This window comes from Onychomys torridus, chromosome 20, assembly GCF_903995425.1.
Source record: "Onychomys torridus chromosome 20, mOncTor1.1, whole genome shotgun sequence".
NCBI classification, from domain to species: domain Eukaryota; kingdom Metazoa; phylum Chordata; class Mammalia; order Rodentia; family Cricetidae; genus Onychomys; species Onychomys torridus.
This window is the reverse complement of record NC_050462.1, coordinates 243,950-316,038: the sequence shown is the minus strand read 5'-3', so window position 1 is coordinate 316,038 and position 72,089 is coordinate 243,950. Positions and strand designations below refer to the sequence as shown.

The window sequence follows — 72,089 nt, the reverse complement described above, 5'->3', positions numbered from 1 at the left end:
TGATGCCAAGGTGTGGTGACTTAGGTTCAATGTGGAAGGAACTGTCTGTCAGTACAATGAGGAAATGTGGTCCACTACCAGGCCAGGAGTCAGAGTAGCACACCATGCCATGGGGGGCCAGTCAAAGAAGCCAAGCTTCACTCTCCCTACTCTCTCTCTAACCCTTACCTACTGGGTCTACCTGTGACCTCCAAGACAAGTTCTGGGAATCAGGAACCACCCTAAGATACACTATAGTTCCTCTGCACTTCTGGCTGGGAAGGCTCATCTCTTGTATCCTGTCCCAAACCACTAATGCACAAGAATTTTCCATGATGAGATGGGGGAATCCACAGATTAGAGAGTCTGCTAGTAACACATTCTGCTTTCTTCAGAACCATGATCAGGAAATGGACTGATGTTTAAGCTCAAGTACTTGTATCATGTACCGACACAAAATGAGAGAAAAGAGTTTATACATACTATACATTCCAAGTGAGGTTCTGTACCAGGCACTGAGAGACACAGAGAGCCCACCACAGCGGTGGATACACAGCAATACACTCCAATACAGCAATACATACCATCATATAAGCTGGTTATAATTATCACCGCTGATACACAATTGAACACTTGGAAAATGACAGTTTTGCCCATGAGACATTTACATGCTGTTGTCTGATCACTTTCCACAGACCACAGAGCAAACAGCTCATAAAACATTTTTTAAAAATAGTGTAACTGCCACACAGGAAAATACACAAATATGAAATTTATAATTTAAGAAGGGTTTGCACACATGAATAGTGGAAACACTTAAGGGTAGTAGCCACTAAAGGAAGGACTCAGTGAGAACTAGCCAGTGTTCTCTACCAATTCCGTTAGAAGTGGAGCTGAGGATGACAGACAGAAATGCCCTGGAGTCACTCCCCACTAACGCCCCCAATCTTCTATCCATGGGCTTGGCTTCCATCTCCGAGACTGTCTGTTTTCACTTACTTGGGATAGACCACTGTGTACTTAGGACCCTCACTGTTTCAAGTTTCAAATGTCTACCCTGGGTTTTCAAGTTTCCTTCAGTGAAGTTCTGCTTTTTCCTTTCTGATTTCAGGTTTATATGTGTGGGAGGGGTGCTTCTCAATTCTGTTAGTAAATATGAAGACATATTGTATGGTATCCTTATGATTTTGTTCTTTTACATTCAAAATCTTTACTCTGTATCCAATTTTTTCCCTTTGTATATGACATGAGGTTAAATCTAACTTTTTTTTTTTTCGGTTTTTCGAGACAGGGTTTCTCTGTGTAGTTTTGGTGCCTGTCCTGGATCTCACTCTGTAGACCAGGCTGGCCTCAAACTCACAGAGATCCGCCTGGCCCTGCCTCCTGAGTGCTGGTATTAAAGGTGTGCACCATGGTGACTCTTACACAGAAAAACGTTTAATTGGGCAGGCTTACACTTCAGAGGTTTAGTCTATTATCATTGTGAGAAGCATGGCGGCATGCAGGCAGGCACAGTGCTGGAGAAGAGAGCTCTATGCCTTGTTCTGCAGGCAGCAGAAGGAGACTGTACAACTTTGGGCATAGCTTGAAACCTCAAAGCCCACCCCCAATGACACACTTCCTTCTACATGGCCACACCTCCTCATAGTGCCACTCCCTATGGGGCAACCATTCACACACATGAGTATGGGAGGGTAGGAAGGGCATTCCTGTGCAACCCTCGATCATCAGAAAAGCATGGGGTGATAGACTTCAAGCTCATAAAGTACATTACTGACAAGCAACAGGGCTATACCCGGCAAACATGCAAAGGAAGTGAATGTTCTGGTGGAAGGTCTACCTCAACTGCTCCCCTATCTCTCCCCAAATCTGCCCTCTCAAAAACCACCAAATAGCAGCCTCCCCCTAGAGCAGCCCTCCCATTCCAGACACCTGCCCCTCAAAGCCCACCAAAGGCCAACCCCTCCCTGGGGCTGCTCAAGACCATGCCTCCAAGGTACTTAAGACCCAGTAGCCATATTTGCCAAGTGACCCTTTCTCTGTGACCCTTCCCCTATGACCCATCCCATGCCTTCCCAAGGATGATCCAGTATTGATTTGCTCATCAAACCTAAATTTATTAGTACAGTTTGATTGACTTAGTACTCCAGTAGCAGGGGAACCCAGCAACCAGTGATTCACAATTTATCAGCAAAAGGAGCAGAAGGGCCAGGCTGCCATCAAAGCATTTGAAAGGGGGTGAGAATGACTCAAAGTCCCTTTATACAGCATGGCTGAACAGGGACAGGTTGTGTCTGAGAGGTTCAAGGACCATCTCTACCTAAGGCCACTGTAGAATTCAGATCACAGCATCAACCCTCCATGGGGATGAGCACATGACTAAATGTGACCTGGTATGGGGGAGAAGGCATTTTCCTCAGCTGATGTTCTCTTTCCCCATAGGACTAACTTGTATCAAGTTGACATAAAATTACCTAGCACATCCTACACTTTAAAAAATCAGCAAAAAGCCAGGCAGTGGTGGTACATGCTTTTAATCCCAGCACTTGGGAGGCAGAGCCAGGTGGATCTCTGTGAGTTCGAGGCCAGCCTGGTCGACAGAGCGAGATCCAGGACAGGCAGCAAAACTACACAAAGATACCCCGTTTCAAACATCAATAACAACAAAAATCAGCAAGAACAGAAATAAATGAGCTGCCGATACATCTCAAGAATTTGGAAAAAAAAACAAAGCAAAACAAACCAAGTAGATAGCAAGAAATAATAAAAATAAGAACTGAAATTAACAAAACAGAAACAAAGAAAATAATGCAAAGAATCAATGAATCTAAAATCTGGTTCCTTGAGAAGAGACTCTTGACCCAATTAACCTAACAACAACAACAACAACAACAACAACAACAACAAAAATGGTTCAAATAAACAAAGTCAAATGAACTGGTAAACATTACAAGAGACAAATAAACTCAGAATAGTATAAGGGAATGCTTTAAAATCTACACTCTATCCGGTTAAAAAGCCCAAAAGAAATGCATGAACTTCTTTACTAAGACAAGTCCCCAAAGTCAGACTGAGAAGAGATCAACAACTTAAATGTAACCAATAGGGAGATAGAAACAGTGGCAGAAAGTGTCCTGACTGAAGATTTCTGCCCCATATGGCCCAGCCCATCTTCTTAAAGGCAGAGACCAAATCTCAAAGCTATGCTTACAACTACAGAATACTGTCTTTCTGGAAGAGCACTTCTCATGCCTGTACTGTGTTCTTCTGCAGCATATTCTGATTAAAGGAGGCGGCCCAACCCTATCACCAGACTCACAGGTCTGGGAAGATGACTTGAACTGACTTCTTTGTAAGAGATTCCAGGGTGCCTGTTCCTTATGCAGGACTCTGATGTGACAACCAACTGATTACAGTTACCTTATTCCTCTATAGGGCTTTATTGTGCAATTACACTTTGTGATGGTTAACATTGTAGTTAAAGTCTTGAAACTACTGAATGAGAGCTAAAACTGTCTTTCACTTGTAAGCCCCTAGCTTGTGGAAATGTACCATCAACTAACTTGCCTAAGATGGAACAAATGGTTCTTTCCTGAAACATTTGGGCTATTCTTGAAAGTGCCTAGTCTTGTAAAATTTTAACTGCCTCTGCTGTTCTTGAAAGACAGCAGGTCACAAGACTAACAGCTGGCTCCACTTCTGTACAAAAATGTTTGCTTGCTCAAGATAAACAAGTTATCTGCAAGACATCTGTTCCAAAAGTTAAGTCCTGATTACACAAAGACCCCCCAAAATATAACCTTGTGGTTTTGCCTTTATAAACTCCTGAGCAATGTGGCTCTGGGCTGTACCTTGAGAATCCCAAATCTCATGTGCAGACCCAGTGCCTGTATCTGCTGAATAAAGTCTCGTCTTTATAAGAATTTATGAAAAACCCGCTGTCACATGGTATGGGCAAGCAGGCAGGAAACAGAGGCTTTCTCTCTGTGCTGGCTGCCAGGTGCCACTATGATGAGCAAATATGCAATGGATAAATGGGAGAGGAACAGAAGCTGAATGGTTCATGTACAGTGGAGAGGCACAACTGAAGAGGAGATGGTGGTGAGAAGCATGCTGAGGTGAGTGGCCTACAATACCACCTGAAGCTATGTGGTGTCAGGGCCTGTGTTGCCACCAAAGGCCATGTCTGGGTCAGTGGCTTTACCACAGCTGTGGTCTGTGTTGAGGTCCATGGCCTGTGTTACCACCAAAGGTCATTCAGATGCCCATGGTCTGGACTGCTGTCTAAAGCCATGTTGATGAACAAGGGCCAGGCTGGCTACTTGTGGGAGAATTGGCCCCAGATGGCATGGCCACCACAGGGGTCACAGACAGGGAGAGCTTGCCATGCCCCTCTCTTCAGAGGGGGTCCCAGGCTAACCAACTCAGCTACCACACAGGACCACCCAGGATTTTCAGTCAGCCCACCCCCAACATCTTCCCTACCTATGACCTGCTGGAGTTTGTCAAAGGACAGGTCCTGTGGAACCACAGCCACAGGACCTCCATGACATGAGACAATGGCAGGAGATCAGAGAGGAGTTTTAGAGAGGGTCCTGTATTGATGGTGTAGCAGAAGCCAAAGGCCTTGAAACTGACCCACATGACAGGGACCAGCCTTGACATGTCAAAGGGTTCTTGGGGGGGAGGAGTTTGGAATGAAGAAGTATTATATAGAAATATAGGCCTAGATGAAGAGAAAGATAGAGACACCCCGTGGTTATGAGCACATGACTAAATGTGACCTGGCATGTTGGAGAAGGCCTTTTCTTAGCTGAGGTCACCTTCCCCTAGGATTCTAACTCTTGTCAAGTTGACATAAAATTATCTAGCACATCCTACACTTAAAAAAAAAACAGCAAGAACAGAAATAAATAAATTGCCAGAGGAATTTGAAAAAAGTAATTGCTAATATCTAAAACAATGGAAGAATAGTGCTAGGGTGGGGGAGACCTGGCTGTGTAGACCCATTTTTTCTATTAGACTATTAACTACACAAAGATCCTGCAGGAGGCAGTAGCATCCCGATTTCTTGGGGATAAGAATATGTGGGTATTATGTTTACTGGTGAATGATTCCATGTGCCCCACATTTAGCTGTTCTGCAACTACTTCTGTTAAGATTGACAGCTTGGGTTCAATTACAGGCCACTGTTCCACACATCCTTCTTGATCTGAGAGCCATGCCAATGGAATGGGGGGGGCTAGGGACTTGATCGTGGTGGATCTCATGGGGACAGTGGTCCTTAGAATTGGGGGTGCAGATTTCAGGCAAGGTTGCAGACTACATGACCTGCCTTTTCATGGACCTTGATGTCATTAAAAGGCCTTGTCATCTGTAGTTAGGACAATACACACATCCTCCAAAATATCTCTGCCCCACAGGTTCCTAGATATAGTGGAAATGATAGGGTGGATGGCTCCCCGATTGCAATCAAGATCCTTCCAGTGGACCAGATGGGTGATCATGTTAAAATCTTGTTGGCCTCCCACACACTGATGGGGGGAGGGCTGGGTTTAAACTTCCAATGAGGGAAGCGAAGCACCTCAGTCTCTATTAAAATGGTGGTGTCCACACCCACATCAACCAAGCCTTTGACAGCTTGTCCATCAAGATAGAGATGATCAGCATTGGGGAATGTGAAGAAATGGGCAAAGATTTTTGGAGTACCAGAGCCTCCTCTTACTGGCAGGGCAGAGGCACACCCTGCCTGAAGTTTAAAGGGGCTGATGTTTCAACAGGCTTGTGACCTACAATCCTTTGCCCAATGAAATTCCTTATTGCATCTGGGGTATAAGGTCCTAGGTTTTGCCCAGGGGCATTCATGCCACAAATGGCCTGGCTTGCCACATCCCCAGCAAGTTCTATTGACCTGGGGCCCTTGGGGGTGTCATTAGCATGCTGCCTGTCAGTGAGGGAGGCATCCAGGGAGTTGGCAAGAGTGGTGATGGGACCAGTGTTGGAGTCAAGATTTCTGGTGACCTGAACCTATTTATGTATGTCCTCATTTCACATGGCTGCAACCACATTACAGGTTTGGGCACTGAGCCCCTCCCAAGTCAGCTGTTTCATAAACAAATCTCTAGTGGGGTCTGACTCTACTTTGTACTCTACTGCCTCATTGACAAGGGCCAGAAAGTTGATGAAGAGCTCCCCTGGATGTTGGATAAGATTGCAAAAGTAAGCCAAGAGGTACAAGGGAGTACAGGCTCTGAGGGCCTTGAGGGCCAGGTCTGAGACCTGTTGAAAATAGGCATTTGTGCTCGCTTCGGCAGCACATATACTAAAATTGGAACAATACAGAGAAGATTAGCATGGCCCCTGCGCAAGGATGCCATGCAAATTCGTGAAGCGTTCCATATTTTATATTAAGGGCAGCAAAGGAAAAAGGCCAAGTGACTTATAAAGGCAAACCCATCAGAATAACACCCAATTTCTCAACGGAGACTTTGAAGGCCAGAAGGACCTGGACAGATATAATGCAGACACTAAGAGATCATGGATGCCAGCCTAGACTAACATACCCAGCAAAACTTTCAGTCATCATAGATGGAGTGAACAAGACCTTCCAAGACAAAACCAGATTTAAACAATAATTCTCCACAAACCCAGCCCTACAGAAAGCACTAGAAGGAAAATTCCAACCTAAGGAAGTCAGATACACCCATGATAACACCACAGCAGTAAACTCCAAAGAAGAGAAGTACACACACACTACCACCAAAAAATAAAAATAATAACAGGAACGAACAATCACTGGTCATTAATATCCCTTAATATCAATGGGCTTAATTCACCTATAAAAAGACACAGACTAACAGAATGGATATGAAAACAGGACCCATCTTTCTGCTGCATACAAGAAATACACCTCAAATTCAAAGACACCTCCTAAGAACAAAAGGCTGGGAAAAGACTTTACAATCAAATTGTCTTAAGAAGCAAGCTGGTATAGCCATCTTAATATCCAGCAAAATAGACTTCAAACTAAAATCAATCAAAAGAGATGATGAAGGACATTACATACTCATCGCAGGAAAGATCCACCAAGATGAAGTCTCAATTCTGAACATTTATGCCCCAAACACTAGGGCACCCACATATGTAAAAGAAATATTACTAAAGCTTAAATCACGTATAAAACCCCACACATTAATAGTGGGAGACTTCAACACCCCACTTTCACCTCTGGACAGATCGGCCAAATTGAAACTTAATGGAGACATAATGGTCTTAACTGATGTTATGGCTCAAATGGACTTAATCAATATCTACAGAACATTCCACATTGGCGATCTTACCAAAAGCAATCTACAGATTCAATGCAATCCCCATCAAATTACCAACATAATTCTTCACAAATCTGGAAAGAATAATACTCAACTTCATATGGAAAAACAAAAAACCCAGCATAGCCAAAAGAATCCTGTAAAATAAAACAACCTCTGGAGGCATCACGATCCCCGACCTCAAGCTCTTCTATAGAGCTACCATAATAAAAACAGCTTGGTACTGGCATAAAAACCAACATGTGGACCAATGGAATCAAATTGAAGACCCTGACATTAACCCGCACACCTATGAACATATAATTTGTGACAAAGAAGCCAAAAATGTACAATGGAAAAAAGAAAGCATCTTCAACAAATGGTGCTTGCATAACTGGATGTCAACGTGTAGAAGGCTGCAACTAGATCCATATCTGTTACCGTGCACAAAACTTAAGTCCAAGTGGACCAAAGACCTCAACATAAATCCAGTTACTTTGAACCTGATAGGAGAGAAAGTAGGAAGTAGTCTTGAATGCATTGGCACTGGATATCACTTTCTAAATATAACACCAGCAGCACAGACACTGAGAAAAACAATCAATCAATTGGACCTGTTGAAACTGAGAAGCTTTTGTAGAGCAAAGGGCACGACCAACAAGACAAAGCAACAGCCTACAGAATGGGAAAAGGTCTTCACCAACCCCACATCTGACAGAGGGCTGATATCCAGAATATATAAAGAACTCAAGAAATTAGACATCAAAATGCCCAACAGTCCAATTAAGAAATGGGCTATAGAACTAAACAGAGAATTCTCCACAGAGGAAGTTCAAATGGCTGAAAGACATTTAAGGAATTGCTCAACATCCCTAATTATCTGGGAAATGCAAATCAAAATGACTCTGAGATACCACCTTATACCTGTCAGAATGGCTAAGATCAAAAGCACAGAAGACAGCTTATGCTGGAGAGGATGTGGAACAAGGGGAACTCTCCTCCACTGCTGGTGGGAATGCAAGCTTGTACAGCCACTTTGGAAATCAATATGGCGCTTCCTTAGAAAATTGGGAATCCACCTCCCACAAGACCCAGCTGTAGCACTCTTGGGTATATACCCAAGGAATGCTCAATCCTACCACAAGGGCATTTGCTCAGCTATGTTCATATCAGCATTGTTTGTAATAGCCAGAACCTGGAAACAACCTAGATGCCCTTCAACTGAAGAATGGATAGAGAAAATATGGTACATATACACAATGGAGTACTACTCAGCAGAGAAAAACAATGACATCATGAGGTTTGCAGGCAAATGGATGGATCTAGAAAAAATCATCCTGAGTGAGGTAACCCAGACTCAGAAGGACAAACATGGTAAGTACTCACTCATAGGTGGATACTAAATGTAAAACAAGGATGACTGGACTGCAACTCACATCTTCAGGGAGGCTACCTAGAAAATAGGACCCTAGGAAAGACACAGGCATTGCTCAATGAGAAATGGATGAGATCTACATGAACAACCTGAATGACAGTGGGAGCAATGAAGGGCAAGGTTTGAGGGAAAGAAAGCTTAGGGGTGCAGGAGATTCCATTGGATCAAGAACAGAAAGGGAGAACAAGGAATAACAGACCATGATAAATAAAGACCACATGAGAACAGGAATAGGCAGAGAGCTAGAGAGGTCCCCAGAAATTCACAATGATACATTCTCTGTAGACTGCTGGCGATGGTTGAGAGAAAGCCTGATCTGACCTAGTCTGGTGATCAGATGGCCAAACACCCTAACAGTCGAGCTGGAACTCTCATCCAATAACTGATAGAAGTGGATGCAGAGATCCTCATCCAGGCCCCAGGTGGAGCTCCAGGTGTCCAATTGTCAAGAAAGAGTTGGGACTGTAAGAGTGTGAATTGTTGAGCCCCAAATTGGAAAAAGCACAGGGACAAATAGCCAAAGGAATGGAAGCTCATGAATTATGAACCAAAGGCTGTGGAGCCCCCACCTGGATCAGGCCCTCTGGATAAGTGAGACAATTGAATAGCTTGAACTGTTTGGGAGGCATCCAGGCTGTGGGACCGGGGCCGTCCTTAGTGCATGAGCTGGCTATTTGGAACCTTGGGCTTACACAGGGACACTTTGCTCAGCCTGGAAAGAGGTGACTGGACCTGCCTGTACTGAATCCACCAGGTTGAATTGAATCTCCAGGGGAGTCTTGGCCCTGGAGGAGATGGGAATGGAGGGGAGGGGATTGGGGGGAAGGTGGGGTTAGGGGCGGGAGGGGGGAGGACAGGGGAACCCATGGCTGATGTTTAAAATTAAAACACAAATATAATAATAATAATAATAATAATAATAATAATAATAATAATAAAATTTAAAAAATAAATAAAATGACATGCAAGGCAAAAAAAAGTAAAGAAAATAGGCATTCAAGCCAATCTGTGCCTGGTGCACAGGATGGACATATTCCCCTCACCCTGTGAGCATATCATAAGTCACTAGGATGTTAATAAGTAAGATGGGCATTAAAGCTGAGATTCTGCCTCATCATCATAGGCCAATCTCCAACTGAGAAAGACTTCAGGCTCCAACACAACTTTAAGTAAATGGTACCAATCGACTGCATGGACCACTGAGTAAGGACTTGCTGAAGTAGAGGGAATTTGGGCCTGACTCATTGGCTGCCTTCCAGATGAGGGAGAGATCAGCTATGGGGGTGGGAATCCAGGGCTGGTTATCCAGCACTTGGGCCCACATTGACTGGGAAGGCTTCTATGGGCCTACAGACTGACAGTGGCATAGGCTGTGAGGATTGTAAGATACCGGCACTGTGTGGGTACTGAGGCAGGTGGGTAGTGGGGCAGATCCCCCCAAGAATACCATGGTGGAGGCATAGTTGCCTGTGGTGGTGGTGGAACAGAGTGGGGAACACTGCACAACTTAATGACAGCTGCCTCCTCCTTGACAGATTTTGAGGGGCCCAAATTGTCTGTCTCCTTGTCATCATAGAGATATCTGACATGGAAGGGGTGGGGTGATGAAAAGATTACCCATCTGTTAGAGGGAAACAGCAAGCAAACAACAGTCAGAAGATGACAGTCAACAGGGGTGGAGATTTATATTGGACCCTTATGTCTTGTGCTTAGTGGGGGACGTCTGTGGTTTTTTAGACCATGGCCATATGCCCACATGGTATCTCTGGATAAGGGACAGCATTCGGGAGCCAAGCCTTGGTTCCATCTCCTGGGGGTCAATCCTTTTGTGGAGGCACCATGCAAACCAAAACAGAAAAAAAGTGTGCCTTCCTAACAGGATGGGAAGATGATCATGACAGACAACACAAAAGAAGGAAAGAAATGGAGGTCCCAATGCCTACATGCCAAAGGGACTGAAAGAATACAAAACTGAGGGGCTTTCTCACTGACATACCATCTTGGAGGCGCTGTCCAGCACCACAAGTGAAGGGAGGGAGACGATCAGAACCTGCACTGGGAAAAAGAAAGTAACAAAAGCCCCATGTGCAGGTGCCAGATGTTGCTAGATCCTAACGGCTCCCTTGGGGGAGGGCGAGAGAAGACACAGCATCATCACAGATACCAGGAGTCAGTTGAAGGCAAACAGCAAATTCATTTATTCAATAACAGGAAGGGCCTTATATGCCCTCCTCCCAGCACCCAGGCTGTGTCCCAATTGGGTGGCATTCTGTGGTCATCCCTCATTGGTGGGGCACCATCAGGAATTCTGTTGGTGACCAGGAACTCTGACAGCTCCTGTTGCTAGGCCCTCAGGCAGAATCCAGGTTGGCTCATAAGGAGTGTGTTATGTGCATGACTTGGCAACTGGTTTGAGTCATTTTCCTTGACACTATGGGCCTGTCCTACTACATCATGGGAATACCTGTACAAATTAAGACTGACAGTGCTACAGCATATACCGCTAGTAAAATTAAATAGTTTTTTGCATATTATAACATAAAGCATAATACAGGTATACCACAAAATCCTACAGGACAAGCAGTTATAGAAAGATCTAATCACACTTTAAAAGAAATGTTTAATAAACAGAATGGGCTAATATGTCCCCTAGAGATAGACTACACAATGCTTTATTAACTTTAAGTTTTGTAAATGCTAATAAAAAGGGAACAACAGCTGCCGAGAGACATTGGATAATAGAAAAACGCTAAGCTGAATTGACTTGTATACATTAAAGATGTGTTGACCTCAGAATGGAAACCAGGATATATGCAGTGTTGGGGAAGAGGTTTCGCTTTTGTTACCACTGAAGAAAAACTATGAATACCATCAAAATTTGTAAAGACTCAATTCAAAGAGGAGGGAAGTCTTGATTAGTAGAAGTGAAAATTCATCAACTGATGTGGCAATTCAACCTGACAAAAAGGAAAACTCACCAAAATTAGGGTCAGGGCAGAGTGACCTTTTGACAAATAAAGCATCTAAAGAAGGGAGAACCATCTGGAAAAAAATTTACCAAGAAAAGGAATAATCTAGCCTAATGGTATAATATGCTTCCAACAGGGTAAAATTTCATAAACCTTTCAAAATGTGATTTTTGCTGGTCTCTACAGACATGTTAAACAGGTGGTCAATTAAAAACTAAAGCTGGCTTTGGAGTTGGAGTGCGACTCTCTCCTGTAAATCCAAGTATGTTTGTTAAAAGAAAACTCAAGGTCTATATCAAAAGAGCCACCAGTATGGGACAGAAGAAAACAGAAATCTAGGGGCTATTATTGTCACAAATTTTATACCCCTCAAATTCATTTTGACTCCTTAAAACTTTCATTAGGTATAGTACTAGCTCAAAATTTCAACTTTCTGTTTTGATATTAATGATATTATGAATATTAACTAATCTTAGGCTTCATGTAGCTACCTGTATGTGATTTCAGGCTTGAGTTTAAACGTATTTAGAAACTGAGTCTGGATATACAAGATGTGTTTAATAGACCATGGTCCTTTAACCTCTCTAAGATTTTATAGCATATGACATTTAATATGTGTAAGTTTTCTGCAGTGAATGATAAACACTCCTAACAACAAGGATGATAGGGCCCCACAAAGATGATTCTACCTGGATTGTGGTAATGCCACCAAGCCAATAAACACCACACAAAGATCGGCTTTAGGCTATAAACTGCTCAGGATAATTCCAACGTGGCTAGCTGAGATGGTCCACCAACATGCACTACTCCAGCTAGGATTTCAGATAAGCTGTATGTTTTCCCATAACTCAGAGCATGGCAACAAAGGATACAGCTAATTCTCCCTAGACTTGACCATTGTCTCAGTTTTTTTCAGGGTCCCCTAGAGATGCTGTCACCCCCATAAAGCAGTAAGTAATTTTAAGAATATGACACCCACATTCCTAAGAGGTGGGATGGGTGGTTTTTGGACTTTCACTGGAATATGGACATTTGCCATCATGTAAGGGGTTGATTAGAAGCTGTAATTGGGTATGGTCAAAAAAGGCACGTTGCCCCTTTTTTCATCTAAAATTTTAAAAAGCTTATAACTAATACAAGAAAAATTATATCCAATAAATATATACAATATACACAGTCAAGAGTTACATTAACAATGTCTAGTTCACTAACATTTGACAGATTCCAATTAAAAACTCCATTATATATATTAATGTGGTGGTATTGTGTTTCCCAAAATATTGTGCACCCTAATAAATTTATCTGGGGTCAGAGAACAGACAGCCACTAGATACAGAGGCTAGAAAAAGGTGGCACTCATGCCTTTAATCCTAGAATTCCAGAGGCAGAAATCCCTCTGGATCTCTGAGTTCAAGGCCACATTGGAAATAGCCAGGCATGGCAACACATGCCTTTAATCCCAAGAAGTGAGCCTTTAATACCAGGGAGTGATGGCAGAAAGTAGAAAGATATATAAGGCATGAAGACCAGAAACTAGAAGCATTTGGCTGGTTAAGCTTTTATGCTTTCGAGCTGAGATTCATTCTGGATGAGGACTGAGATGCTTCCAGTCTGAGGAAACAGGATCAGTTGAGGAATTGGCAAGGTGAGGAAGCTGTGGCTTGTTCTGCTTCTCTGATCTTCCAGCATTCACTCCAATACCTGGCTCAGATTTGGTTTTATTAATAAGACCATTTAAGATTCCTGCTACATCTGGCGTCCAACGTTCATGGTACGAATTCATGAAAAAGCTGCTTGCCTGTGGCCTTTTGGGCCCAGCTCAGACCTAAGCTACACTTGTGGTGGAGCACACTGGTTGGATATGCTGAAGAAGGCAGAGGCAGGAGGAACCAGAGTTTGAGACTAGCCTAGGAGGCTTGCTGAGAAGAAGCTGTGGCCAAGGCTGGACCTGGCCACAGACAGTGGCTATGGGACCATGGAGGCAGTGGCTGATGCTCCATGTTGCTGGCTCCTTCTCATCATGTTGGTGACTGCAGTGATGCTGCTACCAGTGACAAAGGGTTTACTACTGCTTGTTCAGAGAAGAATTGCCAGGACCATTGTGTTACAAGAAAGCATCAGCAAAGGTCAGTTTGGAAAAATTTGGCAAGACAAATTGTGGGGAGAAATTGTTGTGAAGATATTCTCTCCTAGGGAAGAACATTCATGGTTCCAGGAGGCAGATATTTATCAGATTGTGTTGCTCTAAACCACAGAGGAGGAAAAAAAAAACTACAGAGAACCATGACCACGCCTAACAGCAACTTTGAAATCTGCAAAAGGATGACTGGAATCCACAAAGATTTCCACATGGACTATGGTAAAGCCATTAAGCTGATTAAAAACACCAAAAGATCGAATTTGGACTACAAACTGCTTAGAACAATTTTGAGATGGCTTGCTGAGGTGATCCAGCCTGACAGACTACTCGAATAAGGACTTGTGACAAGCTCTGCACTTTCCCATTATGCAGAGACTGGACAAATGATACAGGACTTGACAATTAACCCAAAAATTTTCTTTTCTGGATCCCCTAAAGATGTCTTCATCCCCAGAAAGCAGGAAGTAATTTTAAGAAAATGACGTCCATATTCCCAAGAGGTGGGGTGGGTGTGTTTTGGTCGTTCAATGACTTATGGATAATTGTTATTGTTTATGATGGTTGGTTACAAGTTATTAATTGTTAATGGTCAGGAAAAAATGCTGAACATGGAGATTAGATTCAGATGTTTTGTTTTAAAAAAAAGAAAAAGGAAAAAGAGAATATAGATATGAGGTAGATAATTGAATATATTCTGAGAAAAAAAAGATAAAGAAATAATAAGATAAATGGGTAAATAATTGAATCTACTCTAAAAAGAAAAAGGAGAAGATATAAAAATGACAAAAGGTAGATTAATGAATCTATTATGAAAAGGAAAAATACTTTTTAAAAAGGAACTACTTGTTTTACATAGGATAAGTAATGAAAATTTTTTGTCTGAGTTTATCAAATGTTACTGGACTGGACATTGTTAATATGTTAATGAAGTTTTTATCTGAATCTGTCAAATGTTAATGGACTAGACATTGTTAAAGTAATTCTTGACTGTATATATTGTATATGCTTATTGGATAGTTTTTCTTGTATTAGTTATAACCTTTTTAAAATTTTAGACAAAAAAGGGGAAATGTGGTGGTATTGTGTTCCCCAAAATATTGTGCACCCTAATAAATTTATCTGGGTCAGAGAACGGAACAGCTACTAGACAGACATAGAGGCCAGAAAATGGTGGCACTCGCGCCTTTAATCCTAGCATTTCAGAGACAGAAATCCCTCTGGATCCGTGAGTTCAAGGCCACATTGGAAACAGCCAGGCTTGGTGACACATGCCTTTAATCCCAAGAAGTGAGCCTTTAATCCCAGGGAGTGATGGCAAAACCAGAAAGATATATAAGGTGTGAAGACCAGAAACTAGAAGCATTTTAGGCTTTTGAGCAGCAGTTCAGCTGTGAGCCATTCTGGATGAGGACTCAGGCTTCCAGTCTGAGGAAACAGGATCAGTTGAGGAATTGGCAAGGTGAGGAAGCTGTGGCTTGTTCTGCTTCTCTGATCTTACCCAACATTCACCCCAATATCCGGCCTCAGGTTTGATCTTATTTTTTTTCCTTGAGCTGAGGATCGAACCCAGGGCCTTGTGCTTGCCAGGCAAGTGCTATACCACTGAGCTAAATCCCCAACAGGTTTGCTCTTATTAATAAAATCATTTAGTGTTCATGCTACACACATGGATGCCATAGTCCTGCCTGAGGGGAGCCCATCTTTTCCATTTGTACATTGATTTGCCTTAAGTCCCAAAGAAGGCAAAATTTTCCCAACTTTTTCTTAATTACAAAAATGGGGTGTTAAATCTACTGTGGGAAGGCTCAATATGGCACAATGACAAATGCTCTTCAGCTTACTCTCTCAATAAGCCACTAGTCCACCCACACAGGATTCTGTGATGTCCAATTTAACAGTATGGTCTTGGAATATTTATATCTGTATGAGGGGCAGTAGCCCTTAGTGGGTGAAGGCTAGAATTTCTACCAGGTTGACCTGGCATATCATGTATGACTATATCCCCATAAAAGGTCTTATTGTCTGTGGTAAGCATGCCCCCATTTCCTCTAATAGATCATGACCCCAAAGTGTACAGAGTGTATCAGCTATAACAGGGCAGAACTGCCCCTGAATGCCATTGAGGTCCTTCCAGTGAACCGGGTGAATGGTTGTTTTAGAAGGCTTATCCCCTCTACCCTCGGTAATGATGGGGCCGACTTTAAGTTTCCAATGTGGGAAGGCTTGGGCATCATTAAGAGATATTGCAGTGGCTTCTGCCCCTGTGTCCACCAATCCCTTGTTGGGTCTGCCATCCAGGTGATGGCATGGGAGAATGCCATCATGGGAGAATGGGGAAATATGGGCAGGGTCCAGAACAGTCTTATTGCTGGGCTGATGGGTGCCCCTCTTTGAGTTTAAAGGCACCTGGGCAGAGTTTCTACAATCACATGCCCAGTGAAAACTCTTTTGGTATTTGGGGCATTTGGTCTTGAGTAGAGCTTGAAGACAATCTCTGGGAAGGTGGCCTGACTGACCACAGCCCCAACAGGCATTGTCAGGTGGGTTGGGAGAGGACTGCCCACAATTATTATCTTTGGAAGCTAATAGTGCATTGAGAGAGGTGGTGAGGGCTGCTATGGGTCCTGCCTGAGGGTCAAGATCATGAGTAGTGATCATCCATTTATGGATGTTCTCCTTGTGTACTGCTGCAACTGCATTGCAGGTAGGGCCTTAAGCCCTCCCCATGTTAATTGCTTAATGAGCGTCTCCCTGGTCGGGTCAGGATCCACCCATTTCTCCACTGCCTCATTGACTGGGGCCAAGAAGTCAGTAAACAATTCCCCAGACTGCTACAAGATTATGAAAGTATGCAGTCAGATCCTGAGGAGTGCAGGATTTCAAGGCTTTAACTCCAAGTTCAGAGACCTGCTGAAGACAGGCAGGCAGGCCAATTTGGGCTTGAGTTATAGGACTAACATGTTGTCCTCTACCAGTCTGCATGTCTAGAGAACAAGCAATATTATATTGAATATTTATGCAGCTTGATCATCATAGGATTCCTGCCAATTAAGAAAAACAGCTGGCTCAAGTATTCCTTTCATCAAATGATTCCAGTAATACCAGGTTTGAAGATGTATTGCCCATTGTCACAGTACTTGCTCGAGATATGGGGAGTCAGGGCCTGACTCATTAGCGGCCTTACAGATCAAGGGAAGATTGGATAGGGGGTAGGAATCCACAGCTGAGCTGCTGGCCCCAACATTATCTGGAAATGCAAAAGGATTGTTTGGGTGAAAACCACAGAATTTAAGCTGAAGAGTGTCCTGCATGGTGGTCTCAGTTATCTCTGAGGGGCAATGGGGTACAGAAGGTGAAGTGGTATCCTGTAAGTCTCCCCAGGGATGAAGAGTACTTCATAGTTCATCATCCTTAAGGACAGATTTTCTGGGTGGTTTCTTGGAGGGAGGTGGGTCAGACTGTGGACTGTACTCTTCCCCATTTGAGGTGTGGTCCTCTTAAGGTGGTGGAGAGGTGAGAGAGTGAGAGGATTCTTGTTCTGCACAATGGTTATTAAAGCACCAGAGGACCTCCTCTGTAGTGCCTTATTTTATACATGCTATGATTCCCAAAAGAATTGAAATAAATGCCATGTGGAGGGTTTCCCCATCCTGCACTTGTCATTTCCCAGTTAAGGTTGGGGATTTAGCTCAGTGGTAGAGCACTTGCCTAGCAAGCGCAAGGCCCTGGGTTCAATCCTCAGCTCCAAAAAAAAAAAGAGGACTCTCATCCATAATGATGGATCCCAGATGTTTTCAGATGCTACACAGGGTGTGATAACAGAAGCCTCATTTCAAAATTTTTCCATATGGTAAGTTTTAACTCTTACTTCCCTGGTCTGAAGCAGAGCTTTAAGAGCTCTGGGTTGGGGGTGGGGGCTGGCACCAGAAAGGAAGTTACTCATGGCAAGAAAAACAATAGGCAGAGAGGAGACAAAGAAGCCACTAATCTGCTGAGCAAATGTTTCCAAACCCCTGGGGAGGTATCAGGGGATTTACAGCATCTGGAAAAACAAAAGCCTGGCCTGTGAGTTTCAGAAGTAAATGGAGTGTGCCTTAAAGACAAATGACAAGGCAGGGGGTGAGAAAAAGACCTCAATACTCACCACTTGGATAGGAAAACATAAAACAAGAAGAGGGGCCTACTCACCAAAAAGAGCTGAAGGGGGTGACTTAACATGCCATGTTGATTGTGGGATCAAGACAGCAAGCTGATGAGCAAAAAGGAAAAAAGATGATTCAAAAGAGAAAGTTAAATAGAACCCAAAGTGCAAGAGCCAGGTAGGGGTCCATCCACCTTGGGGGCCAGAAAGTTGCTGGCTCTGCAGTTGGGGTCTCTTTGTCTCTGATCCCAGGGGCAGGAGGTGGGTAGATGCAGAGTCAACAACACAGACTCTGAGATGTTTGCTTGCAAGCAATCTCTCATTTATTAAACAAAGGGCTGAGGTTTATACATATGTGGCTTTTTGGTGGGTTTTGTTCCTACCTGTTGTGGAATTTCTTTGTTGGCTGTGGGCTGCATGTCATCCTTTCCAGTTCGGGTTTATAGGTCAGGTTTCCTCTGGCCAGAGTGCTCTCTGTGCATGTCATAGTTCTTTGTTTGGTGGTCCAGTGCTTTGCCCATATCTGCCTCAGAATACGTAAAGCCTGTCTCAAAAAAAACCAAAAAACAAAAAACAAACAAACCTCTCACAGAAAGAAAGAGTTCTTCATCTTCTCACCTCTTTTTAGCCATAGCATTACTAAATTGTCCCAACCTGGTTTTGAACCATTTTTAGCAAACTATTTATATGATCTAAAGAGAAAACAAAACACTGGCTTTGAACTCTCCATCTTTCAGCCTCATCCTCCAGGTGGTTGAGATTATAGTTGTGTGCCACCACAATCAGCTTAGAAGACTTAATACTCCAAGAGCCTATCTTCTACACTATAGGGAGGTAAAGGTGCAAGACACAGGCCATGGAGAAGGCAGAATAAAGTGAGGTATAGTAACATGTACTTGCAAATCCCATGACTCAAAGCTGAGGTCAGAAGCCATTGAATTTGTGGCTAGCCAGAGTTATGGAGTGAGACTGTCAAGAAACAGAGGGAACATGAGAGTGGAGGCTATGTTTTGCTCTTTTGCCATAGCAGATCTCAAAGTATATGAAGAAGTGTTTCTTCTTGATGACTGCTTTATTCTTGTCAAGCTATCCAAGGAACAGATATGACTTCTGAGACTTGAGGTGAGTCCAAGAGTTAATGTGTGGAGGATGAAATGCCATGGGTCCTGAGACAGATGCTGACATTCAGCAGGCAGAGAAGCAGTGTAAAGATTCTGGCTGGTTGCTATCAGTCTATTAATAATCACCTCATTCTGAATTGACCTTGATGCAGACAAGACTTGGCCATCATAGGAAACTCTTTGACTCCGTGTGGGTATGATCTACATGTGTCGGTTTATCATTATGGAATGTTAGAATATTTGATCTCTGTGTCCATCTTTATGTGATGTGGAAGGTACATGGGCCAGCTCTGCCTTACTCAGCTGTGGGTCCTTGGCACAGGGCTTGTGAGGTCTGTAATATTTTCAGTTGAAAGGTTAACCAGACCTCTCCTACTGGTTCTTGTACAGCAAGGTAACAGTTGACTGATGACCATGTATCTGGGAGTCAACTGAGGTGGGTAGGAGTTTCAGATTGATAACAGCCACCTTCCCTTTGCACTCTAATAGTTAAGCCAGTCTTAGCCTTGGAAAAAAAACTCTCAAGTGCCGGAGTCGTGTGGTTCTCACATGACAGTCAGGTCCATTTTGCTGAGGTCCTTGTGATTCTGGTAACAGAGCTGATTATAAGCATTGCTGTAGCTTGGTGGTAGAGTAATTGCTTAGCATGTACGAGGTCTTGGGTTTTATTTGGGGACCAGTTTTTTTTTTAAATGAAGAATCTAGTTGCATCTGAGAGTGTAGGCCAAAAACAGCAATCTTTCCAATCCTCCTGGTCTCTGTTCTCCAGACAGTCTAGAACTTTCTTCATAGGTTCTGTTTGTTGACATAGGTTGGGCATGAATTTTCAGTAAAGAAAATGTTCATTCTTTGAGGGAATAGTATCTGCTATTTGTGAATTAACACAGATATTAAACATAAATATAGTATATCAAAATTTTATGGTCTTTTTTGGAGTTGGCTGAGTAGTTAAGAACACCAACTATTTCTCCAGTAGGCAAAAGTTCTGTTCCAGCAACCATATAGAATAGCTCACAACCTCCTGTAACTCCAACTCCAGTGGATCTGACCCCCTCTTCCTGTCTTCATGTGTACCTACACACAGGTGACATACACAGACAAACACACACACACATAAATCAAAATAAAAGTAAGCTGTATGATAGACCAGATGGTGTAGCTGGAGATCTTCTCTCCAAGTGCCACCAAGGCTCTGTGGTCCCACAACCCACGTATAAAATAATCACTCAGATGCTTATATTACTTATAAGTGGTCCCACCACCCACATATAAAATAATCACTCAGACACTTATATTACTTATAAATGGTATGGCTGTGGCAGGCTTCTTGTTATCTACTTCTTCTATCTTAAATTAACCCATTTCTGTTAGTCTATAACTTGCCACATGGCTTGTGGCTTACCTGTACCTTACATCTCGCTTGTCATGGTGGTGGATGGCAGCTCTCTCTGCCTCAGCCTTCCTATTCCCAGAATTCTCTTCTCTGTTTGTCCCATCTATACTTCCTGCCTGGCTACTGGCCAATCAGTATTTTATTTACACAGAGCGATATACACAGCACTTCCCCTTTTCTTTTTGTTAAAGGAAGGTTTTAACTTTTATATAGTAAAATTACATATAACAAAACAATTATTAAGCAAGAATTACAGTTGCAATATTAAGGAAGATATCCTATCTATCTTATATTTGTGAGTCTAAGGTTTTATATCTAACTTATCTTTTTATCATAATTAAGGAAAATTATAACAATCTAGCTTCAACTATATCAAAGACCTCAGAAGGATATAATATTACCTGAGAAATGGGAAAAAGATGCAAGCAACTTTCGGGAGTCTTGTAAGGTAGACAGAGACAGCTGGCAGTCTGGACAGTCACCTAATGTTCCTTTGTAAAGTTGGGTCATCTGTCTTTAGCACACAGGGCTAGAGTCTCTTGGTCACTTTTCTTAGTGTTTTGTAGAATGTCTGGCAGTTTCCTCTGTGAAGCAGGAACCTGAAGGACCATTTGTCAAGCAAAGTTCAATGGGTTTCTATGGGTTCTGCATGTCCAGTCAATCAAGCAGTCCAGGCAAGAACAGTTTCTTGCCCAAATGACTATTTTTGCCAAGGTGAAGATAAACTCCATATGAAGTGTCTTCGATGCCCATCCTCCTCTCTGAAGTAAATCAGTGATGCCAGGAGCAGACATGCCTCACTGTCCAGAAAGTCTAAATTTTTAAAATATTTTAAATTCCATATTCTGTAGGTCTTTGAAGTATTTGAAGATTACCTATCTATCTGAAATATATCTATGTATACCTAGAAGACTTAACTAACATGGCTACAAGTATGATTATCATAGATGACTAATTACTAATCTATTTTTAATTATCCATTACAATTTAAAATGGGCTGTATAAACATAACACCTTAAACAAGAGTAGAAATATATACACAGTATAACAAAATTAACTTTAAGTTTGTATCAATAGACTAAAATCTATACCAATGTAAGACATTTTAAACAAGTTGTTGCTCTTTAAAAGTAAGTTCATTAATCTACCCTTTCATCCTATTATATCCATATCATATCCCCTTTTCTTCTTTAGAAAGAGATCACATTTATAATCAACCTGATTTAAATAAAAATATTGGTTTTTCTCTGTCCCACACCAGAGGGCTCTTCTGATTTGGGACACAAGAATTTCTTAATCTTTTCTTTTAGCAATATGTCTGGGTTTAGAGAAGGAGTGAGACAATTCCATTTCCAAAGCCAGCTTGATAATTTTGGGAATGTGGGTGTAGTTTCTCTTACTACTTCCTGCTGGAAGGGGGCACTGTATCTTATGGGGACACAAAAAAATTTTAGGATTATGGAGTAGTCCATGAGGGTGAACCATTGAGACAGTTGCCTTGAAACCATTCTGGATGTTGGATCATTTGGGCCATGGTGTCATTGGAGACCTTTCAGGGAGTCTTGGCTGATCAAAGCCGATGTATCTTAATCTGGAACAAGTCCTTTGCCTCTGGCTTTCTGTGGAAACAAAAGCAGAGCCTCCTTTCCAAAGCAACATAATCCTTAGATCCAAATTTTGAAGTCAAGGTGTTTTTAAAAACACATATTGGCTTAACTCTGCTGCCTTTACAATCAAATCTCTCTCTTCAATTAAAAATTCCAAAGACAACACAATCCATATTCTCTATGTAATATCCATCTTTACATGGCTTATTTTTCATACTACCTTTACTGTCTCTTTAAAGACTTTATTTTTAAAAACTTTTTTTTATATAACTGTATATATTCATTTTTTTCTCTTTCAAGTCTATGTACATTTTTACACACATTGTAAAGCATTTAAAGTCTTGTTCCAACTGAATTTGTCTTATTGTGAATCAATTGCTTTAAAGTGCAGCATCTCTAAGACTGAAACAGCGCTGTGGCTGCTGGCTCTGGCCCCTGTCTACCCCACCCCCCAGTCAGCTTCCCAACATGGCGGTGGTACAGTTTACTGCCAGCTCTGGGTCTGGAGCCATGCATACTATCAACTATCAGAAGCAGTTCTATCAAAGTAGCGCATAGCCCAGAAACCCTTTTTTTAAAACAACAACAACAACAACAAAACTAGCAAAGGCTAAATCCACCATGCAGTAAAGTGCCCGCCACACTGCAGGTCAGACTCACACGCCAGGAACCCGCCATAGTAGCTCAAACCAGCAGGCTGCTGGTAACTTGAGAGAGACAACTAGGAAAGCTGTTTTTAGCTCTGTTTTAGAATCTTTTTTTTTTTTTTTAAAGTTTTAGGTGAAAACTCTTGCCAACACATTGGGCACCATTTGTAGCTGGAGAGCTTTTCTCCAGGTCCCACTAAGCCCCAGCAGTCTGGTAGCCCACTTATAAAATGAACACACAGATGCTTATATTATTTGAACTGCTTGGCCATTAGCTCGGACCTGCCATTGTCTAGCTTTTACTCTTACATTTAGCCCATTTCTATTAATCTATACTTTGCCACATGGCTCATGTCTTACCAGTACCTTACATCTCGCTTGTCTTGGTGGCTGCTGGCAGCTCTCTCTGCCTCAGTCTTCCTATTCCCAGATTTCTCTTCTCTGTTTGTCCTGCCTATACTTCCTGCCTGGCTACTGGCCAATCAGTATTTTATTTACACAGAGTGATATCCACAGTAAGATGGCACAAGCCTAACTACCAAGATTTCTTCAAGAGCCATCAGGAGCCAGGTAGATGCAGGCAGATCTCTGAGTTCGAGGACACTTTGGTCTACACAGCAAGTTGTGGGACAGCCAGGGATACACAGAGAAACCATGTTGTTGAACAAAAAGGGATCATGACATCAAGGATGAAAGTCATGGACACAGAGATCTACAGGTTTCTGATGGTAATGTCCTCTGGCACTTTTCAGGTGACTGCTGAGACAGTATGCTACTTCATCTGACATCCAAGCTCCTAGTGAAGACTGGAGTTATGGCTGTTTATGGTGAGGCTGGATTTTCCACTGATGTTCTCATGTAAATACATTACTGTTATTTGTTTGTTCTGTCTGAGAGATATACAGTGTTTGTTGCTGTTTTATTTTGAATCTGGAAGCTGTAGAATCAAGAAAACCAGCTTCAAAGCATTCCTGGAAAAGAACCTAAGATGTGAGATCCATGGTGGGATGGCAACTCCCTGGTTAGTCACTGTTTATTTGAATTTAACTGCTTAAAAGCAAAGGAAATAGAAACTTCTAGTTTCCTAGTAATATGAGTCACTTTTGAAGGGCTCTCCAGCCTGTGGCTCCCAAGTGAAGACTGTCCAACATCATTAACCATCCTGAGGAAGAAGATGGGTGGTTCCTCTAAAGTGTCTTATGGACAGATGTCCTGGGCAGGGTACCTCTTAGTGACAGCAACACATTGCTTGTCTACACCCATTCCCATAAAATTCTGAGCCTTGGGCAATATACCAAGGTACTCATCAGAAATGTAAGTGCCTGAACTCCACCTTGAACTGAACTCTAAATGAATAAACTGGGGGTATTATCTCTGGTTCAATAGCCAACCAGGTTTGGAATGGGTCAGCATGATTTAATCTCTGGCCAAGGACATGGAGTGTCTCTGATTTCTTCTGTCTAGCCCCTTGAAGGGATCAGTGATGTTTGGCCTCAGACCCTGACACTTCCTGCTGGGGCAGCATCCCTCAGGGAAAGACAGAGTTTGTCATAGGCACAGTACCATGCTAGCAGCATTGGTTATTACTCAATAGTACAGATGGTCATTCCTACTTTCATTTGGTCTCTATAAGAACCTAAGGAAAGGCAAGAACAAGATACTGAGATTAGAAAAACCACTTCACAATCCCCTCCATCTCCCTAAAATAAAAGACTGGTAGGGAGAATGGGAAGTTATTTTCAATAGAAAGGATTGGTATATGAGGCCTTGGAGGTAGGGCATGTTTCTCTTTTATTTGCTGAGACAGGGTCTCATGTCTCCCAAGCTGTCCTCACACTGGCTTTGCAGTGATCACCCTGCTTCCACTTCACAAGTGCTACTAGTCCAAGTGGGGCCACTAAGGCCAGTAAGGACAGCAGTAGGCATTGAACCCAGGATGTGCTGCAGGCTAGGCAGTCACTCTGCCAGCAGAAGCATGTCTACAGCTGTCGTCTTTGTCTCACTGTCCTCTCCTTTTCCTTCAAGAGGCAGCAGCTCACTGTAACTCAGAGATGCCTGTGCAGGTTGATGCATGTCTACATTTCAGAACATGAAAGCGGAGGCAGGAGGGTCAGAAGGTGCTGCTTTGTCCTTTGCACTGCCATGACGCTAGTTCACATTCCCACATTCTTAACCTCAGGTAAACACTGACACTGTGTCCTACCTAGCTCATTAGGTCAGAACAGGTGAGAGCCAGCATCTTTTGTTCTATGTAGCTTGAACTCAGGATCCTCCTGCCTCACCTTCCTGAGTGCCACAGTTACAAGCTATCTATTCAGTTACAATCATGTGAAGCACAGTGAACGTTAACAAGTCATTTTCTAAGCCCAGCATGATGCTCATAACCCTGGCACTCAGAAGATTGAAGTGGGAAAGTAGAGAATTCAAGGCTGACATAGACTAGAGAGTAATACCCCATGTCAACAAAATCCTTTTCTAAGTCATCGTTTCTCAACCTGGGTGGTACTGATTCAGGAGAGAAAACTGTAGATATAATGGTCTTATTAAATAAACACAAAGCCAAATGCAGAGTTAAAAGCCCAGAGATCAGAGAGCAGTAGCCAAAAGCTCAGACCACCTTCTTACCACCCGCTGCCACTGCCATTCTTCCCCTGAGAAAAAGACCTCCTGTGTGTCTTTTTATTGACTTTCTGTTCTGCCTTCTCATTGGTTGTAAACCCAACCACATGACCTCCTCATCACTACCTGTCTGTACAGACCTCCAGGTCTTCTATGGTTGGTATTGAGATTAAAGGTGTGTCTCTCCATGCTGGTGGTGTCCTTGAACACACAGAGATCTGCCTGTCATGTGGTCAGCATTAAGGGCATGTGCTACCACTGCCAGACTTCTGCTATGGCTTGCTATTAGCTCTGACCCCCAGGCACTTTTATTAGCATACAAATAAAATCACATTTCAGCACAAATAAAATATCACCATAGAAAACTGTCAGGGAAAGGGTGGGTGGTACCTGTGCCATGTTATACTGTGGCATGCTTAGCAGCATCCCTGGCCTCACAGTTTGACAGAGGTACTTTCTTCCCAAGGCAAACCAGCCAAAATGCCTCCAGATATTGCCTACTGTCTTCTCAGCTGCAGACCAGCCCCTGATGGAGATTGCCTTGGGGAAGAGGGAGTGGATTATCCCCTGGGAATAGATGAGCAGGCTTGGAGGGGCCTCTTCCTGAGAGAAGGGACCCAGTGGGTTATCCCTACAGCCCATTTCTCTACCCACATCTCTGAAAAGGTTCCAGTCCTGAAAGGGATATCAGTGCAAGATCTGCTCCATGTCATGAAGAATAAATTGTGTTCTAGAGCCTGGGTGAGACATGGATCAGGGATGGCCTGCCGTAACTGAGTCAGTGTCCTTGTCCTGTCCATCCCCAGAAGCACCACTACAGGAGCTCCCAACTGAAGTGCACCAGGCTCTGGGCCAAGTCCCTGCTGGCTACATCCATTACTTCACACACCCGTTCCAGAGGCTGCTGCTACACACTCACCATGCCCTGAGAACTTGTGCTTCTGAGAGCTTCTTCCTGCCCTACTACTCACCAGCTTTGCATGCTGGGAGGTCCTGCCAGATGTCACAGAGCTGAGACAACCAGGTGCCCCAGAGCTGGACCAAGGAGTTAAGCCTGTGGCTCAACCTTGTCTAGGGAGCATCAAAATATTGGACAGTAGTTTAGCATCCTGAGGCTGTTGGAACAGAGGAATACTCTGGGTTCAGGGTACTCACAAAAATACAGGATAAGAAAAGATATGCACATATATTAAATAAATATAAAGCCAAGGAAAGAACAGTCTCAAATTCAATAGAAATATATCTATACAAGGCATACAGTAGGCTGAGGGCAGGGGAAGAGGTTATAAACTCAGAACCAAACATATACAAACATAACTTATACAGCAACCCCTTCCCCACCCAGCCCCATGGACACGGGCACTGAACAGCAGTCCCAGAAGCCAGCAATGCAGCCCCAGGCAGAGCTTGCAGAGTGAAGGGGCACTAGCCCCAAGGACAGAGGCCTAGGAATTGTCCTCGAGTCTGTTGCTGGTAGACTTTGAGCTCAGCAGCCTGTCTACCATGGTGTGGGCATAGCACAGCTGTCTACCCAGTTCCTCACAGCAGCCATATTCTTCCAGAAGGCTCAGGCAGTATGTGTGGAAGTCCTGGTTCTTGTTGATGTAGGTCACCGCTGCCATCAGCGGGCACAGGATAAGTTTGGTGTGATCCTAGGAGAGAAGAAGAGGGTGCATGATGAGCTCAGCTGGTGCCTGAGGTCGAGGCAAAGGGGAGGAAGGCCCCCCCACCGGGTAAAAGGGACAGCACTTCCACCCCACCCAGCCAGCCCAAGTACAGGCCCCTGCACACCTGGAAGAAATTAATCTGTATAGTGCCGTTGCTGAGGTACAGAAGGATGCTGTGGCTTGTGCGGAGCCATTTTTTCAGGTAGGGCAGCCGGGCCAGCTCGTCACCTTCCCGGGGTGTGATGTTGGCCCCTGCCTTCATGTTGGCCCCTGCCTTCATGTTGGCCCCTGCCTTCATGTTGGCCCCTGCCTTCATGTTGGCCCCTGCCTTCTGCAGGTGTTCATTCATGTAACTTCGGAAATGCTGGAGGAGAGTGATCTGGTTGGAAAGTTGGGGAAAGGATTCCAGAATGAGGGCCTGACCCCAAGGCAGCCCCCATACCCTGCCACACCATCTCTCAGTGGCCAGTTCCCACCTTCTTCATCAAGGAGTCAGGGTGGGAGCTCATGGTGGGGTAAGACTCCATTCCATCCTGGTCTATGTACTGGAGGCTGTCACCATCGTTGTAGAGGATGAGGCGTGTTGAGTCATTAAAGAGCACCCCAACACTGTTGTCACAGAGCTGATACCCTAATGGCAGGGGGAGGGCTATCTCAGAAAGGCAGGGGAAGGTGGGCAAAGGCTGGGAATAGCTCAGTAGTAGAGTGCTTGCATGTATTAGGCCCTAACAATTCTTGGTAGCACAGCCACACAGTTACAGACATCACTCACTTGTTCAAAGGCTACCATGGCAACACCATCCCTTGCCCATTGCACAATCTAAAGATACATACCAAGTCCATACTTCCTTGATTGGTCTACCCACTGGCTGACCCAGAAGATGGGGATGCATGCAGGATCCTCAGCCTCCTCTGGGATAGAAACAGAGCACTGGTTAGGCCAGCCCCTTCTGCTGTCTTCTCAGATAGCCCTCCCTAGAGCTGGGGGGGCATCCCATGAAGCCTGGGGAGGCCTCTGACGGCACAAACCCAGACACCCAAATGGAAAATTGCAGCCCAGGACACCAAGCCCCACTTCATTAAGTGGGCCCCATTACTGTGTCCCAGGAACTGTGGTAGGTGTGGATAGGAAAAGACAACCCTAGGCTTCTAGAAGGACTCACATTCCAACCACAGGGATTAAGAGTGATCAAAGTCTCTAAGCGGCTCTGTCATTAGTATCGGGGCTGGTGGAAGCCTAGTGCCCGCCCCAGATTAAAGTGGTGAAGAAACTGAGCAGACCCGACAACTTCTGCCACGCTAGAACCAACTCAGTGCACATGAGTCCCAGCTGCAGATACATGAATACATTGGGAAGAAATGTTACGGAGAATTAAGTCAGGTTGGGAAGTGCTGGCAGTGGGTGTCAGGGTGGTGACAGCAGGCACAGAAGCCCTGAGGCTAAAGCTGACCTGCTTCTCGTGAGGACCAAGGGACTAATTCCCTGGGCAGAAACGAGACAAAAGACGCAGCCACGCAGAGGTGACCTATCACTCACCTACAGAATGAGATGGGGCAGAAACAGGCAGAAGGCACGCCAGGGCGGGCCTTGGGTGTCATGCTGACTCATCTGGGTTTTGATCTATAGGAAACGGGCGCTCTGCTTGCTGACTGAGACACCCTGCCTTCTCCAGGTGTGCAGCCCCCTGCAGGACTCACCTTGCCGCACCAGCCCTCGCTCTGAGGGCTTGGAGGCATTGACGCTGGTCAGTTGCTGCAGCAGGTCACTCAGATGGCACTCGATGGCCTCATTCGTCTCCCGAACCACTGGTTCCTCCTTTTCCCGGGGACGGTCCGGCAAGGGGTTCTCCACACCTAAGAAGGTGACACGGTCACTGGCCAGGCACAAAACCACTGGAGGGAGCACAGGCCTGCCAGCCACAGCTAGTGCTCTTCCCACAGTATCATTAGCTCTCACTGCTGTTGGGAACTGAGTCAGGATGAGGTTGGTGTGTCAGGTATATATATGGTGCTTAGAGAGGCCACAAAGCTGCAGGTGCTCAGGCCTCTGCTCTAATGGTCTGGCCTTCCAGGACAGCGGCTGTGGCTGTCACTCAGGGAGGCAGCCTGAAGGCACCATTTCAAGCAAAGAATGAAGGTCACCTTGTGCTTCCAGGAAGGCGGGAGAGGATAGGTGAAGCACAGTGTAGCCCTCTTGCTGTGTGTGCTTACAGATAACTGAGTCTAATGAAATCTACACTGGAGCATTAGTTGGCCTATGGTGACTGGGGCTGCACTGGTCACTGTTGCTGTCTTTATTCTTGAACAATTCACTTCTCCAAACTAGCATGTGTCAGTTCTCCCGTGAAACAAGGCATTCCCTAAATTTTCCATTAAAAACAACAAAAATCCCACCATGTTGTGTTAAGAGCCTAAGTGTGAAATAAAATACCCAAGATCTGATTTTAAAACTAGTCAAAAAGGGGCTGGAGAGATGGCTCGGCCATTAAGAGAGCACTGGCTGTTCTTGTAAAGAACCTGGCTTTAGTTCCCAGCACTCACTTGGAGGCTCACAGCCACCTGTATCTCCACTTCCAGGGGATCCAAGACCATCTTCTGGCCTCTGTGGTTACCAGGCATTCATGTGCTACACATTCATATATGCATACAAAACACCCATTCACAGGGAAAACAACAAAATGAGACTGCAGAATATGTAAAATCAAACTTGTCCAAATAAAACTATTGGAAATGGAGGAGGACTACTCTGGGATCACATGACACCTGATACAATTCTCTCTCTACCTTTGGATAGTCTGGAAAATGTCTGTAAACATTTTCATTTACTGCTACTTTACTAAGAACAAAAAAGAATCCTAAGGGAGCAGTATTTTAGTACCTCCCCATAAGATAGGAATCCACAAGTCCAGCACCACAGGAAAGGATAACAGAAAAGGGGGCTCAGCAACAGCTCAGTTAATAGCGTGCTTATCTAGTGTGAAGCCCTGAATTAAGATTCTCAGCTCCTTATAAACTGGCCGTGGTGGTCCACGCCTGTAATCCTAGCACTCATGAGACAGAGGCAGAAGGACCAGAAGCTCAAGGTCATCCTTGGCTATTGGGAATTCTAAGCAGACTGGGCCACATGCGACACTGTCTCAAAAATTAAAAGGGGAAAATTACATCAATAATTACTGCACCAAGACCCACATGTGGGTGCCAAACTTGATAGGCAGCAGTTTTTCAAACAACTTCCTGCAAGATACTTATCAATTACCAAAGAAACAGGATCTGCAGCAGAGACAGCCTTGTCTCCCTGATACTGAAAAGAGCATATTCCCTCTGCAGCATTCTTACTCAGAATGTAGACCCTTTCCTAAATCATGAGGAAGCAACAAATCCAACAGGGAAATACTCATCAGCACCCTCAGAAAGTATTAAGGTCACAAGACACAAGGAAAAACCTAGAGACTGTCATAGGCTAGAGGAAACTAAGAAGCTGAGGTCTCTAAAAGCTGTGTGCAATACTGACTTGCATCCTGGTACAGAACAAGGTGATGTTAATGGGGAATCCGTTTGATTGACATGAGGACTGGAGTTGTTGACAGGATTATCTTGTGGTTAAGGTTTTAGTTTTGGTAATTATTCTATGGATAGAGAGATGCTGACAGTGGAGGGAGCTGGGGGAAGGGCACATGGGAAGTCAGCTCTATTTTGTTTGTAACATTTTTGTATAGCCCTAGAATTATTCCAAAACAAACCAAGTCACTGAGTCAGGGCTATGGAACACATTTGTAATCCCAGCATTTGTGAGTTCAAGGCTAGCCTGAACAACATGAGGCCCTGTCTCCAAGCTCCAAAACCATAAAGAAATCATCGCAAGTCATTTGCCTAAAAATGTAAATCTAATTAAAACAGATAAACTGAGAATTTCATATTAAATTGGTGGTATACCCACCCAGAAAAACAAAGTCCTCCAAGCTACTTCTCAAAGACTACAACCCTTAATGAAATATATTAAGGTCAAATAAAACTCCAAGATAAAAGTAGTAATTCTAAATACAGTGGCACACACCTATAAGCCCAGCATCTGGGGGCAGAGTGGGTAGTGAGGCCAGAGATTTCAAACCCGAGGCCAGTCTTGGCTTCATAGTCTGTTTAAATAAATAAATGAATGAATGAATAAATGAATGAATACATGAATAAACAAACAAACAAATGAATGAATACGTGAATAAATAAATAAATGGAAGGAGGGAGGGAGTCAAAAAGAAAAAAAAAAGGATGTTACCAGGTGAGGTGGCTCATGACTTTGGTCCTAGCACTTGGAAGGCAGAAACAGGTGGATCTCTGTGAGTTGGAGGCCAGCTTGAGCTACATAGTGAGATCTTGTCTCAAAAGAAAGGAAGGAAGGAAGGAAGGAAGGAAAGAAGGAAGGAAGAAAGGAAGGAAGAAAGGAAGGAAGGAAGGAAGGAAGGAAGGAAAGAAGGAAGGAAGGAAAGAAGGAAGGAAGGAAGGAAGGAAGGAAGGAAAGAAGGAAGGAAGGAAGGAAGGAAGGAAAGAAGGAAAGAAGGAAGGAAGGAAGGAAAGAAGGAAGGAAGGAAGGAAAGAAGGAAGGAAGGAAGAAAACAGAAAGAAGAAAAAGAAGTTGTGAAGACAATGCAGGATTAGATTAATGCTCAGAGTCCTGAAGGTTGTGCTGCTGTCTGTCATGTCTGTTTACAAGAAATATACACAGAAGCATTAACAGAAGAAAGTTTGCTCTTGGGGCAGGAGAGATGGCTCAGCAGTTAAGAGCACTGACTGCTCTTCCAGAGGTTCTGAGTTCAATTCCCAGCAACCACATAGTGGCTCATAGCCACCTGTAATGAGATCTGGTGTCCTCATAATAAATAAATCTTTTTTTTTAAAGGAAGTTTGCTATCAGTTAAGAGAAACACAGAGGACTAATGATGAAAACATCAAAAGAAATGTAAACAGACTGGGAAAGGAGGGCCAGTCAGATGCTTCCTGTTCATTCTTCTACCTATTTAATCCTTTGTTTTCTTTTTCAGACAGAGTTTCTCCAATAGCTCTAGCTGTCCTGGTACTTGCTCTGTAGACCAGGCGGGCCTCAAACTCACAGATGTACTTCAGTTTAAGTGTAAAATGGCAGACTGCTGGAGTTGGCTGTCGTGACATTTCAAAAGTGAGATGTGCTGACAAACTTGTAATCCAAAGCCCAAGGCAGGAGGACTGAATCAAAAGCAGCCTGGTGACAGAGAAAACACAAGCACCCAAAGGGGTGAAGGTACAGAGTGAATCATGGCTGAGAATGAGAACTGAGGAAGGTGCCGTGTTATTCTCATGTTTACAACTGACAAGTTCCAGCATTCAACAAGACATGCAAGAGAGATGATGGAGACTTTTAAACATAATCAAAAAGAATTTCCTGGGCTTGGTGTTCAGTCCATTTTCTCCTTATCAGATCAAATGGGTTCATTCAGTCTGTTTTTCCAGCCAAGGCCAAAGGGCAGAAGAGCCCAGGGACCGGACCTCAAGGATAGGACCCACCTCTAGGGGCAGAGTAAGGTGCATGTACCCTGAAATGCACCCTGGAAATCTGGGCTCTCTGCAGTCTACCCTACCAAGACCAAGCTTTACCTTTATTGAGAACTGTGAGAGGCTTCCTGCTGTTGGGGTCCAGGCTGCTGGGAGCTATTGAAAACCTTGGTGGGATGGTGAGGCAGGTGATGGGGAGACGGGCAGGGATATAGCCAGAAGTGAAGAACTCGTCATCAAGCAACTCGTGAATGGTGGGGCGGGCAGTGGGGTCTGTCTGGAGCATCTTCTGGATGAGGGAGGCAGCCACAGGATTGATGTGCTGGAGGGGAGAGGCAGAGCCTAAGTGAGATGAAGCAGGGATCCCACCTGACATGCAGCTGCTCCTGTCTCAAATATCCATTGCTCAAGTGGCCATAAGCTCCACCAGGTCTTCCACCCCAGCTTTAGCAAGGACCAATGTCACCCTACTTTGTGGGAAGGATCATTTCCTGCCACTTGGCACTCAATATTAATTTGGGACAATTTCCCCAGCTTGTACATTTAGTTATTTACCACCAGAGCGGCCTCCAGGTCCCCAGACCTATGTTTAAATCCCAGTTCCGCCCCCATGTTTCCAGCTCTGACAAATAGCCCTGGCTTTCTGGGCCCACCAAGGCATATCTGTAGAATGGGGGAGCGGTACCATACCTGGGACCCCACCACATGGGACACCTGGTATATGGGATAAAACCTAGCACAGGCCTGTCAGTCACAGCATTAACTCTATGCTTCTTATGTACCAGGAATGCAGTCTTGTATATTAATTCATTTGGGCCTCACAAAAACTCCTAAAAGACTCCCTCCCCCTATATAGTTTGAGACAGGATCTCACTATGTAGCTGAGGCTAGCCTGGAGCTTGAGATTCCCCTGCCTCAGCCTCACAAAAGTGAAGACTACTCACTCCACTACTATGCCTCACTTTAGATGAAGAAGCAGGCTCAGAATTGAGAAAGTGCCCCTATCTGAGGATACACACAGCCTAGGTGATAGAGCCAGGACTTATACCACAGCAGTCTAGCTGGCTCAAGCCAGTCCATGCTGTCTGCTGTGAGCTGATTTTCTGTGACATAGCTATCTATATACAAGTCAAGGACACCAGTTTGAAAGTGGCCATATGTCCCATGTGGACCTAGTCCCCAGAAATGGGATATCCCTTCAAATGGATTTATGCCACTGGTTGTGAAAAAAAGATTTTGTCATTGGAAGCCCTTGGGGAAACTCCCACTTTGTAGATGGGAAGCCTGGTTCAAAAAGTCAAGCCATTATCTGCTAAACACAGCTCAGCTGGGTGGAAATGGTCCATTTCCTAAGCTTAAGCACGTCTGCCTCTTCTCCCCCATTTTCTCCCTGCACTTTACATCCATGAGACTCAGTTGGCAGAGTGCTTGCCTATAAGCACAAAGCCATGTTTAGCTCCCAGTATACCCCGTAAAGCCAGCATGGTGGTGCATGCCTATAATCTCAACACTTGGGAGGTAGAGGCAGGAGAATCTGACATTCAAACTCAACAAGCAATGAGTTCAAGGCCAGCCTTCACACATACATTCTCCATGGCTATTCTAGAGGCAGGGCTGATTTATCTCTGTCTCTAGGATATAGCTGGGCTCAGTGAATAGCTTTGGGGTGAAACATAAACCATTGTGTTGCTGTCACCTTGGGAATATTGTATTTATTTCGTTTCATCCGGAGGTAGGTCTCTTTTAGGCATGAGGTCTCAAAAGGCGGCTTGCCCACTAGCAAGGTATACCTGGAGGTACAAGGAAGGATTTTGCTCAAAATCCCAGGAAAGTCCACATTCTCCTAGCAGAAGTCACTGTCTAGAGGAAGGGGGCTGTGCTGGATTCACTGACTAGGAAGAGATGGGGATGGTCTCCAAGTCTGCCCAGTGCCACAGTAACCTTGGCTGGGACAAGCCCTTAGAAGAATGCAAGGGGCCAGGAATTCCCCAGCTCTGGGCTGCAGTAATAGAGGACTCTAAGGCCCCCAGAGGCCTCCGCTATCCACCACAGGCCACTGTGATGGGGCTTCTGCCTACCATTAGCCTTTTTGGTGATCTAATTCTCCCATCAGTGCATCCAAAGCTTTCTTGAAAGTTAGCCAGGGACACACACAGGTTCAGAACTGAGATTCTGTAATCCTAACAAGCCCTTGGGTGTTGATGGTTTGGGACTGTGCATGCTTTTAGTAAGCAGCAAGGAGCTGGAGGAAGAAGTATAGAGACTTTCTCATCCCTTCCCTGGACCATAAGTCCAAGCTACAGGAAATCCTACAGTCTACACCAGACTGATAAGAAAATGGGCATTCATGTGAACAGCCTACTCTCTGAAATGGCCTTTGTTTAAGGAAGAAGGATCCAGAGGGTTAAGGTCAACTGGGTGAAATGCCTCAGAAAGCCCCGCTGAGACCCAGTAGCTCCAGAGTCCATCCCCAACTTACATGATGCACCCGATGGACCACACATCCACCTCAAAACTTCCCAGTCTCACCGCTTCGGGAGCTATGAAGTTCTGGGGGCTACAAAAGGTCTTCATTTTTTCCTCTTCATATTCCACTTTGGTTGCCAGCCCAAAATCCCCTGGGCCAGGGGACGGAAGACAGGGTGCTCAGCTGCTAGGTCTGGGCCATCTGTGGTTGCAGACAGCTGCCTCAAGCCTGTCCATTGAGAATCAGACTCCAAAGTTTCCAGGAAACTTTCTACTTTGCTGGCCCTGGCTGGCCTCCCACTGCCCTTTACACTGCTCTTTAGATGGCAAGGCTAAGGTGGTAAGATGGCTCATAGGTAAAGGGGCATGTCTCTAAGACTAATGGCTTGGGTTGACCCTGGCACCCACACATTGCAAGGAGACAACTGACTCCTGAACGTTACCTTCTATCCCCACCCTCACATAAATAAATGAAATTTAAAACACACGGCAACAGAATTGGACACACCAGGGAAGCAAGTAAATACTCTTTGTGACTGCTGTTGGACAAGGTAAGAAAGGTGACATGGGTATAGGGCCTGAGGCAAATCAGAGTCTCAAGGGAACAGGGCTTTTCATCTCAGGAAGGAGACAGCTGAGGGAATGCTGCCAGCCTTGCTCCAGAGCACACGTCCAGACCTCCAGTTTAAAAGGGAAACTGACTGAGGAGCACCCGGCTCAGTGCTATGAGATAGGGTAGTAATAGGGGGAGGCACCCCCAAGCAAACTATTATTTTCAAAACTATTGTAATGAGGCACACAAAGCAGCAACAGCAAACAAAAACAGAGCAAATGCATCTAAAGGTAAGACACTAGTTTGTGGGCCCCTCACTTTCCATTTCTGGACTAGAGGGCTTTCTGGAGGACAGCACCTCCATTTCCCACCGGCCTTCCACTTCCTTGGCTCCCATTCTCTCAGATTTCCCCTCCTTGTCCCCTCTTGTACTGGCACCAGGCACCTGAAGGCCCAGCATCTCACCTATTTTCACCTCCAGATCCTCGTTCAGGAAGAGGTTGCCCAGCTTGAGGTCCCTGTGAATGACCTGATTTAGGTGCAGGTACTGGCAGCCCAGGACTATCTGCCGCAGGTAGTAGCACACCTCCAGCTGGGTCAGCGCTTTCCTCCTCTTGTGCAGTTCCAGGAGGGACTAAGGAAGAAGGAAGAAGCCCATGGAAAATGGTGGCCAGCTGGATGGGACCAGGACTAAGCTCTCGGGATTAAACGGAGGTCTTGGCAGACTCCTGATGATTCTGCCCATACACTAGTCATTATCATTCACATGACCCTCTCCTGTTAACTCGTACCCTTACCCAGAGTCTTCTCTCAATACCACTCAGCACCCTCACTAGAAGCCTTTCCACAATTGCTTGAAACCCAAGCACTTCTCTAGGCTACTCCAAGGCATCAGTACCCCGTTGCCAGCAAATTCACGGTGTGGGCACCCCAGCCCCACAGCAGGAATACTCACCCTCTCTCGACAGAGCTCCAAAACCACAAACACAAAGTCGCTGTCCTCGAAAAACCCATGGAAGCCTACGACATGTTGGTGTGCGAGGCTGCGGTGAATGGAGATCTCCATAGACATCTTCTCCTTCTGGTGGGGCTTAAGCAGCAAAGACTTAGGCACGATCTTGCCTGCGAACACCTCCTTTGTGTCTGCGTCTGAGATCTCGAAGCACTTGGCAAAGCCTCCTTTACCCAGAAAGCGGCCCCGTACATACTGGCGCCGGCTGCGCGGGTCCACTAAGACCTCCGGAATCTCTTTCAACAGTGGGGCGGCCACTGGGGCACTGGGACTTGCATCTCGCTGGACCCGGGCTTTCTGAAGGTCGGCTGGTGCTCGAGCCAGCTTTCCAGCTTTGTCTGCTACCTTCATGCTCCTAAACTTGCTCTGCTTCCCCCAAATTCAAACAAGGCCCTGGGAACCTTTCAAAGGCCTGCGTGTCGCTGATTGGTCACAGGGATTTAAAACAGAAGCCACTCAGCACTCTGCAACATGTGAGTGCTCTTATGGTGCAGCTCCTTTTAAAACATGTATCTTGTGAGCAAGAAACTTGATGGGCAGGGACTTGAGGACTGAATGCACGTGGGATAGCCTGGGAAACCAAGAACTAATTGGATATGCTGAGATCCACAGCTGGACTGGATTCAGTCCTGCTTTCTGCTCATGTGGTTCACCTGTGCCTCATTGTCCTGTGAGGATCTAACACCTTCCTCTGGCTTTAAAGTGGCTTCTGAGGATTCCAACTCATAGCAGGTGCCCTGTCTGCTGAGCTGTCTCTCCAGCAACCCTCACCCTTTAAATTTTTAATTAGTTCATTTTTTAAAAACTGTCTTTCTAAGCTGCCTAGATAGGCTTTCGACTTAGCAGTCCTGCTTCAGCCTGTATATGCTGATATTCCAGGAATATGCCACCCTCTTGGCTTATGTAATCTTTTCCTTAAAATGTGGTGTGTTTATAGAAAAATGGTCTGGTTATATGTGCACATGTTGAGTTTCCTCTGCTGAACACATGCTGTATAAAGAGTATCCAGACTGAAAAAGAATGCACTACCAACATCCAGAAGTCCCCCGTGACTGCTGTTGGGTCCTGGGAACCACCTCTAGGGATGTACTATTCTAGTTAGAGGACTGGGCAGGTATTAGGTCTGGCTGCTGTGGTTTGTTAAAAGGTTGCAAAGCAAAAGCAACACAGAAAAAGGCGGTGTGGGGCAAGCTGGAGGAAGGCAGGCACAGCAGCTCTGGCTTATTAGATGAGTGCTCCACCAACTGACTACTTCCCTGTGCACACAGGCCTTCAATCAGCAACTTGGCTTGAAGCTCTTATAGCAAAAGCTACTATCAGTGGGATCCACTCAGCTAGCTGTGGATTTCACTTTAAAAATAATAGCTTAGCTTTTAGTCTTAAAGGGGGTTATATGCAAAAGACACAAAAGCATTTTTTTCCGTTAGTATTTTTATACAACTTGACCAGAGAACTGTGCTCAGGAACTGGGGACAATATGTTATGGACTGAGGTGTGTTTTCCCCACCCCAATTTCTAAGACTATATTTGGAGAGAGGCCTGGAAACCATGGCTTAAGTTAAGAAGTTGTTGGGGGCTGGAGAGATGGCTCAGAGGTTAAGAGCACCAACTGCTCTTCCAGAAGTCCTGAGTTCAATTCCCAGCACCTACATGGTGGCTCACAACCATCTGTAATGAGATCTGGCACCCTCTTCTGTGTACATAATAAATAAATAAAATAAAATAAAAGAAGTTGTTGGACCTGTGATATGGCTCAGTATGTAAAGACACTTGCCACTCAGCCTGATGCTCTGAGTTAGAGCCTCAGAGCCCACATGGTAGCTCCCCAGAGCCCACTCCAAAGTTATCCTCTGCTTCCACACTTGTGTTCACACACACACACACACACACACACACACACACACACACACACACACGAGGGAGGGAGAGAGAGACTCACACAATAGTAAAATATCTTTTAAAAAATTAAATTTATAGCCAGGCGCTGGTGGCACACGCCTTTAATCCCAGTACTCGGGAGGCAGAGGCAGGTGAATCTCTGAGTTTCAGGCCAGCCTGGTCTACAAATGAGTTCTAGGACAGGCTCCAAAAGCTACACAGAGAAACCCTGTCTCAAAAAACCAACCAACCAACAGATCAATCAATCAATCAATCAATCAATCAATTTATTTGTTTATTTTACACCCCATGCATTTTCCCCTCCTCTTCTCCCAGTCCCTTCCCCACCTCCCACCCCCATTCCACTCCTTCATTTCTGTTTAGGAAAGGGCAGGTCTCCTGTGAATATCAACAAAACATCGAATACCAACTTGCAGTATGACTAAGTATATCTCCCGAGTATACGGCTGGACAAGGCAACCCAGTATGGGAGTAGGGTCCCAAAATCCTGTCAAAGAGTCAGAGACAGCTCCTGTTGCCACTGTTAGGAGTCCTACAAGAGGACCAAGCTACACAACTGTAACTTATATGCAGAGCGTCTAAGTCAGTCCCAAGCAGGCTCCCTGGTTGTCAATTTAGTCTCTCTGAGTACCTATGAGCCCAGGTTAGTTGATTCTGTGAGTCTTCTTGTGGTGTCCTTGACCCCTCTGGCTCCTACAATCCTTTCTCCTCCTGTTCTCTAGGATTCACTGAACTCCTTCTAGTATTTGGCTATGAGTTTGCATCAGTTTCCCTCATTTGGTAGATGATGCCTCTCTGTTAACTTTTATAAAAGATGATTTGCAGATTGCCCTGTACCCTGTGGCCACTAGATCTATGGTCAAGTCAACAGTGGTCTTCAACCTCAGTATAGATAGCCACCCTTCAGCTGAGTCTTCCTCTAGCTATTTGCAAAGTTCTCAAGGTAGAAGAAAACTTTGCTGCTCTGAATTCCTTTCACTGAATTATTCCAGGATTCATGTCTGGGTGGTGACATTATGTGCCATAGTCATTCATATGAAGTCCATCTATGGGGTGAAATTTAAGGATGAGAACATCATCCCGAATGTTCAGGTCCTGGTATTTTGTCCATGGCAAATGATGAACCAAGGCAAACAATTTCCAGTTTTCATCTGCACTGCAGAGACTCAGTGTTTTTATGGCAAACACATGGTCCTTGGGAATGCTAAAGAAGCCATGAGCATTGTTGAAGCCATGAGCACCTTGGGTCCCAGAAGAGTAAGTTCATCAAGAAGCTCCCCACTGCCAACTACGGGACAGCTGTGACAGTTCTGACTGACATACACCTTAAACCCCAGAGCCTCCCACCTGCAGCTCAAAGGGCACCCATCCTTCTGTGGCATCCATCCTTCTGCTATTAATACCTTGTAATCCTTGTGTCTTGCTGCTCTTCTTTGGGTTTGTAATTCCCTCATTCCTCTGAAGTTGAGCTGGATTGAAGGAGAAGCTGGTCTGCAACCCCAGGAAAAAATTAAACACAGTAGGAGTGTCTCTTCCAGAGCTGACAAGCAATCTACAAAAGGTATGGTAACCTAAAAGAGGGGCTCTGATGGATGAAGAGGAGTTTGTTCATGAGACTGGCCAGTAGAAGGAGGGCGTGGTAGTCTTCCTGCCTGCTTTTGTAAATAAAGTTTTATATCAAGGCAGAAATACTTCATGTGACCATTTTTTGCTACAACACCAAAAATGAATGGTCACAAGAGAGACCGAGGGCTGACAAGGCTGCGATATTTACCTGTTGGTCACTTCCAGACATTTGTGGCCTCTGACTTTGCAGAAGTGTGACTCAGTAGTACAAGCCTGAAAGTCCAGCAGCCAAGGGATGCCATCTGCTCTGGGATCCTGAGCCATAAAGTAGTAGAAGGAACAAGGCTTGAAGAAGCTCCCCTTGACAAAGGGACAGCAACAGTTCCCATAAGCACTGTGGACATGCTCAAGACAGACAAGACACAAGCTTCAGTTTTCAGATCTTTCCACATATTACAAGAAACCATCTTTTGGTAGAATATGGATCATTTGAGGCCAAGGTGCAGCTCCATGGTGGGGAACTTGCCTGGCATGTTTGAGGTCCTGGGTTCTATCCCCAGACCCCCAAATAAAATACTTGGTTCAATACATATAGGCACACCTAGCTAGCAGCACACGACATCACCCTAGCTACTGGGGGTAGGAGGATGTGAATTAAAGGCAAGTCTGGCCTATATAGTGAGTTACAGGACAGTCAGTGCTACACAGAGAAACTGTGTCTTGCCTTTTTTGGGATTTAACTGTCTTTTGTATGCTTAAAATATACATATAAAAGAGGAGTTGGGCTGGAGGGATAGCTCAACCATTAATGGCTAGGCTCACAACTAAAAAAAAAAAGAGGAGTTGGGGGAGATTAGGAGAAAAATAATTAGACTGTGCCAAAACAAACACTTGAAGTTCTAGCCAGAGCTAAGACCAATAGTAAATGACCAACTGATGTTGGAAGGAGGTAGCTTAAAGAAGTCTGATTCAAGCCTATATGAATGGTGTCTCATTAGTTTCAAAACTGTATAATATCTTCAAGAACACTGGCATTCATAGTTGTCAGTCCACTGCCACACATGGGTGGGTGAGTGTGAGAAATGGCTCTCTCCATGCCTGGGGTGATACAGAGAGCTCCTATTGGAATCAGGTGGAGAACTGAGGAGACACGGCAAAGTCACCTCCACCGCTGAGTACTGCCAGATTGGATTCGCCTCGTGTGCCAGCTCTTTCCATAGCCTGGCTAGCTCCTCCTCTTCTTGTGCCTCTTCCTGTTGCTTGACTTCCTCCAACTGCTGCATTTTCAAGGCTTTCATTTCAGCCATTCTCTTTTCCTTCTCCTGCTGCTCCTTGGCTCTCTTCTCGGTGGCCAGTTGAAAGGGTTCCTGAACTAGAGAACCAGAGAAGTTCTCTGCAACTGATTTCTTCTCTTTCCTGGGTGTAGTATGAATCTAAAAGGTTCTTATTAATAAAATCAAACCCAATGCCAGTTATTAGGGTGAATGCTGGAAGATCAGAGAAGCAGAACAAGCCTCAGCTATCTCACCTTGCTAGTTCCTCAGGTGATCCTGTTTCCTCAGGCTGGAAGCTTCTGAGTCCTCATCCCAATGACTCTCAGCTGAACTGTGCTGCTCCAAAACCTAAATGCTTATCCAGCCAAAATGCTTAACCAACTAAATGCTTAACTCACTTAGTCCCTGGTCCTCATGCTTTATATACCTTTCTCTTTCTGCCCCAACTCCCTGGGGTTAGAGGTTGGGTTTCTGGGATTAAAGGCATGGGTCACCATGCTTAGCTGTTTCTAAAGTGGCCTTGAACACACAGAGATCCACCTGGCTCTGCCTCCCAAGTGCTGGGATTAAAGGCGTGCACCACCACCACCCAACTTCTGCTATAGCTTGCTCTGACCCATTTTCTAGCCACCATTTTGGCTTTGTTCTAGTGGCTGTCTGCTCTCTGACCCCAGATAAGTTTATTTCGGGGTACACACAATATTTCAGGCAACACAATACCCACCACACCTGGGAACAAAGGGCTCTTGGAAGATGCTTCCTTCTGCTGCTTTGGGTCTTCCTCCAGCTGTTGCTCCCACATCTCAGCCTTACGGGCACCTCTCTTGTCTGTCTCCAGGGAGAAAGGCTCAGCCTGAGTCACATTCTTTACCTTTTTCTCTGGCAAGTTAATGCTGTCAAAATGGGGCACAGGAAGGGCCTTGAACTTGGACCCCCCCTTTCTGCATTTCTTTTATTTTCTTCTCCTCCTGTAATTGGCCCTCTTTGTCCCTAGTATCAAAGGAGAAAAGGCACACCGCCATGTTTCTTGCCTCTGGGAGGTGGGGCTTATAAGGCACCCCATAATGTGGCACAGGTTGAGCTCTTTTCTATCCTATACCTTTAAGTGGATCTTTTAACGATGTGTGATTTTTCTATTGCTATATTTATTTTGTCCTTTATAAAGTATTTGTAAACAAGTTTCATCATACAATACTAGAAAAACTCCTTGTATTAATGTTATCCCCTTCCTCAGAAATGTAGTTAAGTACCAGGAAACTGCTAAAATTCCAGTGAGAGATGGTTTTCTAAAATTGTTAATATTTTGTATTTAATATTTTATTTATTTACTCATTTATTTTTGAGTCATGGTTTTATTATGTAGTCCTGGCCGGTCAGGAACATGTTATATAAAACACACTGGACTCAAACTCTGGCTTGGGCTAATATGTCAGATTGCCTTTTAAATCCGCCTATGTGAAAACTCGTTCAGGGTACATGTCAACAGTGCCTATGCCTCTGCTCTCTACTCTTAAAACTGGTTCCTCCTTCTCCCTCATGTCTCCATACCTGTGGCTCCTGCCCAGAACCCATGCCCTCCCCAAAGCCATGGGAGGTGAGCCCTCCACACTGTGTCCCCAGAATTTTTTTTAAATAAAGAAGCATCCGCCTTTATAAAAACAAAACAAAACAAAACAAAATACAAAAAAAACCCCTGGTTCCTGTTGATCGAGTGTTGAGGAGGAGTTGCTCTAAGGAAAACAAGTGACTGGACAGTTGTTAAATTAAAATTTTTATCAAAAATTGATATTTTGGTAAATGAAATCCATCCAGGGTTGGTGGCACATGCCTTTACTTTAATCCCAGCCCTCAGGAGACAGAGACAGGAGGATCTCTGAGTTTGAGTCCAGTGTGTTTTATATAACATCTTCCTTGCCAGCCAGGACTACATAATAAAACCATGACTCAAAAATAAATGAGTAAATAAATACTTGTTTCCAGTAGAGACCACAGGGCAAGTTCAGAGCACAAAATGGAGGAGGACCGAACCCATAGCAATTATTTTCACCTTCAAGTTAAATTACAAACCATTGTCAACAGCAAACAATAAGCTAACCAGAAATGGACCTATACAAATAAGAATTCATGGTAACCTTTCTTAAATGATAAGCCACCTTCTATTTCCAACAGAAAATACCTACAATAATAACAAACTGCTTCCCTATGATGAACTTGTCATAAAAATGAATATAATATTTCAGTGATTTTATTCTGAACCTACTTAGAAAGTTAAAACTGCCAATCATTTTGTGAAAACTCTACATTTAACTATACCACATATATACATATATATATATACTCACAGAAATTTCATATTAAGGGAAAGTTATAGTTTCTACCACATCAGAAGAATATCGCAAGAATAATGTTGGTTACAACCAAATAAGTTATATATACACATATACGTGTACATGTACATGCACACACACAAACACATTTACTTACATTTTCTTCCTAGAGTTGTGTTTCCATAAGTTTTCTATATAATAGTCTTTCTCTATGTAATAGCTATAATGTAGTAAAAACAGATACCATCGAATTTTCTTTCAGCACACCAGTAATTACTGTTAATTTCTCAGAATGCTCTTGGCTTTTTTATTACTTACTTCATGCAAGCAATGGAGTCTAATAACATGATATACTCAGACTGGTTTTGTTCAAATGTAATTATAAATTTGAAAAAATTATTTAAAAAACCTCCTGGCTATTTTTCTCATAGTCCTCATGTCAACTGCTTCTTCCTTCTACTCTTTTGCCCAACTGACCTGACTTCACTTACCTTCCTCATGGGGTGGGGAAGAAAGATGTGACTGTAAAATCTATGTACACCTGGGTCTTCTTTTAAAACAGTAAATAACTTTCAGTAAAAGAAGAAAATGAGGAGCAAAGTAACAATAAAAACCTTCTTTCCTAGATGTCTTCAATCTTTCCTTTTTTTTTACAGCTTATGAGATTACATTCACCAAACAGAAAACATTCATTTTTAAACCAGAAATCATCACAATATGATGACAATGCAAACTCATCAGGACTAAAGTGTACATGATGTAATACCCATGACAACAGCTAAGGCATGTCTGGGCCATCCTTCTTACTGAAGCTCCTCCTTCTCTTCCTTCACTCTAACTCCAGTTCTGCTCAACTACCCAGCCTTCCAAGGGTTTGACCCCTGTTAAGTCATGTTACTATGACCTCACATTCTCAGCCCTGTTTACTGTTGGGGTTTCTGTAATGCTTTTACACCCCCAATAAAAACAGGACCCAGAACGCAGGGGCCTCCATGTATGAAGTGAAAAACAAAGCAGTCCTACCTGGTTCATACTTGGTAAAGCAGACTGGATGAACCCTCAATGGAGCTAACACCCCATTCTTTCCCCTATATACACAAAACTGTGTCCCTGTAGTCTGTTGAACAGTAGATGTTGTCCATGGTAAGGTGTCTCTCTTTTGTGTATTTTAGTCTCATTCCCTGCTTGTCTTTTCAGTCTCATAAAAGTAAGATCTCTACCAATTAAGTGTCCCTGCCCATGTATTCTAGGAAACGCTCAAGTGGAACCTTTATTTCCCATAGCCAAGTAATCATGGCAACTCTCAACAATCCAAATCAGATCATGGAGTCTCATCACTATGCCTTCCCAGAACCTTTTATTCTTAACAGGTTGCTAGATTTTTCCAAATAAAAGAAATAAAATGCCCAGGTGTCTAACTTTCAGCCAAGTACAAAATAGTGCTTCGTGTACATATCTTTACCAAATATTGCCAAGAACATATTTATAATCTTTTTTTTTTAAATCACTTTTTATCTTAAACTTGAAATCAACTAGGCATTCTACATTTTGTCTGGCAACCTTATTTTCAAAAAATGTTTGTTCAAAACTTAAAGAGCTGTAACAGTGGGTTCACAATGATGCCTTCTGAGGATGTTTTGACTTCCTTCTGTGACTTTGCATTTCTGCTAGTTTTCTGTTATTTGCTCAAGACTTGAGTTGCTGATGGTGAACTGAGTCTCCTCTAATGCCCTCTCTATACAAGTGGAAAACCTTTTCCATGTGTTTTCATTGCTCTCTCCTAACCACCCTACCACCACTAGAAATGTAAGAATATGCCCACTTCACAAAACCCTTACTCAAGACAAAAATTCTTACCCCAGAGCATGATATACAAGGCCCTACACAAGGAGAAAATAATGTCTGCTTTAGAGTCATATTCTACCTTTTCTGGGAACTTTGAATCTATGGAGAACTTCCTCAAGCCTCTTGTTTATTCTTTAGTTGTGTTTTGTTTACTGAAATATTCCAAGTCCTTGATCCATTACTGGTCCATCATCAGGAACCTGATAAGCATTTGTGAGGACTTTCATATCAGAAGATGACTAGAAGTAGCCACTGATTAGCATACAGCATGAAGAATTAGGCTGCAGAGTCCCATTGCCCACCCCAGCACCTGCCTGAAGCTCTCCTATAAGTATGAGGTTCCCTTCTGCCTGTTTTCTAGACTCTTGGATGAGCAGCCTATAGGCAGCACTGAGATGAATGACTGTGTAAGATGACAACAGTGAACAGTATTACTGGAGGTGAGTGTTACTATTAGAGGTGCATGACAGTTCTGAGTGATGTGTTGTTTATATTTCTGTGTGCACTGTATTCTGCACTGTCTCCACACACCTGGGAAACAAATGCCATAAACAACCATGGCCAACAGGATATCATTTTCTTTCTCACAGGCAGCTTATGGTTCATAATTTTGCATGTACTTCACAATGCCCTTAACACTCCTATTCACTGACTTTCCTTCCTACCAAGAATATAGCTTTTGATAGGAAACAAGGAGGACCCTAAGAGGGAGGTACAAATCGCCTTGGGATGGGAAACAGAGGAGATCTCCATGAGTAAACTGGAGATGGGGGTGCAATAGAAGGGAGGGGTAGGCTATAGGAACATGAGGAAACAGGATGTTTGAGTTGGGGAAGGGACAGAGTGGGAGAGCAATGAAAGAAACATCTTGATAGAGGGAGAAACTATGGGGTAATGGAGAAACCTGGTGCTAGGGAAATTCCCAGGAATCCACAAAAATGACCCCAGATTAGATTACTAGCAATAGTGGAGAGGGTGCCTGAACTGGCCTGCCTTGGTAATCAGATTGATGAATACCCTAGCTATCATCATAGAACCTTCTCCACTAACTGATGGAAGCAGATACAGAGATCCACAACCAAGCACCAGGCTAAGCTCTGGGCGTCCAGTTGAAACAGGGAGGAAGACAGGGAAGATAAGCAAGTGGGTGAGAGTGGGGTCAAGATCATGATGGGAAAATCAACATAGACAACTAAGCTCATAGGAACTCACTCATAGACCAACAGCTATGGAACCTGCATGAGACCAGACTAGACCCTCTGCATAAGGGAGACATTTGTGTATCTGGATCTGTCTGAGGGGCCTCTGGAAGTGTGATCAGGATCTATTATCCCTGGTGCATGAGCTGGCTTTCTGGATCCCATTACCTGTAGTTGGACACCTTGCTCACTCTGAGGTGGGGGAGGGGTGGAGGGAGGGACTGGGTACTGTCTCAACTGAATGTACCAGGCTTTGCTGTCCCCCCATGGAAGAACTTACGCTTTTAAGAGGAGAGGATGAGGGGTGGGTGGGTGTGGGGAGAGCAGGAGTAGGGATGAGAGGGGGATCTGTGGCTGGTGTGTAAAATGAATTTAAAAAAATAAAAAAGAATATAGCTTATGAGTCTTAGTTTCAGGGTTCTGTGTCTGTCTATTCTATGGACCTGAAGATGTCAAAGGGATCCTATGCTGAAGTCATTGCTAGCTACTGTTTGACTTGCCTTTTCTAGATAATATATCTAAGGTAATATATCTGTCACCTCCTCTTGGTGTCATTTTTCAGTTAGTCATAATAAATTAAGAAGTGTAAGCCATATGTCATTGTTGGTAACAAGCTTTATGAGATAATGGAAGAAATTAGTAAGGTGGATTGTGCCCTTTATTGAGTCATGGCAACCTAGTCTGTGAGTACAAAGTGGAGCTGGCAGCAGTAGCAAGTGAGAGTCAGGAGTTACCAAAGGCAGTGTTACCAGAGAGGCATGTCCCAAGTAACCTAAGGATGGAGCATGCTTCTTAGAAAGCTTTTACTCCCCGAGGGCTCTTTAGAATCAGAGTTTGCAGAGCTTGGCATGGGGCTGTGGGCATAAAGAGAGGGCAAAGGGAACAATGTAGAAAGGGGTTTTGTGTGTGGTGCCTGGAATATTTCAGTAAAGAAAACACAACTATAGAGTAAATATGAACAAATACATCATATATATGTAAAGGCAATATTTGCTATAGTAAAACAAGAACTGAAAGAGAACAGGAATCCTAATTTGTGTTATAAATAGATATATTTATATAGAAAATGGTCACTGGAAGCCTATTTGAATGGGCAGCATTTGAGCTTTACCAGAAATGAAAAGCATTCTAGACAAAGAAAGCAACCAATATAAGCCTAGATTCTGGAGCACATGTGAGAACAAGCTAGACTAGTGTAGCTCCATCAGAATGAATGAAGGAGAAGGTAAAGAAACCAGCAAGGCTCAAGGGAGTACTCCATAAATTCAAAGTTTTCAGCTCACAAAACCTTAATGTATAACTTCTTTGTTATACTCTAAGCTAAACCTTAACAGTTTTTTTTTTCAGAATAATAGTGCACTAACATTTAGTGGATTTAATTTATAGCTATTTGAAAAGTACATTTAAGTTGAAATTTATTTATTACTAATTAATTGTTTAAAACTGTTGACTATACAATGTCTCAAAACTTGAGTCAAGAAGAATATTTTTAGATATTTTTTCAGCACTGAGGTTTTATCACAGCAGCTGGAGAAAATACAGCTTCATGAAGTTATGCACAATCTGCTGTGGAGATCAGGGGCTGCAGTTTTTACTGTTCAATAATAACAATTGACACAATGACACTTGAGAGATGCTTGAGACCTCTTAGATGATGGTATATTGCATATGGCTAGGTGTGTAGTGAGCCATACCACCTTGGTTACAGCAAGGACATGCGATGGTGTTCATACAATGGAATCTCCTAACAGTGCAATCTTAGAATGCATCCCTTTAGGCCATTCATGGCTAGGCTTTTAACTAACAGCAGTTAACATAATGTTTGGGGTGATATCATTAAAAAGTCTACCTTAAGGACTCTTTCCCTATCAATGTTGATAACCTGCAAAAGCTTTCTGTGCTCACAGAAAGTCCGACCATATCGTCAGGGATAAAGTTGTTGTGAGCATGTGCCAGTGCTGAAGAAGTGGATACAGGTAGACCCCTGGGGCTCACTGGTCAGCCATTTTAGCCTAATTAATGACCCCCAGGCCAGAGGGAGTCCTGTCTCAAAAAAGAAGATGTCCTTTGGCCTCCACACATGCACACCTCTGCACATATGCATGAATATACAAAAGACAGACCAGAAAATAAAGTTTCCATTTGTATTTTTAAAGGGTGAGCCTTTCATTGTTTTTGTAACAATAAAGTATAAGAGACCAAGTGAGAGACCATAAATATTCCTGGGAAGATACTGCTGCAGGGGTAACAATGGCCATAGCTCCAGGTAGAGCTGATAGAATGATTTGCTAACAAGTCCTACTTTGAGGTGTGACTGTAAGAGTTAACCTTCATGCCTGCACAACTTGAAGGACAGAGCTGTCACTGGCCAAGATCCAAACATCAGGAAGAAAAACAGAGAGAAGAGATGTTCTGTCTAAAATAAATTAGTTTTGAGATGTCCAAGGAAGCTTGTCCGGATATGTGAAACCTTTAGGAAAGATAAGGGCCAGGGAATCACTCCAGGAAGTTCTCAGCTCTCGACTTGCCTTAGGGAAAGCCTCGGCATTTCCCTTTTAAGGCCCCAAATGATTCTGAGATGATTCTTGGTCACTACTCAGACCCATCTGAAGCTATACTGATCTAGCTTGTTTTCACCTTTCAGTGTGCTCCAGCTTCAGGATCTTTTCACTGGTTGTTCTCTGCTCATAATGCCTTTCCTGTCTTTAAAAAGCATAACTGACTTCTCTTTCAAGTTTTGCTTAACTTTTTTTTTTTTTGACAGGGTTTCTCTGTGTAGCTTTGTGCCTTTCCTGGATCTCGCTCTGTAGACCAGACTTGCCTCGAACTCACAAAGATCCGCCTGCCTCTGCCTCCCCTGGGATTAAAGGTGTGCGCCACCGCCTGGCTGCTCTGACTACTTTTATGTGTTATCTACCCATAACCCCATAATACGATTCCGGATCCCTCTTGGTTCTTTAATTACAGAGCAACGATTGCCTTCAAGGAGTTAGAGAGATTTCTCAGAAATTAAGAGTTAAGTTAAGGACCTGGGTTTAATTCCTAGTATTCACATGGCTCACAACTGCCTACAATTCCAGTTTGAAGGGATCCAATGCCATTCTCTGTGCTCCTGTACAATTGTGGTGCACATACATACATTGAGGCACACACATATACACATAAATTAAATAAATGAATATTTTAAAAAATTGCCCTCAAGCACATATATTTTATTTTTGCAGTTTTGGTATGACAACTTGTAACATGAAGAAAAAACACCTGAAGGCTGAGGAACCAGATAGAAGGTCAACATATTAAAACCTGAACTGAGAATTTGCACAAACATGAAGAAAAATTCTGCTCTGAAATGTTCAGAAGGTATGGGTATCTGTGGAGAGAGGGGGAAAGGCCAGTTTTTATTCAGAAGCTCATGGAAATATAAGGCTACTAACAAAATCAGTGAGTTCACAAGAGGAATTAGAGGATCCATGTTTTAAAGTCCATGCCTATAAAGAGATAAGACAGAAAGTGGAAAGACTATGAATTTGGTTCAAAGGATCAGATAACCATTCACACCTGTTGAAAATCAGCAGCATTCCAGCAGCCACCGAGTATTGGAGGACACGATGAATCATCTGGAGAAAGCTGATTCAACATGACTTAGGATGCCTGGCATGTGCCAACACAGTACATCTAGCAATGTTGCCATTTGAACGAAGTTCTATTACAGCAGAAGGACCACCCCTTCCCTTCACTTCTTAAGAAAATTAATGAACAGTTTGCCAGAAAAGTAACAATTGCTAATCCAGAAGGTGCTTTTGAAAATAAATACCTACCAAAGAACAGTTATATAGTGAAAATTCCAACATGGGCTTCACTGACAACCAGGCTGGATCGTGGGTAGTGATGTCCATTATCTCATGCTGTCCCATTATAAAATGGAAATAACAACTTTACATGGTGTTATAGTGATTCAGTAAGATCCATGCGGTAGTGTCTGGTCAGTTCCCAGCATCAGATCCATTCTCATCACTACCCCTCCCCCACCACTCCAATATCATGGCCACCATGTGTTTATTTTGATGACAGTGATATACATCGGACACTATGGAAAACATCAGTTGGCATTTAGTAGGAACTGGAAATTAACTTTATAAAGACAATTGTCCCAAAATGACATTTCATATCAATACAGTATATATTTTCCTAAAAGAGACCTCATGATTTAAAACAGGAGAGAAAAAGCTAATTAGTGGAGGTCCTGGCAGATACTTTTCTGTTCAGCATAGAAGAGAAAAGTCTGTCTTTACCATGATGATTTCAATTACTGTATCCCTCTCCAGGAGACCCTTTAAACCTTATTTTACTCGGTCCTACATTCAGCATTCCACTAGAGGGCACCAGTGTGTACAAGAGTGGGCCTCACATTGCTAGACTCCACAAAATGAGCACTTTTGCCTCTAAAGCACTGATTTCTAATAAATGAAATTGTTTACCCTAATCGAGATTGATACTTCTTTATGAAAAAAACCCAAAAGATTCAGGTTTTCACTTTTCTGCATTTGGATTTCTGAGTTTGTTATTGCTGTTTGTTTTGAGACAGAGTTCTTGAACTCTTGTCCTGTCTCTTCCTCCCAAGCACTGAGAGTAAGTACCAGCATGAATCCCTAGGCCAGGCTCCTTGTTCTCCTAAGCTGCAGCTCTTTTGTGCCAACTCTCAAATGAGAATGTAGTATCTGTAATGTTATCCACTTTAATGAAAACCATACCACAGTAATTTGAAATTAATAATTTTAAAGGAATCATTACCATATGTCTCATAATCAAGTACAAAAAACACTGTATGATCATTATTTGCTCAGGAGTTTCTCTGTAAAAGTTGAGATTAGCGAATCCTAAATCTAGTGGGCAAGCAAAGAAGCATAACTCATGTGGAGTAGGACTCATCCTTCTAGAATAATCATAGGATTTCATTGGACAGCCTTCTCTGTACATGCTTAAGTTCAACTGAAAAGGTCAGCATTTTACACTGGTCTCGGGGTCTATACAGCAGAAGGGATAAGGGGGCTGCTTGAAGGGTTCTAAAACTGACCAGTGAAGAAACATAAGAACTTTGCTGCAAAATTGGCAGTGGATACTTCAAAAACTAGGCAATCTTACAGGGGTAATGGCTACAATTTTAAAGTTATATATTGCTTATTAAACAATGTTCCTATCACTGAGTTGGTACGTCTATGTCCATCCTTCCTATCTCCTGTTTGCCAACAACTAAAAGCTACACCACATCTATCAGGACCATAGTCCTCTTGAATTGCAAACAGGAATCACAGTGTGAGATACGTCCCTTCCCCATTCAAGTCGAGGTTTTCGGTTTTATATATTTGTGTGTGTATATGTATGTGTGGGTACATGCTCACGTGCATGCATTTGGAACTCAGGGGACAAGCCCCAATGTCATTAATTCCTCAGGCACTGTCTATCCTTATTTTAGACAGCATCTCTCACTGGCCTACAATTCCTCAAGTAGACTAGGCAAGCCTCAAGGACCCACCTGTTTTTACCTCTCCACCACTGAGATCATAAGAGCACCTGCACCACAGACCTTTAAAATCACACACAAATAAAGAAAAATAACATTGCTGGCTTTCTCAAGGCAAGCCTTTTACAATGAGATCCTGGTCCAATTTCTTCATGTGAATTAAACAATGTTCTTTGATACAAATGTTAGAAAAGAAGCCCCTGGCAGGTCCCAGGGCTGAACAAGCGGAACTCTGATCATGTATCTACCTCTTACATCAGTCTAGGGAAATCCTGTTGTAAGTAGGAGTTGTCTGCCCTAGGTTTTATGGCTTGAAGAAAGCAAAGTGCAGAACTTGAGCATGGGTCATATGACAGCAGCATCACATGAAAACAACGCAGAAATAGGACTAAAGACTACCATTCTGTCCTTATCTATCTATTGCAGCACTATCCAAAGCAGGAGTGGCAAGGATGGAATCTAATGACAAAATCAGCCTTCCCAAGAGATTAGGAGCACTCTCAAAAAACTCATCAGCATATTATTTTTCAAGCAACTTAAAAAGGACATGGAAAATCTGTTCAGGATAGAAGGGAGAAAATTTGAAAGCCCAGGAAAGTAGTAAAGATGTGTTACAAGCTGTGCAAACCAGTTTGTACCCCAGTGTATCCCCTAGCACCAGATCTCAAGCTTTCTGGTAAATGGAAGAGAGAGATCAGGAGAATTAGAGATGCTACCAAATGCAAAAGAAATAAACAAAAACAACGCCCCCCGACTTTTCTCCTATCCAACCTTGGAGAGAATTTAGGCAAAAGTAGTTATGGCTTTCAGCAAAACTGTGCAATACAAATTTCATCAATTCCTGTAGATAATCTGTCTTATCACATCTCAGTCTTTGACTTTGGAATGGTTTCTCATGCAGCACAAAACCTGTCAGACAAGTGACCAACAGATGTGTATTCCTGTGTCAAACAAAATTACACTGTTGGTTTTTCTTGATTTAATTGATATTTATAATGTTAAAAAAGATTATGCTAAGAGTTGGTAATATGACAAAAGTCTTATATATGCAAAAAGCATCAAAAATAAATAATTAAAATAATCCTTATTTGGATGTAAAAATACCTCAGGCTAAGAATTATTGATAGAATTTTGAAATCTCACAAAGCACTTCACCATAGTTAGCTAGTAACATATTTCTGTCTAGTGCAGAAGCATTATATATTTTTAGAATACTCTGTCTATTTTTTTACTAACATATAGTGTCCTTAAAATTCTCTACCATCTAATTTTTAAGAAGACTGCATTCTGTTCCTTTATTTATTGATAAGTCATGATAATCAAATAATGTCCTTTGTTGTCAATTCTATTTGGGGTAGCATATGTTATTTTGGTAATCTCATTTTCTGTATTTGTTTGTAGAGGTTTATATAAGTATCAACTTCATCATTAAAAAATGTTAGAGTAATTCACCCAAATCATTCTGAAAGATAGAAGAACTTTCTAAATTTAGACCGGGGCCTGATGAGCAATATAATAATTTTGTTTTTTTGTCTTTCATAGGTAGTCAGTTGCCTGGTGGTTGATGGAGAGGCAGGAATGATTCCTATTGAGCAACTGGTACACGAGAATGCTAGTGCTCCATGCCATCCATCTCTTTGGAAAGAAAGGGATGTTAATGATTACATCGGCCTTTATGCCTTCATATACCCAAGGGCTCACTATGGGTGAGGCTCTCCAAGGACAAATAGTGCCTCAATTATTGGCAATCATCCAACAAGGAAAATACATTTTAAAAATGACAAATAAGTTGGGGATTTAGCTTAGTGGTAGAGCGCTTGCCTAGCAAGTGCAAGGCGCTGGGTTCGGTTCTCAGCTCTGGAAAAAAAAAAAGACTTATTTAGCCAGGCAGTGGTGGTGCACACCTTTAATCCCAGCATTCAGGAGGCAGAGGTGGGCGGATCTCTGTGAGTTCGAGGCCAACCTGGGCTACAGAGTGAGTTCCAGGACAGACACAAAGCTACACAGAGAAACCCTGTCTCGAAAAACAAAAAACAAACAAAAAATGACAAATAACCCAACTTTACGTCAAAAATTCATTGCTGTTGCTTTAAGGAGTGCTAAAAGAAATTGTTGCTTCTTGTATTAAAATTATATGGATGATATTTTGAATTCTGCTAAAATAATAAAATAGTAGAAGAATAAAATTGGACGTTTAGAATCTTTAGAAAAAATACTTTAAATTTATTCCTCATGATAAAAATTTAAAATATGTTCATATCATTGTAGACACTTATTTATTGCTCATTTTTGCTATTCTGCTATCAGGAGGAAGAGTTAAGGTTGTTAATTACCTTTCTACACAAAGATTTTGCTATTTTAGGCCCCTGTAAAGTAATCAAAAGCAATAATTCTCCTGCATACATAGCCAAGCCTTTTCAGAAATTTTTCCAATAGTTTGATATAACCCACATGACAGGCATTCCACATAACCCTCACAGTCAATCTTCTGTGAAAAAAAAAACTAATGGAAAATTTAAATGTTAGTTAATAATAAAGGAGGGAGGGTAGGATAGTATGGTTACTCCTCACATTATCTTATCTTCTTTTTTATATACTTTAATTTTTTAAAAAATTTGGGCAAAGATGGCCTGAGTGCTGCAGAATGGGTTTGGGATCCTCCAAAACAATCAAGGGTCACGGTCCTTTGGAGAGATGGTACATCAGGTCAACGGAATGGCCCAGATTCAGTAATTCATGGGAACTGAGGCTATGTTCGTGTTTTTCCTCAGGGTGCTGAACAGACAGTGTAGACACCTGAAAGACTGACTAGACCTATGAGAGGTAGATGAGGAGCTTCTAATGTATCTGCAGAGACTATCCCCAAAGCAAAGGAAGAAAATGGGGTGATGGAGCCATCAAACCAAGAACAGAGTCATCCTGCCAACAATGACTCAGATGAAGAAAGTGGTGAGTGGGGGAAAAGAGTAGTGATGTCTCAGGGGGAGGGTGTGACTGCAGAATTGCTGTTCCTAGCTATGGTCTCTGTTGAATGCATCTGTTACTGTTGAGACATACTGGGCTTTGTACCTGATCCTTCTGTGCTTAGCTTTGTTAACTGTGAAGAGAATAACATTGTTGTAGGATAATCTTTTTGTACATGTAAAGATGTGTCTCTGTCTAAGGCTCCTTCTGATTGGTTTAATAATGAGCTGAATGACCAATAGCTAGGCAGGAAAGAATATGTGGAACTTTCAAGGAAAGAGGAATCTGGGAAGAAGAGAGGCAGAGCTGCCAGCGAGACAATGAGGAAGTTGTACATACAGAATGGAAGAAGACAGTTAAAAAAAATCATGTGGTAGAATGTAGATTAACAGAAACTGGTTAAGTTATAAGAATTATTTGGGAATAAGCCTAAGCTAAAGGCCAAGCTTTCATAATTAATAATAAGTCTCTGTGCCATTATTGGGGAGCTGACATTCCCCAGAGAAAGTCTAACAAGGAAGACTACTTCATAAGATTCCTATTTATGGTCATTGCTAGTGCTCTTGCTTGGCAACCATAAGTACATGGTGTTGCTGAAGACACCAAACACTTTGTTTGCAAGGTAGAGAGAGAGCAGTCTTGAACTTACCAGGAAGTTCTCCCAACTGGGCACCTTTCATAGAACTGTAAGGTCATATGAGGGCTGCTGGCAAAGCAAATATGTTAATGGTCTTTCTCACCACAGACCCTGCACCTTACAATACCAACCTACTGAGCAAAATGTGTGCACTGGTGCAACACTGGCACATCTGCTCATTGGCATAACAATTTGAGTCCTGCTCCATAAAGAGGAATTTATGCTATGGTCACAAACCAAGACTTTGGAGTTATAGATCCATGGACAGAACCTATTGATGTTTTACTAATGGTGATATTATTAATGGATCATCTAAATATGTAAATAATTAAAATTTTTCATCCTCTCAAAAAAAATTACTGTTTATGTCTATGACTATGAGTTCTTGGGTGCATCCACTGCTAATCATATTGTTCCCTGGGCTCAGATGGCCAAGTTCACATAGTGGGTTGTGGGAGGACATGTTTGTTTTACATTATTTGAGGAATTCCACTATGTTTGTGTACAGGGCCCCAATTCTATAGAACAGATACTTATCACAATCAATTTGCAAGCATGGCTAGGTTGATTAAAAGGAAGACATACCTTTGGTATGTAAAATTTTCATAAAACGTAAAGTTCTTGTAAAAGCCCCAGTGTATAAACAATGATCTTACTACATTCTCCTAAATACACACCTGCCCCCAGAGACATGTGTTTTTCCTAGGGCAATGTATCATGAGATACCCTGGAATCAAGTTGCCATTTTAGACTGGCCCATTCCTGACCCAGGATCCTCACATGAAGGAGTCAAAATTATACATTCATGTAGGATTTACTGCAGGAGTTTTGTCTGACCTTGATGGACATTTATAAGTGGAATGATGGAAATTAATTGTTACTATTGACCACATTTTAGTGATTTATGGAACATATCCAGTCAGTTACCTTTCATCAGGCTATGATAAAACCTCAGTGAAGTATATGAGAGCCTATGTAGCATCTCCGTACTTACTGCTCTTTGGAAAAATTAATCAGTTTGTGGTTTCTGGGCACTATACTCAGAGGGATGTGCAGATTACTTGTCAGGAATGTTATTTGAGTAATTACCTTGAAAAAGCTCACCCACATAATTTTGTGTTTCTAGTTAAACAGTCTCCCCCATGTTATGTACCTGTCAAGTAACTGAGTATTGGTAAGATGATTTGGGTGTTCAGATTTTAAAATAATTTTCTGAGTTAATGCACCCAAAAAGAACAATGAGATTGATTCTATTGGGTCTTACTGTTATTGTTACACTCATAATACACTCATAGCCTTTGCTATTATCAGTGCGGTGACTTTAGCTCAAGAGGTGCATACAGCTATATGTTAATGATATATCTACGATCTATCATATGCTTTGCAGACACAATTAAAAATAGATCAGAAAATTGAAACTTACATGAATGCATTAGAACAATCTGATTGCTATTGGCAATGAGCTACAAAACTTGAGAATGAAAATTTTCTTGAGGTGTCATGCTAATTCTCCTTGGATTTGTGTTACTAATGCCCCCTTACAATGATACTCAACTTAACTGGAGTCAGATTTGTAATCACCTTACAGAAATATGGTCACATGATAATTTAAGTATTGATGTTCAAGACTTGCATGGTATAATATTAATTATCCATCATTCAAAGTAGATAAATTACCCTCCTCCACTGCTGCAGAAATCCTGGCAAAGACTTTTGGTCATCATTTTTTCTGCCTCTAATTAGACTTCTAAACTGTGATCAATAGAAACGTCTCTGTGAAGTTTTTTGTTGGTTATATTGGGAAGCATCATAGTCTTGAGATTTATCTGTGACTTGATGCTGCCTTGAATATTAACTTGCATACACTAAAAATAAAAAATGAAAAAAGGGGAGCTGCAGGGAATCATGAAGTTGGCCTGGTCTAGCTGCCTTGAGAGGTACACATCATAGGTTTCTCAGGTTAGTGTCTGTGGCTCCTGGTGCACTGTGTGCTTTTTAGTTTCTGAGAAACCAAGTCACTCCTTCAGGCAGTGAAGTCTTCAGTCTGCCTTGTGTTTCTCTACGTTCCCTAGAAGTCAATAAGGCATGTAGAAGCTTGACTTGACTATTGGTCTTAGACATTAATCTCATGTACAAGATATACAGGACTTTGACTAAAGCAGGTACCAAATGGCCTGGACTGCTTCCCATGTAGGTATGCGGAATTCTCAATTGTTTCCAATGTGAGTACAGGATATCCAGGATTTCTTCACATATGGTTGCATGATATTGAGGACCGCTTCTAATGTGGGTGTATGCCAATCAGAACTTCTTTCTTGTAGGTGTATGATACCAAGATCTTTCCATATGAGTAAAAGACATGCAGGAATTCTTCCCTTGAGGGTGGATGTTATCCAGGACTTCTTTACATGAGGGTACAGGATATCCAAGTATTATTCCAATAGGGGAAAGTGATATTCAGACCTGCTTCACATGTGGATATATGCTATGCAGAACTTTTCCCCATATGTATTCATGATCTTCAGGTCTTCTTCACATGAAGCTGTATGATATGTAGGAATTCTTCTCATGTGGGTACATGATATCTGGTACTACTTGCTATGCATGCTCATGATATCAAGGACTGTTTCCCATGCATGCACTTAATCTTCAGGACTTCAACCCAAACAGATATAAGATATCTAGGACTTCACTGATGTGGGCACTGATAGAAAGGACTGTTTCCCTTTGAGTATTAATATTCTCAGATGCTACGTGTGATGGTATATGAAATGTAAAACTTCTTCATATTGAGGCACATGATATACACTATTTCTTTCCATGCATGTACAATATCCATAAGTGGTTCAGACCAGGCTATGTGGTTCCTGCAAGGGTATAAGTCATGAATATCATGAACACACATGGGTAAAACTGATGATTAACATGTTCCTAAATTGAAAGAAGACCTATACCATATAACTCCATGGGAATAACTCCTGGTTATCATGTATCTGTGTGGGAATCAGTTCTTTAGAAAACACACTACATGTTTTAGAAGATGCTTCCTGTATGAAAAGCAGTCCTGAATATTGTTACTAGCACAGGAGGAATTATTGGATATCATGTGTAAAGAAATACTTCATGTAAGCCTACCTGATAAAGTCATGTAAAAACACACAGAAGCTGAGCTACCTTATATGTATATGATACAGAGTCATGGATATCATGTATTGGCATTAGAAACAATCCTGTACCTACAGAAGTAGGCCTGGATATGTTGTATCCTCATGGGAGGAGGTCCTGGATATTATGGTGTTGCCAAAGAAACAGTCCTAGATATCATGTTCCTGCATAGGAGTAGTCCAGGATATTAGGTACATGTATTGGTCCTTGCATAGGAGTAAGTAGGGATATCATAAAACAACAGGGAGACAGTCCTGTCTATGAGCTACCCATGCTGGATGAAGTACTGGACATCTTGTTACCCATGGGTAGACATCCTGTAAAACATGTGCTGGCATGTTATGAAGTCCTGGTTGTCATGTTTTCATATTTACTTCTGGATATTATGTACCCACAAGGAAAATTTCCAGAATATGATATACCCACATGGGTATTAGTCCTAGAAACCATTTACCCCTGTGGGAAGAAGTCTTGAATATTACATATGCTATTGGAAGAAAGTCTAAATATCATGTACCTGTATGGGAAGCAGTTCTGAATATTGCTACCTACACAGGAGGAAGTACTGGATAACATGTACCTGTATGGGAATGGGCTCTCCATAGCATTTGCTAGTCTGGAAAGCAATTTTGAATTATCTTGTATCCAAATGGTTAGCATTCATGAAATGTACATGCTTGAGAAGCAGTTCTTTATAGCTCAAACCCAAATGAGAAGTTCAGGATCTGTACCTCTACAATCAAAAGTCCCTTATATTGGTACTCACATGGGAAGAAATACTGGATGTTGTAAACCTTGCTCTTGTAAAAGTATTTCTGTTTTTAATCTTTTTTAACAAACCTGCTTTACCTAGGAACTTATGCAGCTCTTCTGATGCAAGTATTTTTTGAGAAGAAACCAGTATGTTTCCCCTAAATGGGATCTGGTCTTCTCTGCAGCAGAAGTACTAGGGTTTTTGCAATTATCCCACTGTGACTTGTTCTTTCACATGTTCATACGTTTTCTAAAGATAACATTCAGTGCTGCTACAATATCAAATTCCCATGCTGGGATTTCCTGCTCCTTTCATGGTCTTACCCTAACCCTAACCATAACCCTAGTCCTATGTCCTTGTGCTATGTTCCAATATAAATTCATGTTCTCTATTTTCTTGGTCACCAACATTCATTTTATTGCATAGGAACTGCCTTTCACTGTGTTTTTAAAAACCTGCTTTATCTAGGAAAGTATGCATAGCTGCTCTAATTCAAGCAACTTCAGAGTTGCAGGAGAAAAACCTCCACTTCCCCCTAAATGGGATTCAGTATTCTCTGTAGTAGAAGTACTATGACTTTTACAAATATACCACTGTGAGCTGTTTTTATTCACTTGTGAGTGTGTTTCATAAAAATGACTATTTGTGCTGTTAAAGTAACAGATTCTTGTGCTAGATTCTCCTTTTCTTTTCATGTTCCTCTAACTCTAACCCTAACCCAGACCAGAACCCTGAGATCTATAAACAAAACAGTCCACTTCACTCTAAATGGGATTTATGATTCTCTGCAGTAGAAATACAATGGTTTTTGCAATGATGCCCCATGACCTGTCTTCTTTATTCATGCATGTGTTTCTAAAGGTGACATTGTGTCCTCCTAAAATTATAGATTCTTGTGCCCAGAGCTCCTATTGCTTTTGTGTTTTTCTAACCCTAACACTAACCTTAATCCTAATATTCTTGTGCTGTGCTAGAGTACAAACTACTGTTTGCTGCTTTGTTGGAAAATAATGTTCTTGCTGTTTTAAAACTACTGCCCATTTCACTTTGTTTATAACAAACCTGATTTACCAGGAATGTATCCACAACTATTTTGATGCAAGCAAGTTCAGAGTTGTAGAAGGAAGAGTCTACTTCCCGCTCAAATGATTATGTGTATTTTGCAGTAGAAGTACAATAGCTTTTGCAAACATGCCACTCTGCATTGTTCTCTTTACATGTGTGTGTGGTTTCTAAAGATGACACCCTGTCCTGGTAAAGTTACAGATTCTTATGCACAGATCGCCTATTCCTTTCATGTTCTTCTAAGTCTAAGCCTTAGCCTAACCCTCACCCTAATCCAATCTCCTCATGTTGTGCTCCAATAATAAACTCATGTTCCCTGTTTCTTAGAAAACAAAGTTTTTGCTCTAATAACATTACTACCACTTTCACTGCATTTTAATAAACCTGCTTTGCCAGGAAACACACAGATATTTGGTCTGATGCACACCACTTCAGAATTGGAGAAGGGAAACATTTCCTTCTAAACCCAATTAAATGTTCTTTATTTTTAATATCTTTGTGTGTTATGTCACTTTGTGCTATGAAAGTTGCGGGTGTTTATGACTATCACTCCTAATTATTTAATGTTCTTTTAACCCTAAACCTAGCCCTAACCCTAACCCTAATGCTAACCATAACCACTCACCCTAACTGTAACCCAGCCCTAACCCTAATCCTAACCTGAACCCTAACAGTAACCCAGAACCCTCCTGTGAAGCAGTCCTGGAAATGTTGTACAGGCATGAGTAGTCTTGAATATTATGTACCTGCATGGGAAACAGTCCTGAATATCATGTATTGCTTGGGTGGATACCTTGATAGTAGGTACCAGCATGCTACAAAGCCCTGCATGTCATGTATCTGCATTAGAAGCAGACCTGTATGTCATGTACCTACATGGGGAAAAGTCCTGTATGTCATGTACCCACATGAGAAGCAGGCCTGTATATAATGCATCCTAAGGGGTAAATGTCTTGGATGTACTTGAGAAGGTAGAATTCCTCCATATCATATATCCTCATGCAATGAAGTCCTGGATGCCATTTACACAATGTGAAACAATTGAGTATATCATGTAACTCGATGGCAAACAGTCCAGTATATCATATACCTGCAAGATAAGAAGTCCTTGCATTTCTCTGATGATTAAGGATGTTGAGCATTTCTTTAAAAGTCTTTCAGCCATTTATGATTCTTCTTTTGAGAATTCTCTGTTTAGCTCTTCGGCCCATTTTTAAATTGGATTGTTCAGTATTTTGATGTCTAGTTTCTTGAGTTCTTATATACTCTGTCAGATGTGGGGTTAGTAAAGGTCTTTTACCATTCTGTAGGCTCTCATTTTTGTCCTATTGACCATGTCTTTTGCCTTACAAAAGTTTCAAGAGGTCCCATTTATTAATTGTTGTTTTCAGTGTTTGTGCTTCTGGTGTTATATTTAGGAAGTGATCTACAGTGCCAATGTGTTCAAGAGTACTTCCTACTTTCTCTTCTATTAAGTTTAGTGTAACTGGATTTATGTTGAGGTCTTTGATCCACTTGGACTTGAGTTTTGTGTATGGTGACAGATATGGATCTATTTGTAATCTTTTATATATTGACATCCAGTTATGCCAGCACCATTTGTTGAAGATACTTTCTTTTTTCATTGTATAGTTTTGGCTTCTTTGTCAAAAATCTGGTGTTCATATGAGCGTGGATTAATGTCAGGGTCTTCAATTCGATTCCATTGGTCTGTATGTCAGTTTTTATACCACTATGAAGCTGTTTTTATTACTATAGCTCTATAGTAGAACTTGATGATAGGGATGGTGATGCCTCCAGAGTTTGCTTTAGTGTACAGGATTCTTTTAGCTATCCTGGGTCTATTGTTTTTCCATATGAAGTTGAGTATTTTTCTTTCCAAGTCTGTGAAGAATTGTATTGGGATTTTGATGAGGATTGCATTGAATCTGTAGATTGCTTTTGGTAAGACTGCTTTTGGTAAGATTGCCATTTTTACTATGTTAATCCTACCTGTCCATGAGCATGGGAGATACTTCCATTTTCTGATATCTTCTTCAATTTCTTTCTTTAGAGATTTAAAATTCTTAATCAAAAAGGTCCTTCACTTGTTTAGTGTTATCCCAAGGGATTTTATATTATTTGTGGCTATTGTAAAGGGTGATGTTTCTCTGATTTCTTTCTCAGCCCTTTTATCATTTGTGTATAGGAGGGCTACTGATTTTTTGAGTTGAGCTTGTATCCTGCCACTTTACTGAAGGAGGTTATCAGCTGTAGGAGTTCCCTGGTAGAATTTTGGGGTCATATATATATATGCTATCATATCATCTGCAAATAGTGAAAGTTTGACTTCTTCTTTTCCAATTTGTATCCCTTTGATCTCCTTTTGTTGTCTTATTGCTCTAGCTAGAACTTCAAGTACTATATTGAATAAATATGGGTAGAGTGGACAGCCTTGTCTTGTTCCTGATTTTAGTGGAATGGCTTTGAGTTTCTCTCCATTTAATTTGATGGTGGCTGTTGGCTTGCTGTAAATTGCCTTTATTATGTTTAGGATTGTTCCTTGTATTCCTGATCTCTCTGAGACCTTTATCATGAAGGGGTGTTGGATTTTATCAAAGGCTTTTTTCAGCATCTAATGAGATGATCATGTGGGTTTTTTTCTTTCAGATTGTTTATATGGTGTATTACATTGACAGATTTTCGTATGCTGGACCATCCTTGCATCCCTGGGATGAAACCTACTTGGTTATGGTGTATAATTTTTTTGATGTATTCTTGGATTCAGTTTGCCAATATTTTGTTGAGTATTTTTGCATCAATGTTCATGAGAGAGATTGGTCTGTAATTCTCTTTCTTTGTTGCATCTTTGTTTGGTTTGGGTATCAGGGTAATTGTAGCCTGGTCCTGGGCTTTTTTTGGTTGGGAGACTTTTGATGACTGTTTCTATTTCTTTAGGGGTTATTGGTCTATTTAAATGGTTCATCTGGTCTTGATTTAACTTTGGTATGTGGTATCTATCCAGAAAATTATCCATTTCTTCCAGATTTCCCAATTTTGTCAAGTACAAGTTTTTGAAGTATGACCTGATGATTCTCTGGATTTCCTCATTGTCTGTTGTGATGTCTCCCTTCTTATTTCTGATTTTGTTAATTTGGGTGCTCTCTCTTTGCCTTTTGGTTAATTTGGCTAGGAGTTTGCCTATCTTGTTGATTTTTTCAAAGAACTAACTCTTTGTTTTGTTGATTTTTTGTATTGTTCTCTTGGTTTCTATTTCATTGATTTCAGCCCTCAATTTGATTATTTCGTCTATTTCTCCTGGTGATTTTTTTTTTGCTTTTGTTCTAGAGCTTTCAGTTGTGCTGTTAAGTCATTGGTATGAGATTTCTCCATCTTCTTTATGTGTGCATTTAGAGCCATGAATTTTCCTCTTAGAACTGCTTTCATAGTGTCCCATAAGTTTGGTTATGTTGTACTTTTGTTTTCATTGAATTCTAGGAAATCTTTAATTTCTTTATTTCTTCCTTGACTCACTGATGTTTAGGTGGGCATTGTTCAGTTTCCATGAGATTGTAGGCTTTCTATAATTTTTTTGTTGTTGAGGTCTAACTTTAAGGCATGGTGGCCTGAGAAGATACAGGAGGTTATTCCAATGTTTTTGTATCTGTTGAGATTCATTTTGTGACCAAGCATGTGGTCAATTTTTGAGAGGGTTCTATAGGGTACTGAGAAGAAGGTGTATTCTTTTGTGTTAGAATGGAATGTTCTGTAGATATCTATTAAGTCCATTTGAGTCATAACATCTGTTAGGTCTTTTATTTCTTTGTTAAGTTTCAGTCTGGTAGATCTGTCTTTTGGTGAGAGTGGTGTGTTGAAATTTCCCACTACTAATATGTGGGGTTTGATGTGCATTTTAAGCTTTAGTAATGTTTCTTTTATGAATGTGGGTGCCTTTGTATTTGGGGCATAAATGTTTGGAATCGAGACTTCACCTTGGTGGATTTTTCCTGTGATAAATATGTAATGTCCATTCTGATCTCTTTCGATTGCTTTTAGTTTGAAGTCTATTTTATTAGATATTAGGATAGCTACACCAGCTTGCTTCTTAGGTCCATTTGCTTGGAAAGCCTTTTCCCAGCCCTTTACTCTGAGGTAGTGTCTGTCTTTGAAGTAAAGGTGTGTTTCTTGTATGCAGCAGAAGGATGGATCCTGTTTTCTTATCCATTCTGTTAGTCTGTGTCTTTTTATAGGTGAGTTGAGACCATTGATATTGATGGATATTAATGACCAGTGATTGTTAATTCCTGTTATTTTTTGTGGCCGTGTTGCATTTTCCTTCTTTGTTGTTTGTTGGTGTGGGATTATCTAATGCCTGAATTTTCATGGGTGTGTTTAACTTCTTTAGGTTGGATTTTTCCTTCTAGTGCTTTTTGTATGGCTGGATTTGTGGATAGGTATTATATAAATCTGGTTTTATCATGGATTATTTTGTTTACTCTGTCTATGGTGATTGAGAGTTTTGCTGGGTATAATAGTCTCAGTTGGTATCTGTGGTCTCTTAGTGTCTGCATAACATTTGTCCAGTACCTTCTAGCTTTCATAGTATCTATTGAGAAGTCTGGTGTTATTCTGTTGAGTCTGCCTTTATATGTTACCTGGTCTTTTTCATTTGCAGCTCTTAATATTTTTCTTTGTTCTGTATGTTTAGTGTTTTGATTATTATATGGCAAGGGGACTTTTTTTTGGATCCAGCCTATTTGGTGTTCTGTAAGCTTCTTGTATCTTCATAGGCATTTCTTTCTTTAGGTTAGGAAAGTTTTCTTCTATGATTTTGTTGAATATATTTTTCTGTGCCTTTGAGTTGGTCTTCTTCTTCTTCTTCTTCTTCTTCTTCTTCTTCTGTCCCAATTATTCTTAGGTTTGGTCTTTTCATGGTGTCCCAATTTCTTGGATGTGTTACAACTTTTTTGTCTTTAGTGTTTTCTTTGACTGATGAATCTATTTTCTCTGTTGTGTCTTCAGTGTCAGAGATTCTCTGTCCCATCTCTTGCATTAGGTTGATTATGTTTGTTTCTGTAGTTCCTGTTTGTTTAGTCAGGATTTCTATTTCCAGCATTCCCTCAGTTTGTGTTTTCTTTATTGTCTCAATTTCAATTTTCAAACGTTGAATTGTTTCCTTCATCTCTTTAATTACTTTTTCTTGGCTTTCTTTGATTTCTTCTAATTTTTTTCTTCCATTTCTTTAAGGGAATTTTGTATTTTCTCTTCAATGGAGTTTTTATTTCCTCTTTAATGGAGTTTTTTTTTCCTCTTTAAAAGTCTCTATCATCTTCTTAAAGTCATTTTTAGGATTGATTTTTTTTCTGCTTCTGCCTTGGTATATTCATGTCTTGCAGGTGTAGAATCACTAGGTTCTGATAGTGTCATATAGGTCTTTATGTTGTTGCCTTTATTTTTGCACTCATCTCTTCTGCTCGGTGTAGGCGGTGTCTGTGTCTGAAGGTCCCTCTCTTGCTCTAATTTTTAGTCTTAGTTCACTAGGAGTTCTTGGTTACTTTGTTGCTGTTGGGTTTTGTTTCTGTGGGAGCAGCTTAGTCTAATCAGTGTAAGTGAGTTCTGTCTCGGGGAGCAGTTGTTCTCAGTTGGTGCAGGGTGTGCTTGGGTTGTTGGGTTCTTAGGAGTTGGTGTTTTGGGGGGTGAGGGGGGAGCAGTGAAAGTAGCTGTATGGTTCCTGGGACTCTGATGGGTGGGGCCTAGGGGCTAGAGACCTGATCTGCCAGTGTGGAGGTGGGGGCTTACCTGTTTCCAGTTGGTGTAGTGTAGGCTTATGATTCTGGTGATCTGGTTTGGTGGCTGGGCAGTGCCTTCTTTTGTGTTCTCAGATCACATTTTGCTCATTCGTCAACTCCTCAGCTGCTCTTGTTTCCTCAGACTGCAGACTGTAGGATCCCGGATGGATTTCAGCTGAGCAGGTTGTTTAGTAGGGTAATCTCACCAACACCTCTAAGTTGTTGGGTTTTGCAGGATCGGCAGCTGGGCCCTGGGTTGGCCTCAGACTGAGTGTTCGTATCTGTTCTGGTCTCGTTCCACAGGTGCTGGGGTTAAAGGCGTCCCTGTTCCAGGTTCTTATTCTCCTTGTTTTTACTAACTTCTCAGTGTGTAATAGCTCAGTTTCTGGTCCTTATTATGACCGTGTCTCTGCCACCCCTCAGCCTGCCTCTGCCGCCACTCTGTCTACCTCTGCAGCTTCTCTGCCTGCCTCTGAGGCCTCTCTTTCTACCTCTGCCACCACACAGAAATAAATTTTAAATAAAAAGTGGGACTAGATAGATGGCTCCACAACTAAGAGCACTGAGTCTTTTACAGAGGACACATGTTCCATTTCTAAGATCCACATGGTAGCCAAACCTTGCAGTAACTCTAGTCACAGACATCTCCTGACTTCTGGCCTCTGTAGGTGCTATCCACAGACACATACAGGCAAAACACTGTATAACTAAAAAAAAAATTTAAAGTTAGAAAAATCTACAGTGATGCCACAGCCATGAGACAGATAGCAGCCAGGGCTAGTTAAAATGAAATCCTCTGGTCTTGCATGGAAGCAGCTGTGGCCTTCTACAGAGCCAGCCTGCTGAGAGGCAAAAGCAGCTTTGTTCTGAGGTTAATAGAGATCATCATAAACATTCATCAAGGAGCAGAGTATACAGTGCTGTTAGGTGACTTTCCCTTGATGTTTTCTGTATTTGTATTCTCTATCTTTTGTATCTGTGAGAATTGTCACATTGGTACTGTTATCTTTTAGATCAAACATCAAGATTGACAGGTAGCATAGTCTCCAAAGCAATCTACTTTCACAGTGTCATTTCCTTGACTTTCAGGTAAGAACTTGTGGTGCAAGATGAACATGCCAGATACATATCTTTCTATCATTTTTATAATTTATATATGTTTCTGTATGACTTTCAGCAAGAATGTCCCCTGATGTCTCTGCTTTTACATTATGATCGTGTTTAGAAGTGGATTTGTTAACTGAGCATGCCTAGGAAGATAGAGAACTCTACATGAACATGTCCAGCTCCCTCAGGACAATCCACGTGCTTCCTTTGCTTAAGAAAAGCATTGTTTGGAAATAACTCCTATGCTCTTCTTGCCTCCTGCAGGTAGGAAAACATTCTCCTTTCATCTGTCTTGTCTATTGTGATGGGTGTACTTTTTTATTGTTTTATTTGTTTTTGTTTTAAATTTATTTTTAAATTACACTCATGATATTAATCACATTTGTGGTATTTATGGATTATATTTGAAGTATTCATTCAATAATTATATTTATGATATTCATTAATTACATTAATTGTATTGATTTATTACATTCATGATATTATGTCCTGATACTACTGTCCATTTGTGGGGTTTTTCCATCACACAAAACAGAGATTCTGTACTTAGGAAATCATTGCTCTGTATTCCTTTCTTCTCTGTCTTGAGATAACGTCTAATCTTTCTGTCTGTATGAATTTGTATATTCAGTATATTTCATGTAATACAAGTCTATAGTATTTGTCCCTTTTTTTGAATGTAAAAATATTTTATGTACAACTGAAGAAGAAATAGTACTCAGATAGTCTGAACATAAAAACAGGTTATAATTTAAAAGTTCAGGGTTATTTTAAACAGTAAAATATTTTCTCTGTAGAATATAGTATAAATGATAACATTTCCCAATAAGCCCTTTTAAGCCAAATGATAGCTGAATTATGCATATAAATATTGATTAGATTCTGGGATACAGAGACCTATCTTCATCTGTTCAGAGAGCTATGTTTTACTTAAGTTGTATGAGTGAGATTCCTATTCATCTTCCCCTTCACCGTTTGATTTATGGCAGACATTTTTCTATAGGCTAATCCATAATCTAAAAGGATTTTAGCCTCCCCTCCTGAAAGTAAAGCCAGCATCTTCTTTCATCAGCTTGATACAGTACAAATTCTTATTCTAGTAGTGAAATGTTTCACTGAAACTTGCCCAGTGATTGGGTAAACCAAAACTTACTGTATAATTAGTGAAGATCCTCCAAACTCTGGCCGTTAGCCAGTCATCACTGTGACAAAGACACAACAACCAACTCCAACAGAGATTGATGTTAGGCCCCCAGTTTTCTGAGGTTCTAGTCCATAGGTAGCCAGCTCTATTGTTTCTTGATGAGGCAGAGCATTGTGGGGGAGGGTTATGGAAGCAAAGTTTAATACTTCATGAGATCTTGTCTTAACAAACAAAAATATGTGCTTCCTGTATGCTTAGACTAGCACTCTATCAACTGAGCTTCATCTCCAACCCCTGAATGATGGTTGCATGGAGATATCATAGAAGAAATACTGGTGGGATCTCTGTAAATTAGAGGCCAGCCTGGTCTACAAAGCAAGTTCCAGGACAGACTCTAAAGCTACACAGAGAAACCCTGTCTTGAAAAACAACTTTAATCTGGGTCATTTGAGATGATGAGATCTACCTTTAGCTTTTTGGTGGCAGTGCACACCTTTAACCTCAGCACTCAGGAAGCGGAGCCAGTTGGATTTCTGAGTTTGAGGCCAGGTTCATCTACAGAATGAATTCCAAGGATACACAGATAAATCCTGTCTCAAAAATACCAAAAAAAAATCCAACACAATAGACAAAGAATAAGATCCACCTATAATCTGGATAGTAACTCTTGGTGGCAGCCTACACACATAAAGGATATTGAAGGAGGAAGCTCTTTCTTTGTCTGCTTCTGCTAGCTCTGGCTACCAAGTTTATGCCTTTACTAGCATTAGATCCCATTTCCTTAGAATTTTGGTGTATACTGAAGACCAGGTGAGACATCCAGCCTCATGGACTAAACAACTACTGGATTCTTCAAATTTCCACTGGTAAGCAGCCATTGTTAGACTACCTGGACCACAGCTTGTAAGACATTCTGTTAAATCAACTTTCTATATACATGGAGAGATTCATTCTACCAGTCCCGATCATGTAGAGAACCTTGAATACACTTGCATCTTTTTTCACCTGTCCTCTGAGTAAGATGTGCTGGTTAACAATAGTGCTCATTAACCACATTCTTCCTAACTCCATTATTCTCCAAGTTTTCAATTTTCCGTGAAGACTACTTTGTATTTGTGAGACCAAAATGAGCCATCTTAGAAGTAAGACCAAAATGCTTTCACCCTAAAACTAAGGCCTAAGATTTCTCCTTTTAGGTACAGGCCATGAGTTACTGGAATAGGCCATGAGTTACTGAAACCAGTCAGTCCAGAGTCCAGGAACCAGGAAGTGTGAAAGTACAGAGTCACAAGTTAGTCATGAGGTAATGACTGCCAGACTATGGGATGTCCTCTCCCTGGTTCCTTAGGTAACTGTTTGACCAAAGAATGTTCCAACCCTGCTTTCCAGGGTAACTGACCATAGAAATGTCTCCACCAGAGGGCAGCCAATGAGAAATGGTGGTGGGCAACCACCCCCTTAGGAATAAGATTAAGCCATGATTTCTAGAAAGTCCCTAGAAGCCAGCCAATCAGAATTGTACACATACTAGCACCCCTAAATGATGTAACCTTGTGGGTTTTGCCTTTAAAAACTGAGATTGTCACTGGAGGGCTCCTGTTGCAAATCACCCTCTGGAGCAATGGAAGGCTCTTTCTATTGGCACTTGGAGGGGACCCAACCTGGTGTTGGTGTGGGCCTGGGGTTCTGTTTGTCTTTCCTCAGGACAATGAGATTCCTCTTTGGATTCCTGAGTGCTGTGTGCACCCTGTGGCTGCTGCTGAAGCCCAAATATGGTAGAGACCTATTGGGCCTTCGTGAAAAACTCTCCCCTTCTGATGCCAATGGTGACTGAGAGCCCATATGGCCAGGTTTGGCAAGCATTAATGTAAGCCTAGGAACTGTACCCATGTGGTTGGATTCTCTAGAAGGCAATGTATGGTAACTTCTTTTTCAAGTATGTTTGAGAATGTGTCACCCAGACACCTTAGAGATTGAAGATAACCCTGAACGTCACTGACCTCCATTTGTTAACAGTAGCATGCCAGCTAAGCCTTTGCATTTTCACAATCCTCTTCAAGCTGGTTTAGTACCTACTTTTCAGGAGTGGCTCTGTGCAATATTTTTTGGCCTCCTGAAATTCATTTAGCCCCCTTTGAAGATACTTTAAAATTTATGAGCCTGAATGTAGCCATTATGAGACAATTAGTTCTGCTTGTGAGCTGCCTGTTTTTTCTTTATGGTTCTTAGTTGTTCTTTTTCAGAGCTGCTAGCTTAAGTCATGCTGGGATCAAGAAAAATGGGCCTTGGTGGTTCATGTTCCTGGAGTTGTGTCCATGCCAGTGGATGCCCACCTGCTCCAGAAGAGAATCTGACATTGTTGATGCCATTGTTGCTGTTATAGCAGTGGTGGCCACTGCTACTACTGTTTCTGGGATTGCCATTTCATAATTGGTTACTACAGCTAACACAGTGGAGACCCTGGCAGCAAAAGTAGCTACCACAGTTAGTTAATCTTTCATTCTATTGGGTATGATTAATTTAATTCAATAGTTATATATATTTCGATTGGCTTTGAAAATTATAAATTTATAAACTCAAGTTCCATTTGCTTTTTGTATACCATCTTACAAGGATTCCAATTTGCAGTAAGGCTTGTTAAGGAAGGGAAAGGCTCAGTTACCTTTAGGCTACTGGCTGTGGGTGGGTTAGGACTTCTGTTGGTCTTTTCTGTGTCGAACACACAGATTGCAAGCCCAGGGACACTTTGAGGTCTTTGGCAGCAGTTAACTCTGTAGCTCACACACAATTGAGCATGTATGATAATGAGTATTCAGAGACAGGTAATGCCAGGGGGGCACTCACCAATCTAAGACAGAGCGCCTGTGTGGCCTGGTCACAGGATGATTAGTATATGTGGAATGCAATGTCTCTTCTAGGCTGGCTCCTCTTTTAGCAACAGCTGGAGATGGATGTATACTATCATTAAAGAGATTTTTCTTTATCTCTGAAGTGTATTGAGTGATTTCCCCCTTGGAAGGCATTTTAATTCTAGAACAGCTGCATTTCAATCCAGTTAGAAAAATGTTTCTGAAACAAGCTCTCTTGTGTGACACAAGTGGCCTTGATCCCAATCTGTTGCTCCTTATGGCAATGACTTTGCTGTCCTTTATATTACACATTAAAAATCTTAAATGATTGTGTCACTTCAGAGTTTCAAAATTATCCATTTGAGTCATGCAGCTGAATATCCATTGCAGGAAAAGGAAAAGGATTTGCATGTGGAGCATGGTTTCTAC

General features: G+C 42.1%; 1 protein-coding gene and 1 non-coding gene across 2 annotated transcripts; one reads left to right on the top strand and one right to left on the bottom strand.

The window, feature by feature from the left end:
• The first annotated feature begins 6,277 nt into the window (after positions 1–6,277).
• Positions 6,278–6,384, top strand: LOC118571280. Its single transcript, XR_004943318.1, has one exon. It is a non-coding gene; the product is annotated as a U6 spliceosomal RNA (small nuclear RNA).
• A 20,201-nt stretch (positions 6,385–26,585) lies between these two features.
• Positions 26,586–36,927, bottom strand: Plk1 (polo like kinase 1). Its single transcript, XM_036170024.1, has 11 exons — positions 36,520–36,927; positions 36,030–36,198; positions 35,025–35,163; positions 34,242–34,335; positions 32,648–32,867; positions 28,724–28,879; positions 27,860–27,937; positions 27,502–27,656; positions 27,354–27,404; positions 27,150–27,281; positions 26,586–27,010 (listed from the first exon to the last, which is right to left on the bottom strand). Exons 1-11 carry the CDS (start codon positions 36,925–36,927, stop codon positions 26,804–26,806), a joined length of 1,809 nt encoding a protein of 602 aa, XP_036025917.1. The 3' UTR covers positions 26,586–26,803.
• Positions 36,928–72,089: the final 35,162 nt, after the last annotated feature.

What these genes read in the sequence shown, in the direction of transcription:
- Plk1 (XM_036170024.1), bottom strand. Translation starts at nt 36,927, where the DNA reads ATGAAGGTAGCAGACAAAGCTGGAAAGCTGGCTCGAGCACCAGCCGAC. An exon ending in TCTCACAGTTCTCAATAAAG is followed by an intron (nt 28,880 to 32,647) that starts GTAAAGCTTGGT and finishes TCACCTTCTTAG; the next exon opens with GTGTGGAGAACCCCTTGCCG. An exon ending in ATCAAGGAAGTATGGACTTG is followed by an intron (nt 27,657 to 27,859) that starts GTATGTATCTTT and finishes CCCTGCCATTAG; the next exon opens with GGTATCAGCTCTGTGACAAC.